General features: G+C 41.3%; 1 protein-coding gene and 1 pseudogene across 2 annotated transcripts; one reads left to right on the plus strand and one right to left on the minus strand.

Annotated features, from left to right (window-relative positions):
• Positions 1 to 12,168: 12,168 nt before the first annotated feature.
• Positions 12,169 to 30,704, plus strand: LOC107533999 (NXPE family member 2 pseudogene; annotated as a pseudogene).
• A 26,136-nt stretch (positions 30,705 to 56,840) lies between these two features.
• On the minus strand, positions 56,841 to 67,267 carry REXO2 (RNA exonuclease 2). Of its 2 annotated transcripts, none has more exons than XM_087821526.1 (7): positions 67,121 to 67,267; positions 66,182 to 66,265; positions 63,049 to 63,126; positions 62,363 to 62,474; positions 60,752 to 60,860; positions 59,355 to 59,408; positions 56,841 to 57,256 (listed from the first exon to the last, which is right to left on the minus strand). In XM_087821526.1, the coding sequence occupies exons 1-7, from the start codon at positions 67,265 to 67,267 to the stop codon at positions 57,127 to 57,129; spliced, it is 714 nt and encodes a 237-aa protein (XP_087677652.1). In that variant the 3' UTR covers positions 56,841 to 57,126. The 2 variants fall into 2 exon arrangements, with proteins under 2 accessions (XP_087677652.1, XP_016064432.1); XM_016208946.2 differs by lacking the exon at positions 67,121 to 67,267 and adding an exon at positions 66,633 to 66,665 and having other exon boundaries at positions 56,842 to 57,256.
• Between the last annotated feature and the right edge of the window lie 4,822 nt (positions 67,268 to 72,089).

The following is a 72,089-nucleotide window of genomic DNA, read 5'->3' on the forward strand; positions in this document are numbered from 1 at the left end:
AATAAATTAGAAGCAGCACACTGAGCTCCGTACAGATGACACAGGACAAGTGCGAGCCGGTGGGGCCCTGAGTGACTACGTGTCCACTGAGGAAAAATCACTGGCCGTGGGCAGAGGCAAACCTGAGACCCCAAGAGGCAGACTGCGATCCTGCCATCCTGCCATCCTGCCATCCTGCCATCCTGCCATCCTGCCATCCAGTCCTTTCTCCCTGCAAACTCGCCAGGAGGAGTGTCAGAAGCACCGGATGCCCGCAGCCCCGCGGAGTCTCTGAAGCACTCAGGGACGTGGGAGACCGTGTCTGCTAAAGAGCAAGGAGAGTCTGAAGACGCGGGAAGGCAGACAGGACAAGGCCTGCTGGGGAAATGAAAACTCAGGGCCCCCCGGCGTGGAAATGAAAAAGAATTTCCAGGATCCCAGTGTGCCAAGGCCTGGGGATATTTTTTCCATTGCTTTTCAGAAAGGGAGTGGGAGGGAGAGAAAGAGAGAAACATGGATGTGAAAGAGACACATCGATGGTGGCCTCCTGACCTTGCCCCCAGGACCCTTCAGTCCTCGGGGCAATGATCTAAACACTGAGCAAACCGGCTAGGGCCACAATTAATTTTTAAAAAACACTGAAACATCAGGGTGTTAGATTTGTTTTTAAACTGTACAGTGTCTCTTGTATAGTTGCCACACAACTGAATGTGTCTTTAGATAGCCTGTCCTGGGGGGATTTTCAGTAGCCACTAGCCTTGCCTGGTACCTTATGGGGCTTGGAAATTGACATGGAAATTTAAAGCAGGTTCTTTTTGGTGCACAGCACAAATTTGCTATATATAGAGATGGTGATTTTTCATCTTCAGTTGTCTCTGATGCAGCTGATAAGAAATAATTGTTGCCCTAGCAACTGTGGTTCAGTTGCTTGGAGTGTCATCCCAACACCAAAAGGTCTGGGTTTGATTCCCTGTCGGGGCACACGCCTAGGTTGTGGGTTTGGTCCCCGGCTGGGACATGTACAAAAGGCAGCTGACTGATGTTACTCTCTGACATTGATGTTTCTCTCTCTCTCTCTTCCTCTCTGTATTCAGGTGAGGAAATGAAATTGAAATGAAATGAAATGAAATGAAATGAAATGAAATGAAATGAAATGAAATGAAATGAAATGAAATGAAATGAAATGAAATGAAATGAAATAATGAAAAAAATAAATAAAAATACAAAATAATTAATTGTCACTCTGGTAACTAAATACCACTCTAACTGGAAAAAAAAAAAAGCTGCAGCTGTTTTGTTGACATTCTGAATACTTGTAAGTAAAAACAATTTTTATTAGACAAGAACAAATAAATTAATTTAAGAAGTTAAAAAAAAAATGTTTTAAATTGAATTGGAAATATCTGTACAAATTTATGAATCTTTTTATTTTAAAATACACATATTTCCCAGCTCTATCTCTTGAAAAGGCATAGAAGTAATAATAGCGCATTAGCAATAATCACTCCTAGCACCCAGACTATGGTCTCTAAGACCCTTCCTCGCTGTAAGGAACCAAGGATCCTCGGAGAAAAACCTGATTACAGGACTAAGGCAGCAAAGATCTACAATGAGCCTGAGTACCTTGGTATGCCAGAAAGCAAGTTATCAGTGACAAATGAATCATGTCACAGGACACAAGAGCTAACAAAAAGTTCCCCTCAATGGCCATAGATGGAACAATTTCAGCATCAAAAAGACTAATGAATGCAGTTGACTGAAATACACAGAACATATAAAATCCGTGAGTTCGTAATTTACTAAAAAAACAAGCAAACATGCAAAACAAAAACCCTCATGAGTCATTAAATGGAGGTAACTAGGATACTAACTCCTTACTCTGGAAATTGGCAATTAAAGAGAAACATATGAATTTTTGTCTTCTACTAAACTATATTTCATAGAAACAAATAACTTTAATAGATGAAGTAATGTTCTTCCTTGGATAATAATTATAGTTAATGAATGGGAAGGAATAATAGAATTAGAAAATCACTGTTTAAATTTTTTAACTAAGTCAGAGATTGTCAGTGAATGAAAACAGAAGGAAAAGAGTTGATTGGGAACTTTATGGATGTCATACGCTTCACATCTGAATCCACTGATCAAGGTTAGCTCTACTAACAGCAGGACAACCTGTCATTAGGTGCCACATGATTTAACACAACGTCAAGTACACATCACCACTTACGACGTATTCTTGCAATACCTTTTTCCCTTGATAATGTCAACCAGTGACTCCCAAATCTCTTCAGATCTCCAGCCGAATACCAGCTTATACCAGACATCTCTATTTAGACTTGGCACACTTCAAATACGCTATGTTAGAAATTCAAAATAACATCATCTATCAATTTGTTGCCCTTTCCTATATTCCATTTCTTTTTAAAAAAATGTTTTTCTTGATTTTAGAGAGAGAGGAAAGGAGAGGGAGAGAGAGAAACATCAATCGTCTGCCTCCTGCAGACACCTTACTGGGGATCGAGTCCACAACCCAGGTATGCGCCCTGACCGTGAATAGAACCGGCGACCTTTAGGTACACGGGACGATTCTCAACCAACTGAGCCACACTGGCCAGGGCTCCAGTCTTCCATTTCTTGATCAGTGACATTAGCATCTGCCGAATTATCAAAGCCCATATATATATAAAGTTAATGGGCACCTACTCTGTGAGAGACACTATGTTAGCCAAGTTTAATAGACATGAACAAGGCAAAGACTACCACCCTCGGTCTAACGGAGAAGGCCAGGCAGGGAGACTTGGTGCAATGTGGTAAGAGGTACACTGGAAGGATGTGCAGCAAGTGGTGAAAACAGAAAAGCTCACTCTGGCTATGGTAGAGATACCATGACAAGCTCCGCAGAGGAAGGGCTCCCTGGGCTCCCTGTGAAGAATGACTGTGAGCCCGTCAAGAAGGACCGAGAGAGAGGAAGAGCAAGACGCACCCTCGGTCAGACGTCTCTGCAGGAAACGGCTAGATCTGAAAACCTTTAGAGACTGGGAGCACACTCAATGAGAGAAAATTAGGATTTATATGGATTTATATGCCATGCCAAGGAATTTGGACTTCATCCTACAAGCAACGGGCAGCGATTAAACATCTATACTGGAGGAAGTGATTCGATTTGCCTTTAGAAAGAGACACGTGGCAGGGCATTGAGAACCGCGGCCCAGGCGGTATAAGGGAAATAGCGTGGAGACTGAAGTAAGACCTCAATGCAAATTCCAGCTCCTTCATTTCGTAGCTCAGCGAATTTGGGGATTTAACTTCTGAACTTCAATTTCCTCAGTGTTAAATTCAAAGCATGAAATGGGGTGACGCGCAGTCCTAGTGCATGACTACATCCAGTAATTTCCCCCGGGGCAGCTCAATTAGGACCTTGCCAGGATACCTGTGAATTGAACACAAATAACTGAAAGGAGGATCCTAAGGGCCTAGAGGAGAAGAGGAGGTGGGGGGCAAAGGGGAAGAATGAACTCAGGTTATGGTCGTGAAGAGGTGGAGGCTCCTGCAGAGGGAGGAGCCTGGAATTCAGGGGTGAGGCCTGCCAGGAAGACGTTTTCGTTGGAAGTCATCGGTTGCAGATGGTGGTGAAAGGTGAGGAGACGGGATTTCCTCACACGGTGCAAATGCATGTCTTTCAGGCCGCTGTGCCGCTCCACATGCTGCTCCTTCTACCAGCAGGCACACCCGCCCTGCTTCCACCTGTCAACTCCTAGTCACTGTTCAAACCTCAGTCACACTTCATTTCTTCTGTGCTGCTTTCCCTAACTATCCCAGAAAGAATGTTTCCACAGTACTTCTGCCTTTATTCTATAATAAATAAAAAAATATTTTTAAAGTATCTATCACCTTTGATAGACTGTGAGCATCTTGAGGAAAGAGACTAATTTTCCCTTTCATTTCCAATAAGGATTTATATTGAAACATTTATGGGTTAAAGCTTTACAGCCTCTTTTTCTTTTTCTTTTCTTTTTTTAAATGTGTTTTTATTGATTTCAGAGAGGGGAAGGGAGAGGGAGAAGGAGAGATAGAAACATCAATGATGAGAGTCAGAGTCAATGATCGGCCCCCTCCTGCACGACTCCTACTGGAGATCAAGCTCACAACCCGGGCATGTGCCCTGACCGGGAATCAAACCCTGATCTCCTGGTTCACAGGTCACTGCTCAACCGCTGAGCTATGCAGGCTGAGCGCTTTACAGTCTCTTAAGAAAATTCTAGTATCTACTACCAGAATAAGTGCTAAATGGGTAAGAGCCAAAGACGACAGGACAACATATGACGCTGAAATGTACTATACACTAAATACTAATTCATTGGGCTCACTGAATTAATTCTTTTACTAAGTTAGAAAAAGAAGTTCTGTGTAAAGTATCTTTAGAAACCCATGTATAATTTTAAAAACAGGTATCAAATTTAACATTTGTCATGTAAAAGACTCACAAGTTGTGTGTAGCTATGCTTCCCAAGATTGTTAGCTCATTCCTGTCGCCTTGTCGGCAGCCTTGGTCACATGATGCCTGTACGCTCTGGTTTTGTACTTGGGGTTCCTGCTGAGGAGGAGATCTGGAAACTTCGTCTCTGTAATTAGTACACCTCCCATGGCTATTAGAAGAGTGGTTTATTCACAACAGATTGTAAAGTCCATCGCAATGTATGAAATTAACTAGAGAAATAGTTCTTTAAAACATGAATGTATAAATATTGAACATGTCATAGTAACTTCAAGAAATTAATTATAGTTCTTTCACATTATTTCCATTATTAGTGAGAATTAACTTATACTTGACCAATAGGGGCTAAGGTAAGTAAATTAACAAACTCTGAGTTATAAGCTTTACATTATCTTTTCCCCCAAAAAACATTTCCCTTAATTCCAAGCCCTCCCACAGATGAGTCATCAACACAGAGCAAAAGATATCTCAGAACAAGGGGATGGTCTCCCCAATCCTCACTTTCTCTCTCTCTCTCTCTTTCTCTCTCTCATTTTCAACAATTAAAAGTATAATTTCAAAATATACCTGTAAGATTTTTATAAAGAACAGGTTAAAACTCCATTCACACCAAAAAGTCACTTTTAGAGTTACCTCAAAAAATTAAAAATGGAACTGCCTTATGCCCCAGGGATTCCATTTCTGGAAATTTATCAGAAGAACACAAAACACCAATTCAAAAGAATATATGCACCCCCATGTTCATTGCAGCATTATTTGTAATAGGCAAGACTTAGAGGCAGCCCAAGTGTCCATCAGTAGATGAGCGGATAAAAAAGCTGTGGTGCATTTACACAATGGAATACTACTCAGCCATAAAAAAGAGGAAAATTTTACCCTTTGCAACAGCATGGATAGACCTAGGGAGCATTATGCTAAGTGAAATAAGCCAGTCAGAGAAAGACAAGTACCATATGATTTCATTCATATGTGGAATTTAATGAACAAACTGAACTACCAAGCAAAATAGAGACAGACTCATAGATAGAGAACAGGCAGACAGCTCTGGTGGGGGAACTGAGCAAACCAGAAAAAAGAAAGCAAGAACTCATGGACGTGGACAACAGTGTGGTGATTGCGGGGGGAGGGGTGGGTGGAGGTGGAAGAGCATAGAGGGGATAAATGGTGATGGAAAAAATGAAATTAAAATTTTAAAAGTCTCTTTTATATGCAGTGAAAACATTCCTTCAAGGCTTATTCTTTCATCTTCATCTGAGGCTGGCAGCTGGCAGCATCTTTTTTAAAGACAGGGGTTTTCTTCATTGAAATAATCCATGTGGCTCTTTGGCTACTGGAGTATTTTTTACAGCCTAAATGTATAAAACTCAGAGCGAGGACTCCACTGTTGCAGGGCTAATGTGCTGACCTAGTCCTTAAGTTTTCTGGTTTTCTGTACCTAAGCAGATCCTGGAGAGGCAAGATTGATGCTACAGAGCAGAGTCCTTCTTGCCTTGCTCCTGGTCTCAGAGCGTCCGTGTGCTGATCACAGCGCTTGGTAAAGGAAGAGGCGCCAATGTGAACATGAACACCAAATAGCTGGGAGCCACGTTCAGCCCAAAGGTTTGAAAGTGGAGTGTAAGAACGCTTGGGTTCCGTCATGGCATACTAACAGCCCATCTGGCCTCACCCGAGTCCAAGGCATTCGGGGACCTATACACCTTGTGAACCCCATCCCTGCCAAGGGTCACGCCCTAAACCACAGCCTGTGCTTCCTCCTGGCACTAAAGAGGACCAGCAAAGACAGAGCTGCAGGAGTAGGGCTACCAGGGGTGCAGCTGGGACCTCTTGTCAGGGCATGGCTTTCAAAGGCCCCTGCGTGGCCCTGCGTGCTGCTTTGGTGACAGTACCTTTCCTGTCCAAGATTCCTTCTCCCCACCTGTGGTTTCTCTGTTCTCCTCTTCCCCTCCATAGTGGTGAAGGTATGCTCCATGGAGACCCATGGCAGTGACTCAAGCACCACCCTGGAAACCATCTTATTCATCCGTGGTTCCTTAAACAGGCAAATAGTGGCATCCAACTACTATTTAAATATATACATATATATATTGGGTAGGGAAGGTTTTGTGAATTTATCTTTATTGGTGAAAGTATTACAGCCCTGCCAGTGTTGCTCAGTGGTTAAGCATTGACCTATGAACCAGGAGGTGAGGGCTCAATTCTCGGTCAGGGCACGTGCCCGGGTTTCGGGCTTGATTCCCAGTAGGGGTGCGCAAGAGGCAGCCGAGTCAATGATTCTCTCTCAGCATTGATGTTTCTATCTCTCTCTCCCTTCCTCTCTCTGAAATCAATAAAAACACTTTTTTAAAAAAGTGTTACAGATGTCCCCTTTTTTCCCCCATTGATCCCTTCTAGCCTGTATCTGTCCCCACCCCAGGCCTTCACCACACTATTGTCTGTGTCTATGCGTTATGTATATATTCATATAAGTTCTTTGATTAATTCCTCCCTACTCAGTCCCCCACCCCCACCTTCCCTCCAATATTCATCAGTCTGTTCCATGCTTCTATGTCTCTGGGTCTATTTTGTTCATCAGTTTATTTTGTTCATTAGATTCCACATATAAGTGAGATCCTGTGAAACTGAATCAGGGAGAATCAGAAAACCTGAATAGGCCAATAACAACTGATGAAATCAAAACAGCAATCAAAAAACTCCCAGCAAACAAAAGCCCTGGTCCTGACGGCTTCACAGGGGAGCTTTACCAAGCATTCTACTTCTAATTACAGCAGTCCCTGTAACACTTCCCGCACTCCTGGTTTCGTGGTGATAAACTCCTTTAGTCTTTTTCTGTCTGAAAAGCTCTTTATTTCACTATCTATTTTGAATGATAGCCTTGCTGGATACAGTAGCCTTGGTTTCAGATCCTTGTTTTCCGTTACCTTGAATACTTCACGCCACTCCCTTCTGGTCTGTAGAGTTTCTGATGAGAAGCCAGCTGACAGCCTTATGGGAGCTCCTTTGTAGGTAACAGATTGCTTTTCTCTTGCTATCTTTAAGATTCTCTCCTTGTCTTTAATTTTTGGCATTTTAATTATGATGTGTCTGGGTGTGGGTCTTTTTGGGTTCTTGCTTGGGACTCTCTGTGCCTCCCAAACTTGTATGACTTTTTCCTTCACCAGGATAGGGAAGTTTTCTGACATTATTTCTTCAAACAAATTCTCTATCCCTTGCTCACTTTCTTCACCTCCTGGCATTTCTATGATGCAAATATTGTTGCATTTCCTGTTGTCCAACAGCTCCCTAAAACTGTTCTGTTTTTTAATTGTTTTATCTTTTTGGATCTCTGATTGGGTGTTTTTTTCTACCTTATCTTCTAATTCACAGATCCAATCCTCAGCTTCCACTAATCTTCTGTTTATCCCTTCCAATGTATTCTTTATTTCTGCTATGTCATTCTTAATTTCCTTGTTTCCATTTCTTTTCTCATGCTGTTGAGCATCCTTGCAATTAGTATTCTGAACTCTATATCTGATAGATTGCTTATCTCCATTTCATTTAGCTCTTCTTCTGGAGAATTCTCTTGTTCTTTCATTTGAGACTTGTTTTGTCTTCCCATTTTGGCTGTCCATTTGGGTTTGTCTTTATGTATTAGGTAGATCTGCTAAGACTCCCAATCTTTCTGGAGGGTCTCTGGTGCAGGCCAATGTCACTCACTGTTTGTGACTGGCCTTGAATACCCTGTTTGGAGCTTTCAGTGATCCACAGCTTGTGGCTCCCTCTGTTGAGGCTGGGTACATTTAAAAAGGACCAAGATGTGCACCAAGGTCTGCTATTCCAAGCCCTGAGTCCAGAAGTAGATAGGGCAAGAAAGCACCCAGAGATCCACCTTTGCCTGCAGGCTGATTGTTATTTTTAGTCTCTTAATAAGCCTCAGGCTGTAGACCACAGCAAGGTGTAAACGCTCAGGGAGAGGCAAGAAGTTTTCCAACAGAGTGGGGCAATTGCTTCCCCCCCCCCCACAAAAGTTTCCTGGATGGTAAATGTCTGCCTCAGAAATATGTCCTCTGAAGTATGGGGAAATGACTTGGCATAGGAATCCAGATGGCTGCCCTCTGAGTTCTATCCCCAGAACTCTAGGTTCTCCTCACACTGCTCTAATCCATTCTGCCCTCCCTCTACTGGAGCCCAAGGTGAGTGGCTGCACACAAAGTTGTGTGTTGGCCCTTTAAGAGGATGCCTGCATTTCCAACCATCTCGCCCTGAAAGACAGAAACCTTGCTGCTTTTCACAGTCAGATGTTATGTGGGCCCCTTTCTCAGTTCTGGTGCTCTGAGCTAGGAAGCCCAACTTGGGGTTAGACCCCAGAGGTCTTAGTGGGAACCACCCACAGCTGAGATCTCCCTCTGGACATTCAGCTGCTGCCTGTGGGAGTATAGCCAGCCCTTTTGCACCACTGCTCCTCCTATCAGTCTCAATGAGGTCTCCACTTTAAGTCCTTGGTTATAAGAGTGCTCTCCAGCTAGTCTTCAGTTGATTATTTAGGATGGTTTCTCTATATTTTAGTTGTAATTCTAGTTTGGTCCTGGGAGAGTGTCAGTGTAGCTTCCACGTAATGTACTGCCGTCTTGGAATATCCCAAACAGCCCTTCGAGGAAGAGTGGGGGGCCTTAACTTGCTTCTCTGTCTCCACCATCAGTTGGACTGCCTCTCTTTCCCTGAGTAGTCCATATTGCCTAATGCCACCTCCACTGCCTCCTCTGTTGGCTTGGACATGCCCGCCACACCTTTGCTCTTTCCTTGCACTGACTGTGCTTGTGCACAGCAGGGAAGTTTTTTTAATTAAGAAATATCTAATATTCCCTCAGTTTGCTCACAGCTTTTTAACCTGAGAGACAGAAGTAAATGAGGTGGATAGAGTGAAACCTCCTTTCCATTAACTTGTTTCCTCAAATGTTAAATTTCTCAATTAGAGAGCTTACCTTGAATGCCCCTTACTACATCTAGTACAAGACAGATTCTAAAATGTTTGCTAAACAAATAGATAAATTGTTCAATACATTTTAAAGAAATATGGTTTTTGATATGCCTAAGAGGTGTATTTTTTTTAATGTCAGTCTCTTCCCCTTGTGACCCAGCTCAGTCTTAGAGGATGAGGGTGACCATGGAATGGAAAATTTTTCTCCAAATTATAGATACAAAATAGCTCAAGAGCTCCCTGAGATGCCCCATAGTATAGCTCTACCTGATGTGACAAAATCTAGGAGTTTCATGCTCAGCCTCTGTTCTACAACCTTAAGATTTTATTCACATTAAGTAACAACACCAGGCCCACCATACAACCACCACACACACACACATACACACACACACAAACAAAAACATTGTGGGGGTACTGTGGAATGATTAGATCACAATCTTGAGAGTCAGGTTGCCTGGGTCTGAATCTTGACCCTGGCAATTATTATTGCTACAGCCATAGGCAAATTTTTTAACAACTTCCTGCTTCATTTCGTAATCTATAAAATGAATAGAAGATTGGACCTACCTCTTAGAGCTGATTGTTTCCCCACATTCACTGAATAATTACATAGCTAAGACTTCATCTTCCCCCCAAATTTTTCTATTGCCCTGAAAGAATTTAGCTCCCATATCCAAACCAATTCAATCCTCAAGCCTTCTCGCGATTTTTCTTAGCACCAACAACCTTCACATCTAAGGTATTTGAACAACTCAGTTTGAGGGCCACACCTTGAACCCTGTTATCACCCAACTGACATCTCACACTTTCTCATCACAGCCTCTCTATCTTCTATATTTCTTATACTCTCGCTCTCATTACACCTCCCAGAAACCTTGATTTCGCCCACTAATTCAGGAAACAAAAATGTATCGAATGCCTTTTTTATCCCAGGCACTGTTTTCTTGATTTTTCCATTGTCATTCAATTTATAGCCTCAATTTTTGTTTCTTCCTGTAGTTAATTACTCAAACTTCTTTCTCCCTAAATCCTCAAATGCATTAAACACCTATTTTTTTTCTGTTTGAAGTCTCAGTTTCCTCAAAGGAAAGCAAATATTAATTCTCAATTTGTCCTCAATTTGTTTCATCTTTCTGAAGGTTAAAGAAGTAATAAGCAAAATCGTTTTACTAGATATCATATATTACTGGAGGTTAGAAGTTAATTTGTATTCTTACCTCATACCACATATCAAATAAATCTCAGAGTATTTGTAAATTCAACCTTTTTTAAGAAATCTAACTGTTACAACAAACTCAGGGAATATAGTCCTAATGAGCCCTTCTTTTAAAAATGTGAAAGACCAACTTCAGCTAAACAAGACATAAATGACAAAAGCTCTTTAAAACAGTGGTGACAATTACTGAATCCACTTAGCTATAGTACTCACCAAACAAACAAAACTGTGGAGATACTGCTGGGAAACAGAATGAAAGATTATAAACTGTGATGATGCAGGAATGCCAAATAACAAAAGTGGAAGAGGGTAGGGAGAGAGAGGTCCTTATCATTTTTAGCCTGATACTAAAAGATACTTTTTAAAGCATATATATACACACACACACACACACACATACACATACATTTACATATATATACAAATATATAAACATACATTAAAAACCTGTTTTCATAAACAAGTTATATATATAACATCTACACTACAAATATTATATATAGTATTTTATATATTATATATAATATAGCATATTCTATGTACTACATATAGTATATACTATATTATACTCTAGTATAATATACTATATTTATATATGACATACAATATAAAATATACTATATATATTTTATATACCATACATAGTAACATATAACTATATATAAAATGAATATATAACTTGTTTATTAAAACACACTTTTAAGGAAATAAGGGTAAATGCAAGATAAAAAATTTAATAAACAAAAAAATATAGTAGAGGACAGGAGGAAACTGAGGCAAGGAAGTGTTAAAGAAATCACTTTGGTCACCACTTATGATAGAGATCAAAAGATATTGCTGAATAAACTGAAGATGAAATGTTTTATGTAAAGTTATTGTACATGTAAATTTATGTTATATAAAGACAGCCACTAGAACAAAAATACAAACCTTCTGATTTTTTGGAACATACACACACACAAATACTCTGAAATTTCAACCCAGTAATTACAGTTACAGGATACATGTACAAGATTATCAGTTTCAACACTACATTAGCAAAATAGTGGGGAAATCTCTATGTCTGCTGACAGAGGACTGGTTAAAGAACAGCATAACCATACAATGGAAAACTGTGTGTCCAGCTTAACAGGTAGCCGACCCAGCTCAATATGTACTGAAACAAGAAGACTTTCAAAATACATCCTTACATTAAAAAAGCAACACACAGAAAAATATGCTACCATTTATGTACAAAAAGAGAATATATGTAGTATGTTGTATGCACATGTGTATATAAAAAAATGTTTTCAATATTTTAATGAGCTTTAACAGCCTATACAATAGTGGTTAAACTAAATATGGAACAATTGATGAACAGGTTTTACACAAAGCTCACAGCACTTTAATTATGACAGTTCCTGGACAGGACACTGGTGGTAACAAGAATTAAGATATAAACCCATTAAGGTTAACAGAGACGGGCTCAGCTGTGGAATATGTCACCTTCTTTGCCTTCAGCTTGGGCGTGGATGATGGATGCTTGCCTTTCCGCATTACAGGAACACCTCTAGAATTACCTCGCACCCTGAAGCACCACTGGATCCAGCAGTTTCACCAGCAGAGACTGCGCTGAGAGTAAAGGGAATCCTGGAGAAACTAGACCCGCAGGTCCCACCCAGGCCCTTCACCCAGGTGACCATCACCAGTGCCACACACAGCAGAGCCACCACCCTCAGCCAACGAGACACGAGCTGCAGGGGGATCAGCTACACATCCTGCTGCAGGTGTGGGACCACTTAGGAGGTGGGAAAGAATATAGTGGGGATTTCCTGAGGGCCAGGATGTCCTCCCCACCCCTGAACACAGGGCTTCAGGAAAGGTGACAGACGCCAACATGGCACCTGCCTTGTCAACTTCACTCTGTTCTGGGAGGGCCAGGTCTCAGTCTCTCCTGCTCCACGCTAGTGCGGGGTGTCAGCTCTCAGGAGGGCAAAGAACCAAGGGTACAACAGGGCGCTCTTCATGGGCCACTTTGCCAGTGTCACCTCCCATGTCCTCTCTGAATATGGCCTGATCTTAAACACAATTGTTCAACTGTGTCAGTACCTGGAATCTTGAGACCAAGAAGCTCTCTATTGCATGAGTCTCCACACGTCTCCTGTGAGGCCCTGACCCATGTGACCACCAGTGACTTAGCGAAAAGCAGAGCCTTTTAGGTGAGGTAGGCAGGCCTTCAAACATAACGTGCAATCAGACAGGCAGGCTGTCTTCCTCTATCAACTCCCCTAACCATCTAATTGACAGTGAGCACTGCACTCGCAATGTCCAAATACCTCTGGGTTATCAGCTTTGCTCTCCTAAAAGACACAGTTCCACCAGGTGGCCTCCACGCAGCTGCTTTGTTTGTCCTTCAGGCCTGTGGAGCAGTGGCTCCCTGCAGTTGCAAGCCACAGTCTACTGCACCGTCCCTTAGCGGTTTCCTTTGGTCCTGCCCTTTACTAAACCCACCTGGCTCACCAAGTTTGAGCCTATTGTCTGTTTCCTCCTGGGCTCCTGCTGAGCCAGAGAAAACTTCATGTGCAAATTTACCAAAAGAGTATTTTAAAAACTGAAAGAAGGCAGTGTGGTCGGGGCTGGTACACGAGGAGGAAAGTGATGACAGATGAGGCAGGACGGTGGCCAGGGCCAGCCATACCATGAAGAACCTCTTAAAGGAGCTTGAATCGTATCTCAGGTAAAATGGAAGCTATCAAAGTGTTTCCTGCGGGAAAGTACTTTTATTTTATTAATCTTCATTTTTCAAACTAACACATACATTGTCCAAAATGTCAAATTGAACTAGGGAATCAACTATACCAAAAAACAACCATTTCAACCACATTCTCCCCTCCCAGAGATACAAACACTTTGCATTTCTTTAACTATTTTAAACACTGTTTACCACACTTTTAAAATATTTTGTGTTTATGTAGCTGGTCAGCTACACAAATCTCAATTATCTCAACAAATAATGGGTTTATTTTCCTCAGGTAAACAAGCCCAGGGGCAAGGCAGGCTGACAGCCCCCATGGCCATCAAGCACCCATCTGAGACCTTTCTACTCAGCCACCTTATCACCTGACATTCTTCCTCATGCTTGTCACATTCGTGTCTCAAGATGAATGCTGTACTCCAGCAAGTCAACCGTGTCCCAGGCAAGAAGAGGAAGGGCAAAGAGCAAGAGGCAAAGGGCACATTCCAGCTGCATCTGCCAACTTCTAAAACTGCTTTCGAAAGAACCATCCAGTGACTTCTGATTATGTATCACTGGCCAGAATGCTGTAAAATGACCACTCTCACTAACAAGAACAGCATGGAAATATAATTTTTCTTTTAATTTTTAAAATTTATCTTTATTGTTCAAAGTATTATAAATGTGCTCCTTTTTCCTCCATTGATTCCTTCCACCTTGTACCACTACCCCAGGCCTTCACCCCACTATTGTCTCTGTCCATGGGTCATGCATATATGCATATAAGTTTTTAGGTTAATCTCTCCCCACCCACCACTGCCTTCCCTCTGAGATTCGTCACTCTGTTCCATCTTCTATAACTCTGGATCTATTTTGTTCATTGATTTATTTTGTTCCTTAGATTCTCCATACGCGTAAGATCATGTGATGTTTTCTTCCTCTGACTGACTTATTTCACTTATTTCACTCTCCAGGTCCCACTGTGGGGTCTCCAAGGGTAAGGGATCCCTCTTTCTTACAGCTGCATAGTATTCCATGGTGTAAAAGTCCGAGAAGATGCTTAATATGATTTCAATCTTCTTGAACTTGTAGAGACTTGTTTCATGTCCTAACATGTGGTCTAGCTTTGAGACTGTCCCATGTGCACTTGAGGAGAATGTCTATTCTGCAGCTATAGGGTGAAATGTTCTGTAAATGTCAATTGAATCTATCTGACCTAGTGTGTCATTTAGAGTCATTGTTTCCTTATTGACTTTTTGTCTGGAAGATCTATCCAGTAAAGTCAGTGGGGTGTTACAAACCCCTACTGTGACTGTAGTGCTGTCAATCTCTCCCTTAAAGACCAACAGAAATGTTTTTTTCCTCCAGCGTATGTGAGTCCTTTGCTCTGAGGTGGGTCTTGTATACAGCATATATTTTGGTCTTATTTTGTTATCCATTCAGCTACCCTATTTCTCTGATTGGAGCATTTAATCCTTTATATTTAAGGTTATTATTGATTGGTACTTATCTATTGCCATTTTATTTCTTCATGGCTATGTTTCTCATTCTCTATTTCAACTTCTAATTACAGCAGTCCCTTTAACACTTCCTGCAGTGCCCGTTTGGTGGTGATAAAGCCCTTTAGCCTCTTTCTGTCTGGGAAGCTCTTTAATTCACCATCTATTTTGAATGATAGCCTTGCTGGATAGAGTAGTCTTGGTTTCAGATCCTTGTTTTCCATTACCTTGAATACTTCATGCCATTCCCTTCTGGTCTGTAGAGTTTCTGATGAGAAATCAGCTGACAGCCTTATGGGAGCTCCTTTGTAGGTAACAAATAGCTTTTCTCTTGCTGCCTTTATGAGTCTCTGTCTTGAATTTTTGGCATTTTAATTATGATGTGTCCAGATGTGGGCCTCTTTGGGTTCTTCTTGTTTGGGACTCTCTGCACCTCTTGAACTTGTGTGACTTTTTCCTTGACCAGGTTAGGGAAGTTTTCTGCCATTATTTCTTCAAACAGGTTCTATAATCCTTGCTTACTTTCATTATCTTCTGGCACTCCTATGATGCAGATATGGTTACATTTCATGTTGTCCCACAGCTCCCTTAAACTGTCCTCATGGTTTTTAATTGTTTTTTTCTTTTTGGCTCTCTGATTGAGTGATTTTTTTTCTACCCTGTCTTCTAATTTGTTGATCCTATCCTCAGCTTCCTCTAATCTGCTGTTCATTCCTTCCAGTGTATTCTTTATTTCTACTACATCATTTTTTTTTTTTTAATATATCTGTATTGATTTCAGAGAGGGGAAGGAAGAGGAAAAGAGAGATAGAAATATCAATGATGAGAGAGTTGTCATTGATCAGCTGCCTCCTGCATGCTTCCGACTGGGGATTGAGCCTGCAACTGGGCATGTGCCCTTACCAGGAATCGAACCGCAATCTCTTTGATCCTAGGCCGTTGCTCATCTGCTGAACCACGCCTGGCCGGGCATCTACTACGTCATTCTTAATTTCCTCATAGTGTCCACTTCTTTTCTCATGCTGTTAAGCATCCTTATGATCAGTATTCTGAACTCTATATCTGATAGACTGCTTATCTCCATTTCATTTAGCTCTTCTTCTGGAGACTTTTTTTTGTTCTTTCATTTGGGGCTTGTTTTTTTGTTTCTTTATTTTGGCCACCAGTTTAGATTTGTTTCTATGCATTAGTTAGATCTGCTAGGACTCCCAGTCTTTGGGATGGCCTCTGGTGTAGGCCAGCGCCAGATGCTGTTTGTGACTGACCTTGAGTACCCTGTTTGAAGTGTTCCACACTCCACAGCTTGTGCTTCTCTCTGCTGGGGCTGGGTGTGTTTGGACAGGACCAAGATGTGAACCAAAGTCTGCTTTACTAAGCCCTGAGTTCAGAAGCAAGTCAAAGACTCAAAGCACCCAGAGGCTGTTATTCAGTCTCTTAATGAGCTTCAGGCTGTAGAAACTCCACAGGGTGGGGCCAGAGGTTTTCCAGTAGGGTGGGGCAATTGCTTCTTCCCCAGGCAAAAGCTGCTTGGAAGGAAAATGTCTGCCTGCGAAAGATGTCCTCTGCCGATTGGGGGAATGACTTGGCACAGGAATCCAGATATGTGCCCTCTGAGCTCTACTCTCTGGAACCCGCAATCCCAGACTCTCCTCATCCAGCTCTAGTCTGCTCTGCCCTCCCTCTGCTGGAGCCCAATATGAGTGCCTATGCACGAAATTTTGTGTGTTGGCCCTTTAAGAGGGTGCCTGCATTTCCAGCCATCTCTCCCTGGCAAACAGAAACCCTGCTGCTTTTCTCAGCCAGATGTTATGTGGGTACCTTTCTCAGGTCTGGTGTTCTGGGTGGGGAAACCCAGCTTGGGGTTTAGACCCCAGAGGTCTCCGTGGGAACCCCCACAGCTGAGATCTCCCTCTGGTCCTTCAGCTGCTGCCTGTGGGAGCCCAGCCAGCCCTTTTGCACTGCCGCACTTTCTGAGAGCCCCTATGTGATCTCCAGTTTAGGTCCTTGGTTATGAGGGTGCTCTCCAGCTAGTCTTCAGTTGATTATTCAGGATTGTTTTTCTATATTTTAGTTGTAATTCCAGTTTGGCCCTCGGAGAGTGTCAGTGTACCTTCCACTCAATCTACCACCATCTTGGAATCCTCTAGGTATTTTTTTAGCAAATGTGTTTTTAGATTATATTGTCTATCATATTAGGAGAAATAGGTATATATTTTTTAAAAATTGTGGTAAAATCATATAACTTAAAATTTACTTTCTTAACCATTTTTTAATTGTATAGTTCAGTGGAGTTAGGTATATTCATATTGTTGTTCAACTAATCTCCGAAACTTTTTTATCATGCAAAACTGAAAGTCTGTATGCATTAAATAATAATTCCTCATGCCCCTCTTCCCCTAGTCCCTGGAAACCACCATTCTACTTTTTTTTAAATATGAGTTTGATTAGTCTAGATACCTCCTATAAATGTAATCATACGATATTTGTCTTTTTGTGACTGGCTTATTTTACTGAGCATAATGTACTCAATGTTCATCCATGTTGTAGAACATTTCAGAATTTTCTTCCTTTCAAAGACTGAATAATATTCCATTGTATATAAATATCACATTTTATTTATCCATTCAGCTGTTGATTTACATTTGGGTTGCTTTCACCTCTTAGCTATTGTGAATAATGTTCTTATGACCATCGGTGCACAAATATGTTTTTTTGAGACCTTGCTTTAGACTCTTTGGGATATATACTTAGAAATGGTATTGCTAGGTCATATGGTAATTCTACTTTTAATTTTTAAAATTGAAATTGTCTTGTTAACCAGCCCCATCCAGGCACATGGAGCATCCAAGGGGCTTTCATGTGGATCATGAAAAGATATGAGCATACATCTAAGGATTTCAGGCATGTGATGAATGCCAAATAGGTGAAAGAGAGGCCAAATATTCACACAGATAAAAAGAACCCAGAAGAAACAAAGACAGTCCAAAGAATAAAAGAAAACTTCAAAAATTAATCTAATAATAATTTGAATGTCCTCATAGTGTAAGAGAAAACTATTTCATCCAGGAAACAAAGTGGTGCTGTCAAAAAGAATATTTAGAGAATAAGTAGGAGCTCTAAAAAAAAAAAAATCAACAAAAGAATTACCAGGGCACATGCCTGGAAATTGAACTGTGAAATCCTGATTCATAGGTCAACGCTCAACCACTGAGCCATGCTGGCCTGGCCCAGAAGATCTAATATTGAACTATTAGGAATTCCAGAAGGAGAAAAGAGAGAATGACATGGAGACAGTTAGCAAAGAAGTAGTAATACAATATTTATGAACTTAAGAACAGTAGCGTCTAGTTTGAAAAGATCCATCTTGCATCCAGCACAATAAATGAAAAAGTTCCTACTTCTAACTACCTCAAGTCATATAATTATAGCACTAGGGTAAAGAGATGACTTGAAAAGAATAGAAGAGAAGAGGAGAGAGGAAAACATAGCAAGTATATGTAAATTATAATGGCAATGAACTTCTCTGTAGTTACAGAAAACTGGGACAAAATGGACTTTAAATTTCTGAAGAAGCCTGGCCGGGTGTGGCTCAGAAGTTGAGCATTGACCTAGGATCCAGGCTATCTGGGTTCGATTCCCAGCTGGGGTACATGCCCGAGTTGTGGGCTCGATCCCCAGCTGGGGGCGTGCAGGAGGCAGCTGATCAATGACTCTCATCATTGATGTTTCTATCTCTCTCTCTCCTCTTCTTTCCTCGCTCTGAAATCAATAAAGATATATTAAAAAAAAAAAAATTTCTGAAGGAAAATTTTTATAAACCCAGAATTCTAAACCCAGCCAAATTATCCAACAAATGCCAAGGTAGAATAAAGATATAAATATATTTTTACAGATGTAAGAAATAAATTAATTTTCCCCCTTTCTTAGAAAGTTTTAGGAAGATGTGCTTAAGCTAAATAAGCAGTAAGCTCAGGAGACTGGAGGTGCCACATAGGAGAGTGGTGAAGGGGCATCCAAGTTGTTCTCTTTCCTGTGCAGCAGGTGGAAAGGAGCCATTCCTGACTGGAATAGGTGGATAAAAGGCTGTGGCTAAGAATCCTTCTATGGATAATGATTTAAAACATCTGATGTTGATGTTTAGGAAAATAAAATTGGAGGCATTTTGACAGATGTAATAGAGGATGTAGGCAAATTAAAGATAAATACATAGAAAACTAGGCAAATAAAATTTTAGTAAAACCATAAAATTTGTATTTTTGAGGGAGGAGAGAGAAAGGTGTATTAAGTGACTCAATAGATAGCAAAATTTAATTAGTAATGCAAACACTCCTAACTTAACTAAAAAAACAACAACCCTGTATAGGTAGTTATATTGGGAGAATGTAGTGAGGAAAGTGGTGTATAAATGTGATGTAAGAGAATGAAATCTTTTGTTACCAATGAAGAATATTGATAGAAAATGCTAAAATGGAAGTGAAAAAGAAATAGCCATGTTGTACACACTGCTAGTGACCTACCCAGGGTACATTCTCCTCTTTTCCTTACTAACAGAACATCAGATGCCAACACAGCAAAAAAATAAAATAAAAATATTTCCTTCATTTTCCCAAGATGGCAGTGGATTGAGTGGAAGCTACACTGACATGCTCCCAGGATTGGAATTATAATAAAATATAGAAAAACCACACTGAATAATCAACTGCAACTGAAGACTAGTTGGGGAGCACCTTTATAACCAAGGATATAAAGCAGAGACCGCATAGAGATAGGTAGGAAGTACAGAGGCGCAAGAGGAGTGACTGGGCTCCCACAGGCAGCAGTTGAAGGTCCAGAGGAATGTCAGCTGTGGGGGGTTCCCAGTGAGGACTCTGGGGTGGAAACTCCATGCTGGGCTTCCCATCCAAGAACACCAGAACTGAGAAAGGTGCCCACATAACATCTGGCTGTGAAAAGCAGTGGGGTTTCTGTTTGCCAGGGAGAGATGGCTGGAACTGCAGGCACCCTCTTACAGAGCCAAAGCACAAAGTTTCGTGTACAGACAATCACCTTGGTCTCCAGCGGAGGGGGATGGGGGGCAGAGTGGGCTGGAGCTGTGTGAGAGGAATCCAGGGGGTGCTAACTGGGAGAATGGAACTCAGAGGGCACCCATCTGGACCCCAGTGCTGAGTAATTCCCCAATACAGCAGAGGACGTCTTTCTCAGGCAGACATTTTCCTTCCAAGCAACTTTTGCATGGGGGGAAAGCAATTGTCCCACCCCACTGGAAAGCCTCTGGCCCCACCCTGTGGAGTTTCTACTGCCTGAAGTTCACTAAGAGACTGAATAACAGCATCTGCGTGCTTTGAGTCTTTGACTGATTTGCTTTGGGACTCAGGGCTTAGAAAAGCAGACTTTGGTTCACATCTTGGTCCTGTCCAAACACACCCAGCCCCAGCAGAGAGAAGCACAAGCTGTGGAGTGCGGAACACTTCAAAAGGGGTACTCAAGGCCAGTCACAAACAGCGTCTGACATTGGCCTGCACCAGAGGCCATCCCAAAGACTGGGAGTCCTAGCAGATCTAACTAATACATAGAAACAAATCTAAACTGGCGGTCAAAATGGGGAGACAAAAAACAATCCCCAAATGAAAGAACAAAAAATGTCTCCAGAAGAAGAGCTAAATGAAATGGAGATAAGCAATCTATCAGATATAGAGTTCAGAATACTGATCATCAAGATGTACATCAGCATGAGAAAAGAAATGGACACTATGAGGAAATTAAGACTGATGTAGTAGAAATAATAAAAAAAAAAAACAATATTGGAAGGAATGAACAGCAGATTAGAGGAAGCTGAGGATAGGATCAACAAATTAGAAGACAGGGTAGAAAAAAAATCACTCAATCAGAGAGCCAAAAAGAAAAAAACATTAAAAAACCATGAGGACAGTTTAAGGGAGCTGTGGGACAACATGAAATGTAACCATATCTGCATCATAGGAGTGCCAGAAGATAATGAAAGTAAGCAAGGATTATAGAACCTGTTTGAAGAAATAATGGCAGAAAACTTCCCTAACCTGGTCAAGGAAAAAGTCACACAAGTTCAAGAGGTGCAGAGAGTCCCAAACAAGGAGAACCCAAAGAGGCCCACATCTGGACACATCATAATTAAAATGCCAAAAATTCAAGACAGAGACTCATAAAGGCAGCAAGAGAAAAGCTATTTGTTACCTACAAAGGAGCCCCCATAAGGCTGTCAGCTGATTTCTCATCAGAAACTCTACAGACCAGAAGGGAATGGCATGAAGTATTCAAGGTAATGGAAAACAAGGATCTGAAACCAAGACTACTCTATCCAGCAAGGCTATCATTCAAAATAGATGGTGAATTAAAGAGCTTCCCAGACAGAAAGAGGCTAAAGGGCTTTATCACCACCAAACGGGCACTGCAGGAAGTGTTAAAGGGACTGCTGTAATTAGAAGTTGAAATAGAGAATGAGAAACATAGGCATGAAGAAATAAAATGGCAATAGATAAGTACCAATCAATAATAACCTTAAATATAAAGGATTAAATGCTCCAATCAGAGAAATAGGGTAGCTGAATGGATAACAAAATAAGACCAAAATATTGTATACAAGACCCACCTCAGAACAAAGAACTCACACAGTCTGGAAAGAAAAAAAACAACTTTTGGAGGACTTTAAGGGAGAGATTGACAGCAATACAGCCACAGTAGGGGACCCTAACACTCCAGTGACTTTACTGGATGGGTAGATCTTCCAGACAAAAAATCAACAAAGAAACAATGACTCTAAATGACACACTAGGTCAGATGGATTCAATTGACATTTACAGAACGTTTCACCCTATAGCTGCAGAATAGACATTCTCCTCAAGTGCACATGGGACAGTCTCAAAGCTAGACCACATGTTAGGACATGAAACAAGTCTCTACAAGTTCAAGAAGATTGAAATCATATTAAGCATCTTCTCGGACCTTTACACCATGGAATACTATGCAGCTGCTAAAAAGAAGGATCTCTCACCCTTGGAGACAGCAGGTGGGACCTGGTGAGTATTATGCTAAGCAAAATAAGCCAGTCAGAGAAAGAAGATATCACATGATCTTACTCATATGTGGAATCTAAGGAACAAAATAAACCGATGAACAAAATAGATCCAGAGACAAAGAAGCATGGAACAGAGTGACGAATCTCAGAGGTAAGGCGGGGGGGGGGGGGGGGGCGGCGAGATTAACCTAGTAACTTACATGCATATGTGCATAACCCATGGACACATGCAATATTGGGGTGAAGGCTGGGGGGAGGGGTATAGAGTAGAGGGAATCAATGGGGAAAAAAGGGGACATTTGTAATACTTTCAACAATAAAGATAAATTTTTTTAAAATACCTAGAAATTCTAGATGATTTAAAACAAATACCTTTTTATTATTAAATGTATTGGGGTGACAATGGTTAATATGAACATTTAAGTTTCAGGTGTGGGTTTATATGTTACAAGATCTGTATATTGTTCTGTGTGCCCAGCACCCGAAGTCACATCATCTCCCCTCACCATTTACTAGGACCCCCTTACCCCCCAACCCCCTTTCTTCAGCAACCACCAAACTGCAGATACCTTTTTAAATTCATAGATAACCTTATAAAGTCCCATGGAATCGCATACCATATCAAACCTGACAATTCCCAGATTTATAGGTATAATGCAGCCATTTCCTATGAGTTTTCCCAGCTCATATACTCAATAACAGGCCAACATCTCCTTTTGTATGGCTTAGAAAACATATCAAGCTTAAGATCTAAGTGTCCAAACCCACAATTTTGATTTCCCCCCACTAACAAGTCTATCCAATCTTTCTCATCTCAGTGAAAACCAATAAATTTCTTGACAGTTGCCCAGGCCTAAAGCCTTAAAATCTCCCACATATACTCTATATTAGTTCATCATCAAATCTATTTTCTTTCCCTTCAAACTATATCTTGAATTTTACCACTTCTCACCACCAGCATTGTAACCATGCAAGCATACACCATCATCTCTTACCAGCAATATTGTTTCCCCGTTTCTATCCTTGGAATGAAAGAGAGTCTATTTTTCAACCGCAATCAGACAAATCCATTTAAAATATAAATCAGATCACATTCTTGACTGCCATACCTTTGCTCAAAACCCTCCAATGATTTTTCACCTCAGAGTATGAGCAAAGCTTCGTATCATGACTCAAAAAGCCCTACGTGTTCTTGCCTCTCATTACCTCGGACTTCATATCCTACCACTATTGCCCCTCACTCATCAGCCTCCAGCCTCACTGGCTTTCTTGCTTTAACTCAAACAGGAGACAAGGTTTCAGGTGTGAAATTCCTACATAAGCTGAACCTTCAAAGGGTGAACTGAGAAAGGGTAAACGGGAAAAAATATACTGAGTGACAATGAAATATAATAAAAAATCTTGTCTGTTTTGTCCTAAAGGCTGATAAAAAAGTAAAATCTCCCCCTGAGTTAGAAAGCACAGACCTGCCTTGATAAAGATGTGAAATTCTAATCTATACTACCTGTTCAGTTATAAATTAGTGCACCCATTATGGAGGACAGTATAGGGATTCCTCCAAAAATAAAAATAAAAAATAGAACCATTGTACATCTCAGCAATTCTACTTTGGGTATTTATCTGAAGAAAAGAAAACAATAGTTCAAATGATACCTGCCCCATTGTATAATGTTAAGTGAATAAGTCATAGAGAAAAGACAAATCCTGTGGGATTTCACTTATATGTGGGAAAACCCAAACCAATAACTAAGTAAATAAATAAGAAAGAAAGTTGGGGGCAATTCCCTAGGGGAATTTAACAAAACTCCTTCTGAATTCACATACTCAAGCCAAACCACATAGGATTCTGATAGATAAATCCACCAATTATAAAAATCACAATCCAGAAATACGCAGCACAAGAAAAACAACTAACATAACCAAGGATTTAAAAATATAATGGAATTAGACCTCCAGGAAGTTCAGATGAGTTATCATTTAAGATTATAAGCATTTAAAATTATTAAATTAAAAGTAAATACTCAGATTACGATGCCCAATGATTCCCAAACTGCGTAGATAAAACTAAATCCACACTTAGTACAGAACACCAAAGAGTTCCCCGCCGCTCTGGGAACCATCAGTTTATTCTCTGTATCTATGAGTTTATTTCTGTTTCATTGTGGGTTTTTTGTTCATTTGTTTCGTTTTTTAGATTCCACATATAAGTGAAATCCCACAGTATTTGTCTTTTCTCTATGACTTATTCACTTAACATTATACTCTCTCTGTCCATCCATGTTGTCACAAATGACAAGATTTCATTCTCTTTATGGCTGAGTGATATTATTCCACTGCGTGTGCGCCACCTCTTCTTTGCCCAATCTTCTATCCATGGACGACTTGGTTGCTTCTGTATCTTGACCACTGTAGACAATGAACACAATGGGGCAGGTATCATTTGAACTATTGTTTTCTTTTCTTCAGATAAATACCCAAAGTAGAATTGCTGAGATGTACAATGGTTCTATTTTTTATTTTTATTTTTGGAGGAATCCCTATACTGCCTTCCATAATGGGTGCACTAATTTATAATCCCACCAATACTGCACAAAATTTCCATTTTTCCCAAATCCTCACCAACTCTTGTTATTTGTTGTCATTTGGATAACAGCCATTCTGACGGGTGTAAGGTGAGTGGGCTGGATAATTCTTGGTTGTGGAGAGCTGTCCTGTGCATTGTAGTGTGTTTAGCAATATCCCTGGCCAACAGTACAACTCCCAGTTGTAAAAACCAAAAATGTCTCTATAGCCCTAGCTGGTTTGCTCAGTGGTTAGAGCGTCAGCCCATGGACTGAAGAGTCCCCAGGTTTGATTCCAGCCAAGGGTGCATATCTTGGTTGCAGGTTCGAAGGGGAGAGTGCAGGAGGCAACCAATCGATGTCTCTCTCTCATATCAATCTTTCTCTCTCCCTCTCTCTCTCTCTCCCCCTACACCCCTTTCCACTCTCTCTGAAAAGCAATGGAAAAAATAGCCTCAGGTAAGGATTAAAAAACAAAATTTTTAAAAAGTCTCTATATATTATCAAATGTTCCCTAGAATACAAAATCATCCTCCATTGAAAACCACTCATCTAAAAGAAGACGGTAATTTTTAAATATAGCATCTACTGAAAAATGAAATAATTTTTAATGTTCTCCCCAATACATTGAGATCATAAGTCTCTCCAAAAGCCATTACCTCGCAGGTCCTTCCCTCTGGTCCTGAACTGCAGTACACTTCACTTGACAGCTCTCCTGGCTTTCTTAGAGTTTCCTGGTCCATTAGGCCTGGAAAAAATAAGGCACTTGGCTCCATGACCCCAGATAGTCCTCCCTAAAACTTCAAGTCACCATATTTGAACAGCAGAACAGTAATCCAGAATCCAGTAGTTGTGTAACTAGCAAAATATCTTTACTATCCCACAACAGTAACAAACATCATATCCTCCCAAATTAAAATTAGGTCATTCAAAGATGACCTGAGATTTGTGTTCATTGTAATGCCTGTAACAGTAATTTTCTATTTCCCTTTCTGGAAGGTCTAGTCTTGACAATGAAATAATGAAACAGTGAACCCAGTGAAGTCTCAGTGTCACTGAGAGGTCTGTTCCTTGCCCTAAGAGGTGGTGCTCAGGGCAATGGTTCCCAAATTGACTGGATGTCTCAGAATCACCTGGAGAGCTTTTGAAAAATAGAAATTTCCAAGTTTTCCCACAAAAAATTACTTATGAAATAAGGTCTCAAAATTTGTTTTGCTTGTTTTTTAACTTCCCTGTATATTGCTAGATTTGAGCACTACTGCTTTACAGGATGGACATTCTTACTCAGGGTTATTACCATTCAGCCTCAGTCTTGTCATGGCCCTAACATAACAGTTTTCTGGGTCAGATTTAGAGTTGTTGTTAAAGATGGCAGCATATTCCTAAATAACTCATGAGTCAATGAGAATAGAAAAACTGCAATTGCATCCCGAGGAAAGACTCATGGAAACGGTATTGCTTGTTGATAATAGCTTGTTTGTAACTTTATACCTGAAAATCATTTTGACTGGATATAAAGTTCTCAGTTCACTTTTTTTTTCTTTCACTATCCTATTGTATTTGGAATAAAGCATGCTATAAAAAAAAATTAAACCTGTAATCATAGAAACAGAATAAAAGTCCAGAAATAGACCTACAAAATACAATCGACTAATTTTCAACAAAGGCACCGAGATAATTAAATCGAAAGTGGATAGTCTTTTCTACAAATGGTATTGGAACAACTGGATATCCGGGGGGGGGGGGGGAGTAATTTGGGATGAATGATAGGATCAAACATAAAGCTAAAACCATAAAGCTTCTAGAAGAAAACATACAATATATTTACAATATTCAGGTAAGTAAAGATTTCTTAAACAAAACACAAAAAGCGATGATCCTAAAAGAAAAAATATTAAAACAAACTTCATTAAAATTCAAATCTTCTCTTCTTTAGAAAACACTGTAAAAAAAGATATACCAGAGCCTAGAAGAAAATATTTACAATACATAAATCTGACAAAGAATTTATATCCAGAATATATAAAGAACTACAATCAAACAACAAAAAGACAACCCAGTTAAAAAATAGGCAAAAGGCTTGAACAGGCATTTCACAAAAACACTGTTGTGTGAATAGCCAATAAGCAAACAAAATGATGCTCAATATCATCAGGCATCAAGGAAATACAAGTAAAAGCTACAATGAAATCCTACTTTATACCCAATAATATGGCTAAAACTAGAGAGACTGACAATACCAATTGCTGATGTGGAACAACGGGAGTCTTGGGCGTTGTTGGAGGGTCACCCATAGACCAAAAGGCTGCAGTTGGATTCCCGGCCAGCGGGCCTGATCCCCTGCAGGAGCCACCGATGTTTCTCGCAGGGCGGTTTCCCTCTCTCTCTCCCCTCCCCCACCTCTCTCTCTAAAATCAATAAAAACATATCCTCAGGTGAGAATTGAAAATAATTTTTTAAATCTACAAATCAATATTGATATGGTTAGGAAAACCATATTCAGAAAAAACCTCATAGCCTTAAGTGTATGTATTTTTTAAAATGAAAATAAATTTGAAAAACAGTGTCAAGAAAGAGAAACGCCTAAGAGCTGAGGATAAATAAATTAATCATAACAAACATAGGAATTATTAGAAATAAAAACAATAGATTTCATAAATCCTAGAGCTAATTTCTTTGGAAATATCAATAAAATGGGCAAACACCGTGCAGATTTAAGCAAGAGAAAACACTGACATCATTAAAAGTGAGAGTTGGGACTTATTCCCAGATACAGGGGCACTTTATAATGGCATAAGAAATTTAAATGTACCACTTTAAGTTAAAAATCCTGAAAATCAGGATGAAATACATGATTTTCTAAAAACACATAAACTTCCGGAAATGGCTTGAGAAAGCGGCCCATCTGGATTCCAATAACCATGGAAGAAATGGAAATCTCTGCCTAGGGAACAGCGCCAAATGCTGCTCCTTGTCTACACAGTTTTACCAGTGAGCTCCAGCAGAGCTTTAAGGAAAGATAATTCACATGTAATTTAAACTGTTCCAACAGAAAAGCATGGCACACTTCCCAATTCATTTTCTCAAACCAGCAACACTCTAATTCCAGCCTAACAAATAGAGCACAACAAAGGAAATCACAAACTAATCTCCTTATTAATATAAATAACATGCTAATCCAGTAGCATGTTAATATACCAGTCAATTAATTAGTCACTTCAACACCTCAGAAGATTAAAAAAATAATTACTTTAATAAATGCAAAAATTAAAAATAATTAAATGCAGTATTTAAAAAATTACAAAAGCTTCCTGATACTAGAAGAAAACCTCCATAATCTGTTAGAAAATAGCTATTGCATATAAATAGCCAATATTATAGTTAATGTTGAAATAATAGAGCCCAGTCCCATTAAATTCAGGAACAAGAGCTCATTATAATTTAGCACTTTTCTGGAAGTTCTTGCAAATGCAATAAAGGACAAAGAATAATTTTAATTGATAAATTTTAGAAACATGGGGACAAATTAATCTTTATTTTCAGATTATGCTTTTCCAAATAGAAAACCTAAGTCAGTCAAATGAAAATTCACTACTAGGAGAAGTCAGTAAGATAACTAGTTTAAAAACACAAAAGTCAACAATTTTTTTCCTATATGCCACCAGTAAGCAGTTCAGAAATTTCACAGTGAAAAATCCTCATTTTATACAACCACCACAATCATAAAATGCCTAGGAAACATAAGAAATGTGAAACACCTTACATGATGAAAATTACCAAACATTACTGAGGCCCAGAAAAGAAAGCCTGTTTATTAGAGTGTTTGATATCGTAAATGCTAAGGCAATCTTAATGACAATACCAATGAAATGTTTAAGAAGTTAATACAGTAAGTCTAATATTCATTTGAAAGAACAAATAAGTTGTAATTGGCAGGAGTTACTTTAAAAGATGTGTAATATTTGTTTTACAAAATATTAAAATGTACTATAAAGATATGCATATTCAAATAATAGAGTACTACAAAAGGAACAACGAAAAGATCAGAACCAATTACATGCAGTCATTTCCTCTATGACAAAATTTCCATCCTAATGAAAATGACCCTCTGTGAATGGAGGAGGAGCTATTCCCATTTAACAGAGGAGGAAACTGAGGGTCAGGTAGTAAAGTAACTTCGCTAAGTCACCCAAACAGCACCAAGGTAGAAAACATTATTAACGATTATTTCCTGGAGGTGGAACCACAAATGATTATTTTTCTACTTTGTGATGATCCCTTTCTGTAACAAATACTACTAATAAGGATAAAGTTTTTGAAATATTAAACTGATGTAAATTTTATCTCCCATCCGTTGTGTCACCCTGCCCAATCAACAGTGTTCATCATTTTGGGGAGAAACAAGGGATTGCTCAGTTTTGACCTTCAAACCAGAATTCTAGCACACAGGAACAGAAGAGATCTGGAAGCTGGGTTGGGTTAGTTGATTTTTCATTTTTTGAGGCGACAATACTCCAAAAAAGGTATTTAATGCCCTTCATGTATCAAAACAGTCAAGAATGGCCAACTTGATCAGGCTCATGAAATCCATAGAGCACACAAGGAAGAAGACATGGCATTCCCACGACCTGGACAAGAAACGTAGAAAGGCACCTGGGCACTGGGGAGAGGGGAAAGAGCAGTCATCAGGAGGTCCTCGATTCTGTCCCCCCACCCCGCAGTCAATAAAAGTGGGAAAGGTGCACTAAAATACTCCAGATAGTTTAAGGTCATGCCAAAAACCGACTCGAAATCACTTTCTATTTGGATCTTTGATGAAAGGATGGCCCGCAGGTCCATGTGCCAATGTGTAGTAGAATAAAAATAATGACATGGGTAAATAACGCCAAGGGATGGGGACGTGGAGAGGGGAAGGATGCTGCTGGGTCACATAAGGTCACCCCCAACAGTGAGCATCACGAGGAGCTCAGTTATCAGTGGGACACCACGGGGAACTTTTCCAAGAAAAAAAAATCTTGCCTTGGCAGGTGTGGCTCAGTTGGTTGAGGGTCCTCGTGTGCACCAAAAGGTTGCTGGTTTGATTCCCGATCAGGGCACATGCTCGGGTTGTGGGCTTGATCCCCAGTAGGAGGCGTGCAGGAGGCAGCCAATCAGTGCTCTGTTCTCACATTAATGTTTCTCTCCCCCACCCCCCTTTCCTTTCCTCTCTCTCTAAAAATCAGTTTAAAAAAAAGTTTTTTTTTAATTTTTTGTAACTATGTATGGGGACAAATGTTAGCTAGACTTACTGTGGTGATCATTTCACAATATATACAAATATTGAATCACTGTGTTGTATACCTGAAACTAAGAGAATGTTATGACACATTATATGTCAAATATACCTCAAAAATAAAAGAAATTTTAAAAAGAATAAATGCCACTTCTCTGACCCCACTCTAGACACGGGGGATGGGGCCCTGCCATCTCTACAGGAACACGCCCTCCAGGTAATTCTGGCCACGATAACATTTGAGAACCACAGTCCTGGCTGACTTTCCTGTTTGAATGAAAAGATTCCTTTTTAGTCTTAGGTAGCTAAGGAGAAATAGTCAAGAGCAGGGATTGCAAAATTTTTCCATAAAAGGTTGCACAGTAAACATCTTAGGTTTTGTGGGCCAAGTTGCAAAAATCAAGGTTATGCAGGTATTTATGTAATCCCTTAAAATGCAACCACTTAAAAATGTAAAAACCATTCCTGGCCAGTGGGCTGTACAAAAGCTGGTGGCAGGCCACGTTGGCTGACCCCTGGTCAAGAGTTTTGGGTCAGGCAGACTTATAAAAAAGAAAAGAAAAACCCTACAGTGAAACATTCATATTCAGTAGAAAAGGCATGGATGCCCATGTCTCACTCTGAAGCATTTCCCAGTGAAAGATAAACGCATCACCGGAGGAAATATATGACCCGGTAGCCACCAACAATAGTCCTTGCCATCACCCTTGGCTCGCACTTCAGAAACTTCCCTATGGATGATTTCATTCAGAGGGTCAAAAAGCCACGAATGCCTGGGCTTGAGAAGGCCAGGCCCCAAGGTGAGACGGAAGACATTAACAATGTGCAGAAGAAAGGAGGCTGGGTGACTTTCCTGCTATATATTAACTGGCTTATGCTGAAGGAGATATTCCAAGATCTTAACGTTAGTGTGATTGATGCTTGGGATAAAGTCACTGCACGTGGCACTAACATCTAAGATCATTAGATTGAAATGTTTTTAACTTGCTTTTGCTAAATTACAAATACGGAAAATCACCAGGAGCCACTGTTCATAGGTAAGCCCATGGGTATGCCACACTCTCCCAGTTCTCCTGCCATCTCTCTAGCCATCCCGTTTCAATATTTACTGCTGGCTCCTCTTCCTACCAAAACACAGCCTGACATTGCCCGTGTTTTGTTTCAGACCTTCCTTCCTCTTCTATGACCTTCCTCTGGGTGATCTCACCCATTCCCTTTCAATTGCCATCTATCGGCTGACCACTCTCAAATTCCCTCTAATACAGACCAGCCCAGAGCTCCTGAGCTTCAAACTGCTGTATTTAACTGCCTCCTAACCATCCCACAGGGATGGCTCTGGGTCCAAAAATTTAACTCCTCATAGCTAGCCCTCAACCCCAATATGCTTGTTACTAAAATGTGAAACCTGGGAGTCAAGCTTGATTCCTCGCTCTCCTTCTGCATCTCCTTTCATGTTTAAATGATCACAAAATCCTATTCTGTGTCCTAAATATCTCAAAACTGTCCACTACTCTATGTGCCCAACCTACCAATGATTCCTTCCTTAACTACTGCAATAGCCGCCCAGCTACCCTATGACAATTCTTGTTCCCTCCCCCCACCAATCCATTCAAATCCTATGACATCAATCTCTACCTTTAAACCTTCAAAGGCTATAAAACCCACAGTGCCTTGAAGAGATGTGTTGAGATTAACTGGACCAGGTCCTACAGAGGAGCTTGTTAAAATATTGGCTCTTGAGTTGCACCAAAACCAAAGAATCAAAAGCTCCAGGGATAGGCCCAGACACTGAAACTTGAATCCCAAATCCTTGCTATGGTTTCCAGGTCCTCCAGCATCTGACCTCATGCAGCCCCAGGCGAGGGTGGGGCACTGAAGTCACTGCCATCAGCAGTACCCTGGGCATTGGTCACAGTGTGTTAAATGCCCGGTCCCTGCCTGAGGTGAGCTCCAGGAGGGAAGACACCATGCCCACCACGTTCACGATTTATCCCCGGCACCCAGGGCAGCAGGGCACAACACCAACATCATTTAATTAATCGCCAGTCAGAATCCAAGAGAATTGAAGGTAAAGGACCTTCTCCAGGGTATGGTTGGCAAAACACGCCCGAAAGCATCCTCATTTGTTGGTTTAGTGTACAGACCAAGAGAAAAAAGGGCTCAGATAACAATGACTGGAGTAATTAATCAGTGGCCTTAAGGAGAAAGTTTAATCTTCAAAATCAAAGTGCTTTTTGAAGGTTGATAACAAGGTTTCTCTTGTCTCCAGTGAGATCAAATGAACAGAAATGAGCTTTGCACTACATTCGGAAAGGGCGTGATCATAAATCTGATCATAAATACTGTAAGGGTAAATACAAATCTTTTTATAAAAAGTTGAATTTTCTCTGGTATAAAACGGGAGAGAGACGCCCCCATATACCTTTTCTTAAAGCATTTCCTTTAGAAAACCTGTGAATTCTTCCAGTCTTTTTAAAATGTATGTAAATATTTTTAACAGCTAAACAAGTATGTGGACAGATTTATAACCCAGGAATGTCTCTCTAAAGACCCAGAAGCATCTCTCAAATGTAAACCCCAGGAAGGTAGCACCCTCGCTCCGGGCCCTGGCACAGCTCAGCCTGGGCGTCTGGCTCCAATCAGCCTGTCGCGGGCACCTGAAAATTGTATTCTTCTAGATCGTTGCAGCCGGCAAACACCGGTGGCCACCCGATCACCAGGTGAATCTAGGGTGGGCAACAAATGGCGCCACCAGGTCCTCTTAGGTGAGGGATAGTTACCTTTTACCCTGACAACATGGATTGACAGGCCGCATCTACCTGACTGTATGGAAGGGTGAGGCTCCTTTCTGCCTTTACGCTCTGGCCGGTGCCCGAGACACACATGACATGTAGGTTAAGTGCTTATTCAGTAATAAAACTGTCTTCTACGTCTGTGGACAAGTTTTCTGAATTGGCAGGAGACTTTGTTTTCTGTTTCTCCACCAGTTCCAGTCCCCAGCCAGGATGACGAAATGAAAGGTGGTGAATTCATGTTTGCTGGGTGACAGCAGGTGCAGCACCTCACCGCCCGCCCTGGGGGCGCCGCCCTGGAAAAGCATTCCTCCACCTTTAGGCTACCCGGCCCTGCGCGCCTGTCTCCCCCCCCCCTCCTGGTCCCAGCCCTTCTTTAAAAACTCTGGCGTGCTGGCAGTGGCAGGCTGGGCGGGGCCCCTCAGGCCAGAGCCACAGAGGGGCAGCCTTGCAGCCGGTTATCACCCTCACTGACACAGTGGCTGAGAAGGAAAGGATGAGATGCGCCAGAGGGAGCGACACCAGCAAAAACCCCCCATCAAGTGGCCTCCGGAGACACTGCCCAGCACGGAAGGAGGAGACGTAAGAGGCTGGACACGGATCCAAACTGGGGAGCGTGGCAAACGCAGGAAAGGTGCCTGCTCCGTGTCATAATTGGTGCGATGAGAAGGCAAGCTCTGTGCAAACTAATGTTTATCAGTTTTTTAATTATTATTATTATTTTTAATCTTCACCCAAGGATTTTTTTTTTTCATTGCTTTTCAGAGAGAACGGAAGGGGGGGGAGAGAGAGGGAGAGGGAGAGGGAGAGGGAGAGGGAGAGGGAGAGGGAGAGGGAGAGGGAGAGGGAGAGGGAGAGGGAGAGGGAGAGGGAGAGGGAGAGGGAGAGGGAGAGGGAATCATCGATATGAGAGCGACACATCGATTAGTTGCCTCCCACATGCCCCTCGACCCAGGCCGGGGATCAAGCCTGCAACTGAGGTATGTGGGATCGAACCTGGGACCCTTCAGTCCTCAGGCCAGTGCTCTCACCACTGAGCAAAACTGGCTGGGGCTCTTTGTGAGTTTTTATAATGAAATAAAATATTCTCATTTATAAGTTTCTGAAGTTTTAAATTATACTGTACTGTAAATGAATATTAGTTTTACTATTTTTTTCACTTTCCAATTCATTAATAGCCAAGATTAGGAGCTAGTCAAAATGTAGAATGTTTAGACAAAAATGTAAAAGGTCACAGAACACTCCGAGTCTTTCCCACTGATTTCTAAGTCTGCTTTGCGTGTCTTTAGCTGGCACGGTCTTGCACTGTCACGCAGAGCAAGACTGTCTATATTTCTTATTCCTCATTAAACAAGTTAATAGAAATGCCTAAGATAGTGTTTGTTACACGGTAAGTGCTCAGTAAATGTCACCTATTACTTAAGACATTACATACTGTTTTTCACCTTTAATATAAAACTTTTTCTTTTCAATGTCTATACTTGCTGCCTCAATACCTCTCCTTCCATTCTCTCTTAAAACCATTCCAATTAGGCTTTTGTGCACAACCCTCCACCAAATTGCTCTCCTCGAAGTAACTAATCTCATAGACTTAGCACAAATAATCTAAAAATTTATATGGAACCACAAGAAACCCTGAATAGCCTCAGCAATATTGAGAAAGAAGAACAAAGTTGGGGGAATCATGCTACCTGATATCAGACTATACTACAAGGCCATAGTAACCAAAACTACATGGTACAGGCATAAAAACAGACACACAGAGACTCTAAATGACACACTCGATCAGATGGATTTAATTGACACTTAACAGGACATTTCACCCCAAAGCTGCAGAATAGGCATTCTCCTCAATGCACATGGGACATTCTCAAAGCTAGACCACATGTTAGGACATGAAACAAGTCTCTACAAGTTCAAGAAGATTGAAATCATATCAAGCATCTTCTTGGACATTTACACCATGGAATACTACACAGCTATAAAAAAGGGGGGGAGCATATAAGGCAGCCTAGTGGGACTGGAGAGTATTGTGCTCAGCAAAATAAGCCAGTCAGAGAAAGCCAAGTATCACATGACCTCACTCATATGTGGAATCTAATGAACAAAATGAACCGATGAACCAAATAGATTCAGAGACATAGAAGCATGGAACTGACTGACAAATCTCAAGAGAAGGTGGGGGATGGGGGGAGGAGAGATTAACATAAGAATTTATATGCTTATATGTATAACCCAAGGACAAAGGCAATAGTGGGGTGGAGGTCTAGGGGGAGGGGTACAGAGTGGAGGGAATCAATGGGGGGCGGAAATGGGACATTTGTAATACTTTCAACAATAAAGGTAACTTTAAAAAACAACAACAACAAAAAAACAGACACATAGATCAATGGAACAGAATAAAGAGCCCAGAAAGAAACCACGTCTATATGGTCTGTTCACACATCACAGAGGAGGCAAGAACATACAATGGGATAAAGACAATCTATTCAATAAGTGGTGCTGGGAAAATTGGACAAATACTTGAAAAAATGAAACTAGACCACCTCCTTACATCATATAAAAGAATAAACTCAAAATGAATTAAAGACTTAAATGTAAGACTCAATATCGTAAAACTCCTAGAAGAAAACATAGGCAGTAAAATCTCAGACATTTCTCTTAACAGTATTTTTTCTGATATATCTCCTTGGGCAAGGTCAACAAAAGAAAACAAACAAATGGGACTACATCAAACTAAAAAGGCTTTGCACAGCAATGGAAACCATCAACAAAATGAAGAGACGACCTACTAAATGGGAGAACATCTTTGCCAGTGATACATCTGATAAGGGGTTAATATCCAAAATTTATAAAGAACTCACAATACTCAACACCAAAAACCCAAACAATCCAATTAAAAAATAGGCAGCCCGGCCAGGCGTGGCTCAGCGGTTGAGCGTCGACCTTGGATCCAGGTGATCGGGGTTCGATTCCCGGTCAGGGCACATGCCCGGGTTGTGGGCTCGATCAATGACTCTCTCATCATTGATGTTTCCATCTCTCTCTCTCCCTCTCCTTTCCTCTCTCTGAAATCAATAAAGATATATTTTAAAAAATAAAAAAATAAAAATAAATAAAAAATAGGCAGAGGGCCTGAACAAACACTTCTCCAAAGAGGGCACACAGGTGGCCAATAGACATATGAAAGGATGCTCAACATCACTAATCATTAGAGAAATGCAAATTAAAACCACAATGAGGTATCACCTCGCACCTGTCAGAATGGCTCCATCGACAAGTCAACGAACTACAAGTGCTGGCGAGGGTGCGGAGAAAAGGGAGCCCTGTTGGTGGGATGCCAACTGGTGCAGCCACTGTGGAGAACGGAATGGAGTTCCCTCAAAAAATTAAAAATGGAGCTGCCTTATGACCCAGCAATTCTACTTCTGGGAATTCATCCTAAGAAACCCTAAACACAAATTCAAAGGAATATATGCTCCCCTTTGTTCATTGCAGCGTTATTTACAATAGCCAAGCTATGAAAGCAATCCAAGTGCCCATCAATAGACTAGTGGATAAAAAAAGCTGTGATCCACAGATGCAATGGAATATTACTCAACCATAAAAAATGAAATCTAACCATTTGTGACATCATGGATGGACCTAGAGGGCATTATGCTCAGTGAAATAAGTCAGGCAGAGAAAGACAAATACCGTATGATTTCACTTGCATGTGGAATCTAAAGAACAAAATAAACAAAACTGAAACAGTCTCATAGAGAGAGAACTGGTGGTTGTTAGAGGGGAGAGGGTTGGGGGAAAGGTGAAAAAAGTGAAGGGATTAAGAAGTACAAATTGGTAGTTGCAGAATAGTCACGGGATATAAAGCACAGCATAGGGAATATAGTCAATAATACTATAATAACTATGTATGGTATCAGATGGGTACTAGATTTATCAGGGTGATCACTTAGTAAGTTATATAATGTCCAATCACTAGGTTATACATCTGAAACTAATATAATACTGTATGTCAACTGTAATTGAAAAATAAAACATTAACTTTTTTAAATGTCACTAATCACTGCTGAATGGTTATATCCACTGATAGGTGTAAATCTTAATATACTTGGCAGCAGCATTGAATTCAATTATTCACAAGCCACCTTGGCTTCTAAACACCACACTCCCCTGGTTTCCTCCTACCCAAGAGGCTGATCATTTTCAATTTCCTTTGCTAGTTACTCCTCTGCCTCTGACATCCAACTGATAGAGTGCCCCCGGGGGCAAAGTCTTTCTCAACCCTCTGCCCTGCTCCCTCTCACTTCATCACACACACACACACACACACACACACACACACACACACACACACACGACCCATATCAAAGCCACTGATATTCTGTCAACCTAGTACTGTCCAGTCATTAGAACTATCCCCATTTTAGAGAAGAGGAAACTGAGCCACAGAAAAGTTATGTACTTGTCCAAAGTCACAAAATTTATTAGTGGCAGAACTAGGATTTGTGCTAGCTTTAGTTTTAAAATAGCAAATTTTCTTAAAGTTTCAAAAAAAATTAGGTATAATTTCAAGAATGCTTCTAATAAAGACAAAAAACAAAAAATTTCTAATACTTTCGTCCAACTATACAATTCAATAAGTAAATGTACACCCAATGCAAAACATAGCTTTGTAAACCAAAATAGTATGTAATGGAATTTCTCATTCAGTTTTATAATCTTTGAGTCAGTATATGTAATTTTTTTTAATTGGGGTACTTTTACTTTTTTGGTGGTTTTTTTTTTTCCAATTCAAAATGTATAACATTTTATTCATTCTAATAAAGTACCCTTGTTAAAATTAAACTTCAATTTTTTGGAAACGAGCACTAGAAGTAAGAAAATTTGCCATTTTTAAACTGTAAGCAGTTTTTCTATTTTTCTAAAAATAGAGGATTAAATTCACTATAGGGAAGAAAAAATAATTTTTCTCCCACCCTTTTGGGTTTTTGGCTGAGACCTCCTGTAATAAAAATAAGAATTAACAAAGAAAAAAAAAAACAGTTTTAATTACATACATATGAGACTCCCACAAATGTATGAGAATTACAAGGCAGCCAGGCAATTACATACCACCCTGAGCTACGGGATAGGAGACTGGAGCTTCAAAGTGGAGGAAGGTAATTCACAGGAAGGTGACCAGAGGAAATGTATGGTAAACAAAGTTTGCCCTGCCGTGTAGATAAGTCTTTCACATGAAAAAGGAATCTTCCTGTTACAGGTCCCCAACTAATGTAAATGTCCCTTCTTAAATTCCTGCTCTGTTTTCAGATCTCCTCTTTCATCTGCAGGTTCTCAAAATAATCAGCTCAGAATAACCTTTTGGCCTAAACGGCATATTTGGGGGTATCCCATTTGCTACCCTTCATCACCTTGAACACACTGATTGCTTGCATAAAAGCACTCTTTGGTTTTGCAGAGAGGCAAAGATCCATTTTGTCAAAGAAAATATTGACAAAATGAAAAGCTAGTATTGCTCATCAAGGAGCTAGAAAACTGAATACACACCATCTAATCTAATCAGATTTAATCACTGTCCCAAGGCTGACTTGAGGAAAGTGGTATTTTGGGAGACCCTCAGAAAAATCCTAACTACCTTCATCTTCTAATATTTCTTTTCTAAGAGAGATGAAATTAGCAGATTATGATTATTATCTATTGGTCCTCAGTTATAGCAATACCTGTGAGCCTCTTTTCCAAATAATAATCTGACTTAAGGATGAGAAAAATAGCACCTCAAACTCGCCAGCTCAAGGGGCCTTTCAATCACCATAAGAGGAGGGGAGGAGCCAGCAAAAGACTGAGTCAACCTGATGCCTCCTTACCCTGTCTGCATCCTCAGGCCAGATTCCTTCTTTTCCAGGCACTGAGCCACAGCTGTGCAGACAGAAACCAAGTTCTCCTCTGCAGAAAGCTCATCTTCCAGGCCAAGGACCCTCAGTGGGTGACTTGTTTTAAAGATTTTTTAGTTTGGAGGAGTCCAGAACAAAAATTACTCTGCAGGAAAAGGAAACAATCCAATCTTGCCAGCATTTTCACCATGTCCAGTGTACAATAAAAAATTCCTAGAATTGCACTTGGTAGTTTTGCTCAGTAGTTAGAGTGTTGGCCCATGGACCAAAGGGTCCTGGGTTTGATTGCTGCCAAGGGCACGTACCTTGCTTGCAGGCTCGATCCCTGGCCTAGGTTGGGGTATGTGCAGGAGGCAAACAATCAATAACTCTCTCTCTCTCTCCCTCCCACTCTCTCTGTGAAAGCAATGAAAAAAAAAAAATGTCCTCAAGTGAGAATTAAAAAAAAAAAAAAATTCTAGACTTGCAAAGAAACAAAAGAATAGCATCAACATGGAAATAATTCAATTGATAGAAACTTAGATGGCTCCATTATTGAATTTAAAATACAAAGACATGTCAACAGAAGTTTAAAGTCTTGATGGACTTAATGGCTCAAGAGATCAGGGCATCACTTAACAATGACCTAAAGGAAATTTTAGTAATAAAAAGTACAATACCTGAAATGAAAAATCCAAAGAACTCCAGTACCAGAAAAGAGTGGCAACAAATAAAACATACAGCCTCAATAAAAACAGGTTTGGTAGAGAAAATAGGAGGAGAAAACTATGTTGAGGATATTAAAAATTTGACCTTTAAAAGAAAATAAATAATTAAACTAGGTAGCAATTAAACAAAGTTAAAGAGTACAATATTAACCAAGGTAAGGAATTATCCAAGAATAAATCACAAAATCACAGTTGTGAAAAGCATGGAAGAAGCCATAGGCAGTTCTGGGAATTTATCTGAAGAAAGCCAAAACACTAATTCAATAGTATATATGCACCTCTATATTCACTGAAGTGTTATTTACGATAGCATTTGCAAGCAGTCCATGTGTTCATCAGTAGATGAGTAGATAAAAAAGCTGTGGTACATTTACACCATGGAATACTACTCCACCGTAAAAGAGAAGGAAATCTTACCCTTTGGGACAGCATGGATGGATCTGGAGAGCACTATGCTAAGTGAAATAAGCCAGTCAGAGAAAGACAAGTACCATATGATTTCACTCATATGTGGAATCTAATGAACAAAATGAACTAACAAGCAAAATAGAGACAGACTTATAGACGGAGAGCAGACTGACAGCTGTTTGGGGGTGGGGTCTGGAGTGGGGTAGAGGGATTGAGCAAGAAAGATTAAATAAGAAGAAAAAACTCATGGACACAGACATGGTGATTGCCAAGGGGAGGGGCGAGGGGGGTAACAGTGGTGGAGGAGTATAGGGGGGATAAATGGTGATGGATGGAGACTTGATATGGGGTGGTGAACACACAATACAGTGTACAGATCGTATGTTGTAGAACTGTGCACCTGAAACTTCTATAATTTTGTTAACCAATGTCACCCCAATAAATTCAATAAAAAAGAAAAAAAAGAAGTCATAAATAATATAGATGATACAGGTAGAAACTGCAATATTCATATAGAAGTTACCGGAGAGGGCTGAGAGCATGGAGAGGATGTATTGTCAAAGAAATGAGAGAAGAAAACCTCCCTTACCTCTTCAAGAATGAAGATAAAATTCTAAAAGCCTCTAAGAACACAGAACAATACTCACATTGGCAGCAGACTTTTCATCAGCAACACTGGAAGTTAGTAAGCAATGGCACACTGTCTTCAATATTCTGAGGGAAAATGACTTTTAACCTAAAATAATTTTTATGCCACGTTAAATTAGCATTTAAATGTGATGGTGAGCCCTGGCCAGTGTTGCTCAGTGGTTACAGAACTGGCTCACGAACCAAAGAGTCGCAGGTTCAATCCCCAGTCAAGGGCACATACCTGGGTTGCAGATTGGATCCCTGGCCCAGTTGGGGCACTTTGGGTCAGCAATCAATCAATGTGTCTCTCTCACATCAATGTTTCTCTCCTCCCTTCCCCCACTTCCTTCCCTTCTACTCTCTCTAAAACAAAATCAATGGAAACAATATCTCAAGAGAGAATTAACATTAATTAATTAATTAATTAATTAATTAATTAATTAAAATGAGATGGTGAAATCAGGACTTTTTCCAGTATGCAAAGCCTCAGCATATATGCCAGTCAAAAATTTTGTGTGAAGAATTACTGACAGGTATACTCCCAGAAAATGAAAAAATAAAGAAAGGAGGAAGAATATACAGGATTCAAGAAAAAATGGATAAAACTCTAATGGCCCAAAAGCATGGAGTTGTGGGAGCAACCGGGGATGGCTTGAGCTTTCTATTTATTAAAGAGGTAAAAGTTGCTGGGCCAGAAGAAATAAAAAACTTAGAGACTCAGGAGGAAGAGGCTTCAGAGTGACAGGAAAAAGGATCCCTGAAGGAGGAAGAGGCCTCAGAGTTGGAGGAAGGAGAAGAAGAGGCTTCAGAGTTGGAGGAGGGAGACGAGACCTCAGGGCTGGAGGAAGAAGAGGAAGCTTCAGAGCTGCAAAAGGAAGAAAAGGCTCAGAGTTGAAGGAGGAGAAAGGGCCTCAGTGTTATGTAGGAAACAGCACATTACCTTTCAGTGTTATTCTGTGGTAAACACAAAGCATGAAGTTGAAATAACCAGTGATGTGTTAGAGAATATTTTAATGAAAGAGGTAGAAGACTCTGAACAAGAGGAGAAAGAAGGCTCAGAGTGGGAATTTCTGAGAAGGTGAAACACAAGCTAACATCTAAAAAAACAGACTTAATACAAGAAACAGAAGAAAACTTTAGAATAAATGTGATTAATTTGTTCAAAGAGATACAATAAGAGACTGGAAATAGTAAAAATTACCAGTCTTGGAAATAAAAAGCTCAATAGCTACTCTGAGTAGCAAAATAAACATACTTGAAGAGAGAATGAACAATCTAGAAGATCGAAGTGAAGAATTCTCTAAAGATACAATGCAACTGGCCAAACAGGTAATAATTAAAGAATAAGAGAGAGAGAGGATAGATCTAGAAGCTCAAACATCCATTTGATAGGAATTCCAGAAAAAAATAATAAAGAGAATGGAGCAGAGGAAATAATTAAGGAAATAATTAAAGAAAACTTTGCAGAGCTAAAGAAAGAATCAGATCTTGAGATTATCAGTGCCTATTGAGTACCCTGTAAAACTGATGAAGAGAGACTCACCCCTAGACACATCTTGATGAAATTTGGGAATTGCAATGATAAAGGAAAAATCATCAATGCTTCCAAGAAAGAAAAAAGAGATAATCAAGAGAGGAATAAGAATCGGACTGACAGCAGACTAGAAATCAGTGGACCAATATCATAAAAATTCTGCAGGCAAAAGGCTTTAAACCTAGAATCCTATATCTAGCAAATTGGCATTTGATTTTAAGGGGGAAAAAAGATATTTTTTATATCAAAGAATTCAGAAAGCTTAATTCTTGTATGCCCTTTTTGAAAGAATTACTGGAGGATATAACTTAGCAATCCAGGGTGAGTATAAACACATACAATATATATTCTCTTCCTGCACCAAAAATCAATAAGGAGAACTCAGAAATAAAATGCTACACTTTTATCCAAGAAGATGGACTACTAACAGTAAACGGGGATAAGAGGAAAGGAAGGTTACAAATATTATGTACATGTTGGTAAAGTTAAAGGGTGTATTAAAATGTCTAATGATAATCTTAACATGTGAGGGAGGGAAACTGTCAATGTAACCACAGACATGAAAGGTAGGGGAGGGGGGGTAATAGAAAAGCCTAGGGAAAAAAGATGGCAGGATAAATTAAGTAGAAAAAAATACAAAAGTTGAACTCTTATCAAGAGAAGGATATTTGATTTTATCATTTATTATATTGTGAATCTTGAATCTTTAAAACCTTTTTCCTCTGGAAAAAAAAATCGCTAACTCAAAACCTCCTTGAAGTCTGTACTGGAGCTTTCATTAGAAATTAGATTTTTTTAGCTCAGCCGGGCGTGGCTCAGCTGTTGAGCATCAACCTAGGATCCAGGTGATTGGGGCTCAATTCCCTGTCAGGGCACATGCCCAGGTTGCGGCCTGCAGCCAATCAATGACTCTCTCATCATTGATGTTTCTATCTCTCTCTCTCCCTCTCCTTTCCTCTCTCCGAAATCAATAAAGACGTATTTTTAAAAAAGAAAGAAAGAAATTAGATTTTTTTAAAAACAAAAAAACTTGCCCATTTCCCAAACAAGTCAATTATGATAGGATGACACTATGGACCCATTATATCCCTCATAAGGATACAAGTCTTTACTTGCTCCCTTTGAAACAGTGGCCTGCCTGTTGAGATTTGCTGCTACCAAACTCCTCAGTACAGTAGTCCCCCCTCATCTGCAGGGGATACGTTCCAAGACCCCCAGTGGATGCCTGAAACCATGGGTAGTACAGAACCCTATATATACAGTTTTTTCCTATACATACCTACTTATGATAAAGTGCAATTTATAAATTAGGCACATAAGAGATTAACAATAATAAAATAGAACAATTGTAACAATACACTATAATGCAAGTTGCATGTGGTCTCATGCCCTAGCCGGTTTGGCTCAGTGGTTAGAGCTTCGGCCCACTGACTGAAGGGTCCTGGGGTGATTCCAACCGAGGGCACTTACCTTGGTTGCAGGCTCAGTCCCCGGCCCTGGTTGGGGTGTGAGTGGAAGGCAACCAATTGATGTCTCTCACGCCAATGTTTCTCTCTCTCTCTGTCTCTCCCTTCTAGTCTTTCTGAAAAGCAATGGAAAAAATATCTTCAGGTGAGGGTTAAAAAAAAAAAAAAGTTATATGTGGTCTCTCTCTCACTCAAAATACCTTACTGTACTGTACTCACCCTGCTTCTCGTGATGATGTAAGTTTATAAAGTGCCAAACCGGATGTGGCTGGGGAGCTCATTTGGATAGAGCATGTCCCAATACTCCAAGGTTGTGGGTTCAACCCCTGGTCAGGCCACATACAAGAGGCAACCAATGAATACATAAATAAATGGAACAGCTCATCGATGTTTCTGTCTGTCTCTCTATCTATCAATCATCTATCTATCTATCTATCTATCTATCTATCTATCTATCTATCTATCTATCTATCTATCTATCTATCATCTATCTATCTATCTATCTATCTATCTATCTATCTATCTATCTATATCTATCATCTATCCATCTATCATCTATCATCATCTATCTCTCCCTCTCTAAAATCAATTTTTAAAAAAGGAAGAGCATCAAGCATCAAAAGAATAAATAAAGGCAAAATAAAAACTTTAAAAAAAATAAAATAAAATGCCAAACCTATTCCCGCATCTGTGTGAACACCCCTTACTTGCAGTAAGCAGCCTGGTGTCGCTCACTTAGGGGACCCCTTGCTGAAATCTCCCTGTAGGCTCAGTGCTTTCTGGTGCAACACGTTGCCATCCATCAAAACACATTTTCTGTTCCTCTTCCACCCACAGATTTCATGCCTTTTCCATATTAACTAAGCACTTATCGCACACTGTGGTCTGAGGTGTGGTTTGAGGTGTTGTAATAGTTAGAGCAGAGCAAGGACAATGGGCCAGGTACAGAAGGTCACCAGGGCAGAATGTCCCAAGTGCCTAGCAACGGGCAAAACTGGGAAAACAAAACTCTCACCCCCAGGGTAACCTTTCCTCCCCTAGCTTAGAAGGTTTAGATCCCCTGACCTTTCCTCCCTGGAGATAACATCTAGGCCTCAGTTGCATTTCAGCTCCAGGCCCAGAAAAGCAGCAAAACCGGACAAGCAATGCCTGGCTGCCTCAGGACCAGCTGCATTGGGTAATGACCCCCTCCTGGTGCCAACCAATCAGTGGAGACCATGACCCCCAAAAGAGTGTGGCTGGAAAGCTAATGAATATAGTGAGACCCTCCCCTGAGACCTCCCTAAGATTTCCACCTGCAGGAAAGATAAATACATTCAACATAAAGGACCAGCTCCCTCTCTCCCTCCAAGAGGCACGCACGAGGGACTGAGAGAAAGAGAAACATCGATGTGAGAGCGACACATCAATCAGTTGCCTCCGACAAGCCCCCGCCTCTATTCTACATAAATCTCCTCAAAAATAGACCTTGTTTTTTTCCAAAAAGAAAAAATTTAGCTTTTATCAGTCAAAACTGTGGAACAAATTGGATTTTAGTAGAAATCAATGTGCTTAGAAACTCTCGGTAGGAACCACGGCATGTTTTTTTAAAATCCCTGCAATTCTTTTTTACCATTACAACATAAAAATACTAGCAGTTCACAGATTTATTAATAACTCAACTGAAGGCCTGACCTCTGGCTAATGTAAATGTTCTTTTTTCACTATAGATAGTGAAGAGACATTTTCCCTCGGACTGCTTGATAAAGTGTGTTACAAAGTCACTTGAGATAAAATTTTGTCAGAGTCAGAAGGTTATATTTTCTTGACGTGCTTATATTCAGGGTCACTATTGTATCATAAGGATGGTTCTATTTCAGAGTTGTCTATTATTAGGAAGCTGTCTGAATAGATGTGACAGTCACTGAGTTACGAAACTGGCCAGGACTGCAGCTCACATACTTCCACCTCCAACTGAATTCTGCCTCCTGGCAACATTATCTCTGCCAAATGATCACCCTCTCTCTGCAATAAAAGACCAAACTTCTCCAAGTGAAATAAGAGGGAAAGGTGGGGGGGTTTGTTCCAGAAGAGGAAGAAAAGAGGAAAAGTAAAAAGAGTAAGTTGAAATTAAAGCAAATACCAAACTGGGGGGGGCGGGGGGGAATATAGCAAGGGATGACATAATCTTAAATATATGGATAGGCTTTAAATATAAATTTTGGAAAAAAAACATTGCCTCAAAAGTACAAAATTAGTAAAGGACATGAACAATTCACATTGAAAGGCCAAAAATTATTTTTGAAAGATATTCTTCAAGGAACAAGGAAATGAGCCCTCTCATACACTACTGGGGTAGTCTAAATTGACATTAAACAATACATATAAACACAGAAAATCATAGTCTATTATGTAATATCATTATGGATACAGTACTAAGAAACCTCAGCTTATCAAAAGTAGAGACATTAAAATCAAGGCTATAATACGGAGAGTAGCAATAGAGTAGAGAGTTTCAGGATTGTAATACCAAAATTATTTTCACTGCAAGAATTTCAATAAAGGTGTTTTTATTCATCTAAGTACATTTTGTTACTTCAAGCTACAAATAACAAATCCATTCAATAAATATAAAAAAAAAAACCTTACAGTGTGACATGTTTGCTGAGTATAATGTGGCACTAGTATAAAAAAAGAGACTGAGAGATTAAACAACCTTATGTGCCTGAAAACTAAAATATAGTTAACTAAACCGTATTTGTTTTAAGGAGAAAATTATGAGGGAATTTTAAATTGACTTCAAGCTTTAAAAATAAAGCACTTGAAAATTCTGTGAGATACAGCTACAACTATATTTCAGAGAAAATATTTTTATATCAATAATTAACAATAAATAAAATATTTTTATATGCCCTGCATTTGAAACTTTTAGATTTTTACTTTTTATGTTTAAACTTTTTTAAATCTATTTTTTATTTCATTTTTTCCATCACCATTTATCCCCTCATGCCCTCTTCCACCTCCACCCACCCACCACCACCCCACCCCACGCCCGCACTCACCACACTGTCGTCCATGTCTGTGATTCTTCTTTTTTCTTTTTTGCCCAATCCCTCTAGCCCCCCAACCAGCTCCCCAAGCAGAGCTGCCTGCCTGTTCTCTATGAATGACTTTGTCTCTATTTTGCTTGTTCATTAAATTTGTTCTTTAATTCCACATATGAGTGAAGTCATATGGTACTTTCCTTTAAACTTTTAATTGTATTTTTATTGTAAAACATACACTGGTGAAAATAAAACACACATGTTTTTCAAAGAATGATCATTTTTAAAAAGCAAGCACCTAGGTAAACACATTTTGCATAAAGACAATATTGCCAAAACCTTAGACGCTCCCTGAGTGCCCCTCTCCCAATCGCATCCTGCCCTCCTCTGCGGAAGTAACCCAGTGTCCTAACCCCCCCTTCACAGTTGTCCCACCTGTGTGTACATTCCTAAAAATACTCTGCTTAATTTGGGCTGTTCCTTTACCTTTACTAAAATGGAAGCATACTGCATGTATTCTTTTGTAGTCTGATTATTTTGCCACTTACAATAGCATAGAAAAGTATAAAACACATAGGAATAAATTGGACAAAGTCTTTACAAGACCATAGTGGAGAAAATGATAAAACTATACTGAGAGAAATTAATGGATACTTAAAGAAATGGAGAGAAACACAAGAAAGACTCAGTATAATGGGAATGTCAATTTTCCAAAATTTTATGTATAATCAATGTAATCCTAATAAAAAGCCCAAGCTTATTATTTAGTGGCCCTTTGATAAAATGATTCCCACATTTACATTGAGGTTCAAGGGCCTAAGTGCTGGACCACTGTTGAAGAGTGATGACACGTAAGACATGCGAAGCCACACAAGTTAGGCGAGTGCAGTATTGTTGCAAAGACAGAAAAACACACCAGTGGAGCAGAGCAGAATCCAAAACCAGAACCACACGCTAAATGAACCTTGATATACAAGATGGTTTTCAAATTGGTGGAAAAAAGGATAGTTTTGTGGGGGGGTTTCCATAAATTCCAGGAAAATATCCTTGCATTTTCCAGGTAGGGACTCTCCTCAACAAGACTACACTCACACATGCACACCCAAAGCAAAGTACAGCGCACACCCTGCGTGTGTGCATGTTCACACACACACGCGCACATTCAAGAGTGGTCCATATTTTGGAAAACGGGCATTCACATCTGATATCTCTCCATTTGTTTAGATATCTAAATATCCCTTAATGTCTTTCCATATAGTTTTATCATTTCCTCCATTACAGTCTTGTAAAGATTTTTGTTAAATTTACTCCTACGTGTTTCATGTTTTTCTCTGCTATTGTAAATAGTATGCTTTCCAATTTTCACTTCCTAACTAATGTTTGCTGATATATAAAAACTTAACTTGTTTTTGTACATTGATTTTTGTATCCAGCCAACTTGCTAAATTCTTATTATTTCTAAAAAAAATATTTTGTACATTCTTTTGGGTCATCTATGGACAATAAGAGTTTTATTATCTGCCTCCCAACACTAACATTTTTTTTATATTTTATTGATTTACTAGGTTGGCTAGCTCCAGTACTATGATCAATAGAATTGGTTGTGGCGAGCTCCTATTCCCAATGGGAATTCTTTACATTTTCAGCCTATGTTAAGAATGTTTCAGGGAATGACCAAGATGTCCTTCAGTAAGTGCATAAACTGTGGTACATCCAATGAAATATTCCTCAGTGCTAAAAATAAGTATTTCCTGAATCTTGTAACCCTTCCATACACACACACACACACGCACACCTTTAGTTATGTCCTCCGATTTTGTTATGTGTGCCTTCTTTTTTCTTGAAGAATCTTTTTTTTTTTTAAATATCTTTATTGATTTCAGACAGAGGAAGGGAGAGGGAGAGAGAGAGAAACATCAGTGATGAGAGAGTCATTGATCGGCTGCCTCCTGCACGCCCCGACTGGGGACTGAGCCCACAGCCAGGGCATGTGGCCTGACCAGGAATCGAACCACAATCTCCTGGATCATAGATTCATGCTCAACTGCTGAGCCACGCCGGCTGGGCTTCTTGAAGTATCTCAACAACTGTTTGTCCATTCTCTTATCCCTTTCAGCTTACTTGATGTTGCCGACTCAAGATTAACTCTATTTCATTAACTTTTGTTCACAACTTTATTATTCCCTTTGCTTACCATCCTTTCTAATATAAGGACATACAGCTATAATTTTTCTCAAAGTATTGTTTAGCTAAAATTTCTGTCTGTAGTGTTTCCATGAATCTTCAGTTATAAGTAATTTCTAATTTCTATTTAAACGTTTCTGTGACTGAGTTTTTTGGAACTATATTAAATTTTTCTAGTTACCCTTTAGTTACTGATTGATAGCTTAATTGAACTGTTCTCAGATAACATTCTTTCAACAATTTCAATCTTCTAATATTTTATCTAAATATTTGTCTAAACTATTGAGTGCTTGAAAAGAAGGTTTATCCTGAAGTTGTGGGAGCAATGTTCTATATGTATGCTCATTAGGAGAAGTTTGTTAGGAGAAACTTCTGGTTCTGCATACAAATAAGAAAAGTTGAGAAATAACCAAGCATAACTGAAAATGTAAGCAAGAGAATACACCCAAAGAAATTAGAAGAAGGTAATAGAGGGTAGAACCCAATTTAAAACAATAAAATGGATAGAAAAAATATTAATACTTTCAGAAGCTCTTTCTTTAAAAAGACTATTAGAGACAACTTCAGGAAACACTGTTCAACAAAATAATAAAATGCAAGTAAATATACTTAAGTCACAAAGATTTAGAAAGAAAAGTTCTATTATAAGAAATACTATACTCAAATATTTTTGAAAACCTACAACAAATAGATCAGGAAAATACATAAATGACAAAATTAGCAATACATAAAAGAAAATGCTTGACTAGGCCAATAATACAGAAGAAATTGAAACAGTAATGAAGAGGTTCCCGAGACCGTTGCAGGGTAGGTAGAAGCTACACTTACCTGCTCCTGGTGCCAAAGGGGATTTACAGCTAAACTATAGAGTAATCAACCTGAAGAACCAACAAAAGGCTGGCTGAACTGAAATACTATAACCAAGGATTTATAGAAGAAGCCACATAAAGACTGGTAAGAAGGGCAGAGATGTGGAAAGGGCTGGCCCTCAAACCCAGGTGTAGCAGCTGAGAAGCCAGAGGGATATCTTGGCTGAAAAACTCCCTCCCCCAGGGAGGTCCCCAACCCAGAGTATGAGAGACTGGAAGGAAAGCCTGCATAGCATGTGGTGGCGAAAGTCAGTGGGGAGTCAATATGCCTGGGAGAAAAGGGAATGTGCTAGAGACCCAGATGCCAACTTCCCAGGGACCAGCACTATCGTCACAGCACCAGCCTGGGGAATGCACTGCCAGGTCCTCCAACTACTGGTGACACCCCTCTCCATGGTCAGGTTCTGCAGAGGGGTCTACTGACTGCACCCCAGGGACCTTTGAGGTGCTTTCTCTGGAGAAATATGGTGGAGACTCAGTGATTGAACTGTGTAGCTTTGGAAAGAGGACAATTCTTCCCACCTTCAGTGCACAGCTGGCGGTGACCCCCAAGTTACATGACCTGGCCTGCCCTTCCACTCCCTGTGGCCCCACCCTGCTGAGTTCAGGCCCGTGAATAGAATTGAGAGCTGCTTGGAGCTGGGATCTTTAGTGCATGTCTCTTGTCCAGGAAGAGGAAGAAGTGCCCACCTCCCTCCTACAGGCTTACTGACACCACCCCCAACAGGAGACTGTCTGGATCTGTGGGTCCAAGTCCTGTTGGCCCCACCCTGCTGAGCTCAGCTCTGCCCGGGGAAGGGAGTGCTGCTCAGAGGTGGGACATTTGGAGTGTGTCTCCCTCAGAAGAGACAAAACAAAAGATACATACAAAACGGAAACTATGTCAAAAGAAGCGAGAAAGGAAGCCTCGTGAAAGCAAACCAGTGAGCTGAAAGTACACGTAAATCCTGTCCTGTTCTAAACAGACAGAAAGCCTGGAGAGCACGTGTAACATTGGTTCTCTTCATCGTGGAGCAGGTATTTCAGCCAGCATCAACTTGACCCACACAGAATATTCCTCAAGACTTTCTTGATGGTACTTAAATTCACACAGTGGGCTTCTGATTACAAATGCATTTTCCCAGTGCCCTGATACTGGAAAAAGGATGCCCCATTCGGCACACATTAATGTGGTATTTTGTCATTAAAAAAAGCCTCCAATGGAAACTGATCCGTATCATAATTACACAACAATCCCCTGTGTGCTTGGTGGTATAGCTCCTCCTTAAGGGATTGGTCTACTGTAGATGAAATAAAATGTCTGAGCCTGTAACGTGGAACCCAAAATGTGGGTGCCCAACTGAGATCCCGCTCTCAAGTCTCTGAGTTGACCAGCTGACCGGCATCCCCTGGGATATCAACCTCACTCATTATTGCCTTCTTTTCTTCAATAAGAACTTTTAGTATGCAATAAGGATTTGCCCAAATTAAGGCTGTAAAAAGCTTAAACTCATTCATTAAGCAAAGGCTTACTAGGGCCCTGTTACAGAGCCTCGTGTCCCCTTCTCCCTTAGCTCACGAAGCTCCATCCAAGGTGATCTCCTGACAGTTCCAAGTACACACTAAGTTCCTCACTACCTCAAGGCCATAGTTCTCTGTGCCTCCTACAGCTCCCTTCCCATCTTTCTGGACTAGACTACAGTGTTACCTGGTCAAGGGGACCTGCTCTAGTCATTCTATTTAAATAGCCCTTCCTGCCCCGGCCGGTGTGGCTCAGCGATTACAGCATCATCCCCCACACCAAAGGGCTGTGGGTTCAACTCCTGGTCAAGGGTTGCAGGGTCGATCCCTGGCCCCAGGCAGGAGGCAACCAATGTGTCTCCCTCACATCTCTCTCCCTCCCACTCTTCCTAAAAATCATTGGGTGAAGGTTAACAAAAAATAAAAAAATAAAGTAGCCCTTCCTGCTCCCCAGCTGCCACCACCATTTGTCTTTCCCATAGCATCTTCTCATTGAACAGTGCAATTAGCTTTTTACTTCTGTATTATCTGTCTTGCTCAACAGAGCACAAGCTATGTGAGATGCCTAACTCCTCGCTGAAATCTCCAAGCTTTAAAACAGTACTCAACACAAATAGGAAACTTCAATAAATATTTTGAAATAGTAAGTGAAAGAATGAATCCTTAATTATATAATTGTTCTTTCCCCCCATCAACTAAATATCTAACTTAATTCTCCAGGTATGGATGTGTGCTATCACACTTAGTAGTTTAAGATGTATTTTTACAGAAGAAATTCCCAAAGAGAGGGTCATTCTGCCATATAATTTTAGAACTGTTTTTATCAATGGTCTCTGACACTCCATTCCCAAGGTTCTTCTCAGTAACTCAATGTTTAAAAGTATCTGTCAGGCTTTTCTCAAAAACCAGTATTAACCAAGGAAACATCTATATTCTTCAAGCTTAAACTAGATTTAGGTTTTAATTAAAATAAAATTACTTTAAAATTTTTTCAGGTTGCCTGGCCAGCGCAGCTCAGCATTTGCGCATAAACTTAGGATCCAAGAGCCCGAGGTCCGATTCCCGGTCAGGGTACACGCCCGGGTCTCGGACTCAGTCCCCAGTGGGGGGCGTGCAGGAGGCAGCCGATCAATGATTCTCTCATCGTTGATGTTTCTCTCTCTCTCTCCCTTCCTCTCTCTGAAATCAATAAAGACATAAAAATAAAAATAAATTTTCTTCAGGCTCTACCTGAAACTCTAAAATAATTTCAAAACTCATAACTGTCCTCTCCTCCCACACGTTCTCAGAGAGCAAATGTTTGCATATCAATACCTATACAGCTAAAGGTCACATAAAACCAATTTCAGGACGTCAAAACTGTAAACATCAAGGAATTCACAGCATTCCTGGAATCACATGGGAGGGCCGTACAAGGTCAACAGTGTGTATAAAATACACGGACAAAGTGCCTTCCCCTGATGCTCTGACCACTAACATACCACACAGTTTATCTCAACTAGATCGAAAGGTCTGTGGATATCTTCCAAGTCTTCTCATTTAGTAACTTGGAGAAAAAAGAGTAAGTGCATAGTATAAAATACAACTTCTCTCTTCCACTCCTCCAGGAGTGTTTTGGACTGAAGTCCCAGGAATAATACACCAGTAATTCCCAAACTCCGGTCTAGGGACTGATACCAGCCAAGAATGAAGTTGGTATGTTTTTTAATCTAAAGTGCAATGCAAAAAATGAGGACACAACTGGATTTTTCACAAAACTACATGTATTCAATTTAAAGTACCTTCCTTTATTCTGAACTATGACCCTTTCTTTATGTGTTTGAAAATGTCTCTTCTTTTATTAAACTGAAGTGATAGGAGACGGTATTTTTAACATCCTTACTTGGCAAAATAGAAGTTGGCAACCTCCATGGAGTATCCAAATAATGTAAACATTTTGCTATTTATAAAACCAAATACTGAGTCTGAGGAGGGAACAGGTTTCCTAGCAAGAGTTGGCCCTGGAGCATGCAATGCTAATCCCCACATTCTGGAAGCTTGTATTTTACATAAATAGTTCGAACAGAAGCAACCTTTGCTCCAGTTCCACTCTAGGGAGGGCTAGGACTTAAGTGTCCCTAACATCTGTCCTAGTTTTTAGTTATCCTAAAATTGCTTCCTGCTGGTTGTTGAATATAAACATAAAATGACTGGGCTATCATGTCGACCTATTTCACAGAAGACTCTAGAGACAAAACAAGGTGGTGGAAGGATATAACAAGGTACTTTAGAACCCCTAGAATGGCAAAGACGGGAGTGTGTATAAAAAAATTCATTAATAATTTGAACAAAGAGAGTATAAGCAAGATGAGTGAAAGTATAAAACTGTTAACAATGAATTAAGTCTATTGTTCAGTAAGTTGTGAGCTGGTGAGATGGAATGCAAAACGGGAGTTTTTTCACAGGAACAAAACAGGGCTGGGTTCCCGGGCAGTCTCCGCGAGCCTATTCATCTAGCTTATCCAAGAAGTACCCCTAACTCAGAATTCAAAAACATCTCTGCCCCAACTCACATGGCTAAGTTTGGAAACGAGGAGGTTAGATGCTCCCAAAGGATATTAATTTGTTAAAGCTCCTTTGTAAACAAAACCAGCAATTCCTTACACCGCTTTGACGCTGACACAGCAGAGAGCTCGGCCTCAAATGGCCCACTTCCTGCCGGAACATACTGGGAAGTTACTCCTCTCAGGGGCCTAAGCGGGAGCCCCAGGGTTCGGCGCCCCAAGCCGAGTCCCATTACACGTTGGTCCTAAGACCGGATCATTCTGAAAATGGGTCATGGCAAACTACGTATTTTGTGAAAATGTACATAAAACAAAATGTACCATTTTTGACATTCTTAAGTGTACAGTTCAGTAGCATTAAGTACATTCACATGTTGTGCAAACCAAATTATGCAACTTACTCTGGATCCCCAAGGACTCTGAAGGCTGTTCATGGCATGTTTTCTTTGCACAAGAACATAGCTTTGCTTCCCACTCCCCAACCTTCCCGTTTTCTAGGGCGTATTCCTAATGAGAGACTTTTGTTTTCTGTATCACAGAACACCAGTGGTATTATAACCCAGGTGCAAGACTAAATGGATTAAATTATCCTGAAGACCAAGCTAAGTCTCACGTCCTATGCATCCAACTTGACAACTCAGTTATCAAAGCAACTATTACATCTGCCTGCATTCTAGCAGAATGAAGACTTCTAATCCCTTCTCCTTAGCAGTGTTTCAAACATACACGTTAACAACTTTATTGAGATATCTCTGACATACAGAAATATATTTAAGGTGCACAACTTGATATTTTTTATGTAAATGTATACACTGTGAAAAAAAAATCACCGTCAAGATAACTGATCCATCACCTCTACAGTTACCCGAGTGTGTGTGTGTGTTAAGATTTAAGATCTACCCTCATAAAAAATTCCTCTGTTTAACAGAAAATACTCAGTGAGGGAGGAACTTGTCATTCACATTACCAGCATGGCTATGTCTTATCAGGAGTAAAAAAAAAAAAAGAAGAAAAAACACCCACATACAATTAAAAGCTTTGCTCAAATAACTAAAATTGATTAACTTGCACAACAGAAATACAGTATCAATAGATAGTATAATAGCTTTTGCCTCATCAAGAGATATATAATAGTTTTTATTCTCATCAATCTGCTACAGATGTCTCATCCTAGCAACATCCCATTTTCTACTGTCCTTGCTGCTTATTAATTTTTTAAGATCTTAGGGCACTGGAGTGTACCTAGGACTTTCACGCACTGTCACAAAGCAATCAATGTGTCAAATTTTATTTAATGACAAAATTGAACGTGAACATTTTGACAAGCTCTTCGTTACTTTTCCTTCAAGGCTTGCACATACAGGAACTAGTTCTGCCAAAGGAAACTATCATTTTCCCCATGAATTTGGCAGCTGGTTTAATAATAAAGGAAACACAGTGTCTCGGGCTCCATTTCCATCTCCTGTGGCTACGCCACTGGAAAATGGGGTCTTTCCTGCCCAGTGGCTAGAGGACCACAGCCATCAAGGGGCTCTGACTGGGCGCCCCCGCCACAGGGGCTCCCTCCCCTCATGAGTTAAGGCGGGGACCGTACCTGGATGACCCTAAGAATATAGCTGCAGGGTAATTATGGCGCAGACAGGAGGAGCCACTGAATGAAGCGCCCCAGGGGCGCTGGAGTGGCAAGTTCCGCTAAACACACTGATCATTTTTAAGGCTGCAGTTATCTTTAAAGGAATTTGCAGTGCGTTTTACAGAAATTACTCCAGAGCTCCGGGAATCCCTGTGGAATTACACCAGCACTACAAATTCCTATTTCTTATTTGTAAGCAGATTATTAAATAATGAACTAACCGCTGACCCACCCTGTCTTCACACAGACTTGCATCAGACCCGGCTGGCTCCTCTCACAGGCTGCCAATTATGTCACTAAAAATTAACACCTGCTACATAATGAAGACACAGAACAAAACACGAAGTCAGTAAGCTGGCCATTCCCGTGACGCAAGATTTAAAACAGACACCAGGAGTTAAAACTCCGAAGAAAACTAAATGGGGGGGCTCGGCTAACCCGGCGCGCACGGGCCAGCTGTGCGGGGGGGATCCTGCAGCTTCGGCAGCACTGTCTGCTCCGGATGGACTTCTTTCGCAAGCCCAGTGTTTTTATCTTTTCTTGCAATAGAATTTGTAACATTCCTGAGTCAACTAAGGACAAAGACTATCTTGTGAAATTTTAGTGAGAAGCACGCACCAGTCACGGCCGCACGGTCAGTGTGGCTGTAACAGTCCTCAGCATCCTAGGGTCACGGGCACCAAGTGAACACTAAGACAGCGTCCCCGCCGCGCTCACCCGTCACGGACCTTCCCCAGAGGCCGCCACCGAGTCCACCCGCGTCAGGACGCGTGGGCTTCCGCCACTGGCGCTCGCTGCGCCGGGCGCTGGGCTCAGAACCGCGCTCCGTGAATGCTGGCTTCTGACGGTTCTGAGTCAGGTGCCGTGATTCTCACTTTGTAGGTGAGAAAAGCGAGGCTTAGAAAAGCGAACCTGGCAGGGAGCCGGTGTGAACCCGGAGCCTGACTCAGAGCCCCGTCCCTGCCGGTCGCACACCCTGTCTCCAGAACACTGAAGCCGGTACCGGGGGGACGCCCGCGGCTCTCCCAGCGGCCAGACAAGTCAGCAGGCTTGTTTTCATCAGTTCACACACACTCCACTCGTGAATTTGAACCTTAAATCACACATTTGGGAAAAGTTATACTAAAGTCTCTCTCCACTCACTAGGCTGCCGTGTAAGTAAAACAACTTAGGGGATGAAACTATGAGAAAACTGCGACCTACCTAGTGGTTTCTGTACCTGTAACTCTCACACGGTAGGGTCACACCGCTCTGTTCACACATGGCCACGCTCGAGTTCGCAATGTGCCTGGCGGCCACTACAGAAGCCCGCCAGTCCCGTGGTCCTCTAGGAAGGACAGGCTCCTGTGGGCTCTCCCAGTTCCGGGTTCTTAAGGAGGCCCGTCAGAACGACGTGTGTTCCACAGACACGCGATGCTCACGTGCCCTCGGGCTGAGGATCACCTAGGTGCTGTGCTCTAGGCACACACGAGTTAAGATGGTCAAACTGAATCCCTTCGCCAATACTTCCTGACCATCGGGCCTGGGGCAGCCACCGAGTCACGTTCCACAAACGCAGCCCAGTGACGGCCTCGCACACAGTATCTACTCAATAAACCTGAGCTATTGCTAGACTCCCTGTCGGATGGCTGACCTGAATTTCTTGAATACAGTGAAGAGCAGCTATTCCAAGCTTGTTAATTCCATAACTATGACAACGAACCCAAACCTGCTTCTCTGACTCTATCTCAGGTTGTTCTACCCTTGACGTGTAAAGCAAAGCAGAACAAGTTCCCTTCCTGTTTCACGTAAGAAACTTAACCCATCCCCAGTGGCATTATGACAATCTCAACGTTAGCCATACCAATGAGAAAGAAAGGAAAGGCCATCATTCTACAATGATGAAACTACTAAAGAAGGGATGGTACGAAAAGGTTTGCATTTCAATAGAACTAGCTTTATTCTTTTTAAAAAAACAAAAGAAATGGTCTAAAAGCAAATGCAGATTTGTACCAAGGGATGGGCATGACTCGGCACTTACAAAGTTGCTGCTGTGTCATAAATGAAAACAGCGTGTTAGGGGAAAAGTAGTATTTCAGGTGCTGTCTGCTTGAGTAATCTGGAGGTGCGAGGTAACGGAGAGGGGGTGCCTGCCAAGCAATCGGCGTGAACAACACCACCAGAGCTGCTCCCAGAGACCTGAGTGGTGGCACCGGCGTCAGCTCACAGTCTTCCCGTTCTCCCCGTTTTCCATGATTTTCCTCTTCTTCTCGTCTGTTTTCTTCTTGAAGATGTTATTTCGGTAAAACTGAAGTTCTCTGATGCTTTCGCTAATGTCGTCCAGTGCCCTACAAGCAAACATATTGCACTGAACTGAAATGCCCCAGAACAGTGGCAATGACCCCTTTACAGAGCATAACTCGTATAAATAACTTCACAACAGGCACTGGTATAAATGCCACTATCTGACATCGAGAACTGGGACACTTCACCCCGGCCGGTGTGGCTCAGTTGGCTGGGCGTCCCCCCATGCACCAGAAGGCTGCCGGTTGGATCCCGGGCCAGGGCACACGCCCAGGTTGCAGGCTCAATTCCCGGTGGGGCTGTGCAGGAGGCAGCCGGCTGACTGATATTTCGCGCTCATGTCGATGGTTCTCTCTCCCCCCCTTCCTCCCTCCCTAGGTATCAATAAAAAAATGTTTAAAAAAGAAATTTAAAAAGGGAGAACTGGAACATTTCAGTAAAGCAAATATAAGTGCTTTTTTAAATTGTTTTACCAAAAAAAAATTTTTTTCTAATACATGAGATTTAAAGTTTCCCAAAACAGTTCCATAAGATGGTGAGGTATTCCACAGAAAGAAAGAATTCCAGAGTCAAGGAAGTTTAGGGAAAGCTAGATTAAACATTTCATTTCTTTTTTGAAGTCCTTCGCAAAGCATTTAATATACTAATGTGTACTGTGAACTGCCAAGAGGAGGTTGTACTATATACACAGTATTTCTAAAACTTAATGGGCCATATCTGTGGAAAAATTAACAGTTCAAGGAGCAGTCTGGGAAGCACTGAGCAATATTTAGTGACGTCCTTGCACAAAATATCCTGCCATCCTGGAACATAACCCGTGACTCAGCACAGCAAACATCAATTACCAGACACCACCTAACCATGAAAGAGGTCCAGCCCCCGCCCGTGACGGGCTGTGCGTAATCAGGGGCGGCTGCCTCCGAGCCGCTCCACCAGCTGCCGCTCATGGGCTGTCGTCTCGGATGTCAGGTAACCAAGATGACCAGACGGCGTGCGGGTGAGGCGCTGGGCTCGCAATGGCGGGCCAAGGGCCTCTTCTAGAGGCTGAGCTGCACCGGCTTTAGTGTAGGAGTTTTACAACGGGTGCTTCTGTGGTTAAGGTAACATTTTGCTTTCTTCCCAGGTCCTGGATATGTATGGTGGAGCTGAAACTATCAAAAATACCGCCTCTGGCTAAATCAAGGGACACAACATCCTACCCACAATACTGAAATCCAAAAAAGACCTGAAAACCCACAGTACTTTTCTAACCCATAATGTGGTAAAACCTGACCAATACTGAACTGAGGAAATGCCACTGAGTGTGATTATCTGTACATTTCACTGCAGAAATATCAATGTTTTTTATTATGGGGTGCTTCCTCAGCCTGTTATGGGTATTACATAATAATCACTAAAGCCTGAAAAATTCTGAAATCCAAAATACATCAAACCCCAATTATTTCAGACAAGATATTCTACCCATGTATTACTGTGCTATAGTCCATGCAAGTCCAATTTTAAAAAACTAATGTCAGACTCTTTAGAGCAGGGATTGGTCTTTTTATGTTTGCCTAAAACTGTCCCCAGCACATAGTGGGAGCACAGTAAATGGATGAACCAAATGCTGCCCTTGGGGGCCAGCTACTAATTCCCCCATCAAGTTTTATTTTCCTTCTGAAAGACAACAAAAATCAAAAAGTAAAAGAGGACACTAAATACATAAGATTTTTAAATTCCTTGTATACTTGTTCCTAAAGTTGCAAACATAAGAGAAACATTCTGAAAAACTAAAAAGTGTCAGAGTTACATTCACTGTAACACACAATGGTGCACAAAGTGTTCTAATTTTAAATGGCTACGAGTTTATATTCTTGGTTGGAAAAAAATTAATAATGCTCATTACCAGAAAAATTAGTTCTACATACCTACAAACTCGTTCATCTAAAAGTTTTAAAACTGCAGTGAAGACATAAAGCCCTACATACCTCAAAGGAACGCTAGAACCCTGACCAGAATTTCTGGCAGTCTTAGCAAGAGAAAGTCCTCTTTGTGCGAGTTGCCCTCTATTGCCCCCCAAGGAAAAGGGTGAGAAGACGTTATTTCGCGCAGTCAGGAACCCGGCAGGTCAGACTGCCAAGCACTGGAAGGACCCAAACTCACCTGTGCGAAGCAGCCTTCTTTGGTGCAAATTCATATTCTTCCGGGTACCAGCGTCTATACACAGCAAAAACGGAACTCTCAAAGGCAAGTGTCTCAAATATGCTGAGTAACTTTGTAAGCAACTTATTAACGGAAAAAGGCATTCGGGTTGCGACTATCAAGCTGCCTCCTTGCCTGGGCCTCTCTACCTTCCACCCTCTCCTCTCCCCGGGCTATGTATTCTCTTTGGGCAAGCTCAACCATGCCGAGGATTCCGCAGTCTGTCACTCCAGCCCAGCCCTCTCCTGGGTCTGTCACGGACATCCAACTGACCGCTGGGGACAGCACCTGAAAACCCATCAGACACTTCTAATTCAACTATATAAACCACACCCGCTGTCCTCAACACCTCCCTTCCATCTACCGAATCTCTCTGGCTTTCCTCTTTCCCTCTGAACAGTTCCACCATCCACCTAACTGCCCAAACTAGAAACACTAGAACCCTTCATCTCCCTTCCCTTTCCCTGCTTCCCACCCAAGCATTCAACGCCAGCCCCACGACTTCTCTCAAATACTTTACCCCACACCCTCTACCACCCAGCTGCCATCTCCCCAGCTCACTCCTCTCTCCAAGACGGTGCAGAGTCGCCTTTCTTATTCCCTACCTCTCTTCCTGCCACCTGCTAATAAGTATGATCTAATCCTATCACTCCTCTATTTATTTACACTTCTCAAAGGAAGCCCGCCCTACAAGATTCAGCCTCCTCAGCATGGCATACAAGCCCTTCCTAACTGGGCCTCGCCTCCCCCTTTTTCCAACCTCACGCTTTGCACCCCGGCACTAATGAACTATCTGCAATCCCTTGAACTTGTTTTGTGTCTATCTTCCTGCTCCCTCACATCTTTACACCTCTTCCCATTCTCCAGAATGCTCTCTTCTCACTTACTACGTGGAAAACTTCCACCCTTCTTTAAACCTCAACTTGAAAGTTACTTCCTCCGTGAACTTCTCCCAGTCCCCTCACGCCAGCACTCGGGTGCTCCTTCCCTCACGCCTTCAGCACTCTGTACGCACATTCCCGTTACAGGGTCGACACCTTTCCACCCATTGAAGTCTAAGCTCCTTAAGGGCTTTCCATCTATATGGTCCCAGCACGCAGGCCAACACATGGCCCAGAATGGGTGCTCAATAAATTTGCTGGGTTAATAAAATTCATATGGAAGATTTTTGACACTGTTCCCCCCAATTCTCACTAGTCCAGAATAAATTACGGCCCTGTCCAAGCAAGTATGTGATGAGGAAGTTATACGCCCACTTTGCGTCCAAATTCTACAGCTCTAGTCAATTGCTTTCCACAAATTCTCAATTAAAGCATGCTAAATGAGACAACTTAATGGTTCCTAAATATAGCCCTTACCTGCACAGTTCCTTAACAGTGCTCACATCAATTATTCTATAATGAAGATGTTTCATGAACTGGGGCATGTATTTGTCAAGAAACTTCTTATCTGCATGAACTGAATTTCCTAGAAAGACACGAAGTACACCGCAGCTATGTATCTCTAGTAGTATACAACAGGATATAAAAATTCTTAAACTACATATGTAACGGAGATAATTTTTTTAATTCAAACAAATCCTAAAAGCACCTCAGATGTGAGTGCGTCTGATTAGGTTACAAGTGCAGATTCTGAGTATATAGCTAGTCTAGTTCACAAATTTGTAAATGGTCTCTTTCTGGACAAAAAGATAAATCTATCATTCTACATACTTAAAACAATGCACAAATCTATCTGTTACTTTTTTATATCAACCAGACATGCAAATTTTCTCCCAATGTCACAAAATCCACACTAACACTAAAAATTTAACTTTTAATGAATCACATAAGTTGAAACCTTTATTTACATTCCAGTTTTAACAAACCATATCACTCATGTTCCCGTACAGTAATTTATATTAAAAACACTAAATTTTAAATGAGAACTGCAAAACAGACACCAGCTACATTGGCAAGGGGGAAAATTTATACAATATGTGCTCTAATATTTAATGTCAAAACTTTTTATGAATGTTTAAGAAAAACGTTAGTTACTATATCAATTTACACATACAAATTCAAATACATCTCCATAGAACATTAGCTTCCCTGACAAGGCAGTGCTTTCAAAAACCTAGAACTGGCTTGGTTTCTTTAAAAAGTCAATGTCACGAGGGGAAAAACACAGGTGGACCTTTTAGAATAAGAGACTAGAGACATAATAACCAAGTGAAATGCATGAGCCTTGATTAAACCCTGGTTCAAAAACAATTAAACCTTTAGAATGTGGACCAGATATCAGCTGAAGTTACTAAATTATTTTTAATTATCTTAATGTAATAATGCTATTGTGGTTACATAAGAAAATGTCCTTACTCGTAGGAAACGTCTGATGAAGTACCATGGTGCCTGCAATTTACTTTTGAATGACCAACAAAAAATAGAGAGGTCAAACAAACGTGACTTATGTGAGGTTAACAATCACTAAATCCAACTTTTCTGTACATTTAAAAATTCTCCATAATAAAAATACGGGGGAAATGTTTATTGAGTTAGTCTGAGTACCCCAGACCTCATATCAGGTTTCAGGGCATTTTCCCATTATTCATGTATAAATTATACACAAAAGAAAGATGTATAATCCAAATCAGGGCAAGAGGCCTGGCTGGCGTGGCTCAGTGGTTGAGTGACCTATGAACCAGGAGGTCACAGTTCAATTCCCGCCAGGCACACGCCTGGGTTGTGGGCTCCATACCCCTGGATCCCCAGTAGGGGGCGTGCCGGAGGCAGCCAATCAATGACTCTCATCACTGATGTTTCTCTCTCTCCCCCTCTCCTCCTCTCTCTAAAATCAATAAAACATATTTTTTTTAAAAAATCAGGGTGAGTGGAAGACATGATGGTCTTGGCTGATCTTTCTGGAACTGCAGTCTCTAAACCACTAAAATAGATGACTACCTACAAGGCACACATAGGGTTGAATTTTACCTGCAAGTGGACAGAGCCCCGGAGGAGTCTGCTGTCGTACAAAGGACAGAAATTCATATTCTGCCTGCTGCAGTGTCATTGTACTCTCCTTCACTGCTTTGGTTAGACCAGACTGCAAGAGAAAATCCCCAGCACCCACCAGAAACACATGAAGTCAGTTTTCAAAGGCATCAAAAATGAAACTTTACTTCTAAAATGAGCAAATATTTAGGCCATTTACAGAGCCCCAGTTTAAACTGAAACTGCCATCTTTGCACAGATTTTTTTTCTTAAGAATCCAAGTCAAATAAGCTCTGTTCCCGATTGTTAATAGCATTTCCAGTCAAAAGAGGTGGTACTTGAAGTCCAAGGATATAACCTCTGGGGAGAAACAGCTATTAACAGGAGAGCAGCTTTCCCACTTGTCTGAAAGTTGGTGTCTAACCTTATCCAAAAGACTGATCTGAGCAACACTTGACCATCCACAACGCGGGGGCGACAGACTGAATGCAGGAGAGGAAAAAGGAGGCCCTCCAGGAGATGATCTCGAAAGGTCCCAGAGATGAAAAATAAACACAAAAGCAGCTTCCCAGGCTCGCCAAGCAATCTTCCGCTACCCCGTTTTAAAATACCATCCAACAATGGTATAGGATTCAGACGCGGGTACTCATGCCCAGGGCGGGAATCCTGTCATTTGGTAGTGTTACCTTCCCATGATGTTCCTTGCACCAATCTGACATGCTGTCCAGGAGCTCATCCGGCTGTTTTATGATCAGGTTAGGGCCCTGCAGGTGGGAGAAGCCATTAGTCATCCAGAATCAACAGGGATCACCTTGGTTTCTGAGGTCAAGTTTAAGCTGCTTTAAGGATTAAATAGACATACCAGAGAAAGTAAGAGGTGAGGGCACTTGATTAACTCAAAAAGTGGTCCTCATTCATTCTAGCACTGTTTCTAACAGCAAAATAGAATAAATGGGCACACACACATACACACACCATTGAAAACTAAAAAGCTTATTAGGAGAAGAAATAGGTATCAAGGGTCGGCAAACTATAGCCCAGCCTGTGGCTTTTTCTGCTTTACTGCCAGCAAGCGAAGAATGTTTACATTGGTACAGAGTTGTAAAACAAACAAATGTACAACAGGTATGCGGCACTGCAAGCCTAAAATATTTACTAATTGGTCTTTTTAAGAAAAGTTTGCTGACCCAATTATGAGTTCATTTTGAAGTGTCTATATTGCCAACTGAAAAAATCAAATTGCAGACCAGTACATATATATATATTTCACCTACATTTGCTCAAATATACATATGCGCATTAATATATGCATATGAAATACCAAGAAAATATATAAAGTCAGGGGAGCATTATGGGGCAGAAGAACACGGTGAAAAACCAATCGCTTACTACATATATCTTTTGGATAAAATTACACTGTTTAACTGTGTTTTCATATTAAAAAATTAAAAAGGTAATTTGGTGACAACTGAAAAATAAAAGTGGCCTTTGAATTCTCAGCTCCATTTCATAGAACATTCAACTGTGAGTCTCCTGGATGAGTCCCAGCAGTAACAGAAGCCCAGCTCTGTGGCACTACAGCAAGTCACCTTCGGCTCAGTTTCTTCTGTACAATGGATATAAACTGCCCCCTCCCATCAAAAGGACGTTTTATTAACGTCCTATAAGAAATTATAGATATGAAAGTTCTTTGAACTCTCTAAAAGAACAGTACTGTAAATCCCAGGTATTATTACTACTAAGGTGGTAAAAGCATTTTGCAGTCACTGAAACAAATGGCTAAAATTTTACTAAAAGATGCCTAGAACAAAAAAGAAGTTTTAACCTAACAAGAAAACTGGGAATGGCAATCTCCACGAAGCAGCAAAAAATTTGCTGATATATTTTTTAAAAAACCAAACCTCATATTGTAAAATACGGCTCTAACCCTAGCCAGTTTTGCTCAGTGGTCAGATCATCAGCCCGCCGGACTGACGGGTCCCAGGTCCGATTCCGGCCAAGGGCACAAACCTCAGTTGCAGGCTCGATCCCGGGCCCTGATGGGGGCTCGTGCGGCAGGCAACCAATCGATGTCTCTTTCACATCAATGATTCTCTCTCCCTCTCCTCCCTTCTCTCTCTCCCCCTTCCGTTCTCTCTGAAAAGCAATGGAAAAAATATCCTCAAACAAGGATTAAAGAAAACAAACAAACGGCTCTAGCAAACTGATGAAAAAGTTAACTACTGTCAATCTAAGGCTAACTTAGTCTAGATCCCAGTAAGCCACCCCCACAGAAAAATTTTTGGAGTGTGATGTTTGTTCTCACCAGCATAAAACATTTTCCCTCAAACCCATAGACAAAAATGAAACCTATTTTCCACAGAGCTGATGCTGAAGTGCCCACAGCCCCTAAGCATTCTTTAGCACCCTTACCCTCATCTGACTCAGTCTGTTTACAAATGTCACACATCCACAGCTGGGGAGCAGAGCCAAATTTCCTCCAGGGTACACATCCTAACTGGTCCATTAAAATGTCTCTATTTCCCATGACATCAACGGTCTAAGGAAAAACCTCCTCGTCAGCCAAGGGTAAGCAGGGCTGGTAAACACAGACACTTCTCTTCACTATTCATCTCTAGTAAATTCCAAGTGACAGGATAAAACAGCCAAACCTAAAACTCAGGGCTTTGTTTATTTATTTAAATAAGTCTGTTTATTTAAAGCAGTTGTTTTTTTTAAAGCTAGTTGTTACAATGACAAATACAGTCTACTGATTCTCCTCCAGCTGATCTATCAGGAGGTACTCCAGGACACATGCCCAGGGCTCCACGACAGAGTAATTCCTCTATAAATGCCCTCTCCCCTCTCTTACCTCCCCAAGAAAGTCAGTCTTAAGTATAGGTTTATGAAATTTATCCAGTGCCAGTAACACATCAATCGTACCCTCTGGGAACTTATTTTAACAAGACTGTCTTTCCCACAAATACACCTACTACGTTCCTACCTTAGTTTCCCACTGCCTCTGACCACAGCTGACGATTTGAACACTGTTCTTCCAGGCCAGGGGTTTCATCCCTACCAATCAGGTGCCGTCACACAATTAAATGTTTCATGAGTGGCCCAAAGACAACAGGTGTGTTTTATTTGTTTTGTTTAATGTTTTAGTTAAAAGCAGCATGTTAAAACTTTAATCATGCCTAGTGTCAACAAGAAAGATTTTCTGATTCTGCATCAACAGATTTTCTAAAATCTTAATACAGATCTAGAAAAATCACATCCTAGTTGAAAAGGCAAAACCTGCATATATGGAGTCAAGTTAAATTTAAGGTTATGATAGAAAGATGTCATCTTTGGCATGAGTCGCCAATCCTGATGGGACTGTACAGCTGGTTGTCTTACTGGTTAGGGGCACTTTACTCAGCCTGCCTGGGTTAAACCCCTGGCTCCTGCAATAACTAGTCAGGCGGCTTTGGGTAAATTACCCAACATCTCTGCGCCCATATGTCCTCCTCTATAAAATGAGTGTAACAGTACCTACCTTATGGCCGTCGTTAGGATTAAGAGTGAATTCATGTAAAGCACTCAGAGCTGTGCCTGGCACACAGTAGGTGCTCAGTAAATGATAACATTTCTGTTTCCGTAATTTGGGGCATAGCTTATTGAAAAATAACTAGGCTGTGAAATGAATTACTTTGGTTCTAGTACCAACCCTACCACGCATGACCTAGCACATTACTTTGTACCTTAATCTTATTTTTTTAAACAAAGAGATAGGGAAAAACAATCTCTGGACCCCCAATACACTCTCAACAGTACAGGTTATTACAGGGCATCTCGTACTTCAGCCAAAATGTTGAGATCAGAGTCGGTTATCAGACAGGCCATCTCAATAATCTGGTCCTTCTCAATGTCCAATCCTGTCATCTGTAATAAAAAATAAATATATAATACACACAAAACCATCTTTCTGGCCTATTTTACCCAAGTTTATTTAACAGGAATTCCCTTAAGCAAATTCAATTCCTATCCCACAGTAAAGACAGAAGAGATAATAATGCTCCTTGGGCAAGCCCTCAAAGCATTAAACATTAGTCATTTACTCCATAAACACTCGCCGAGAGCCTGCGGCAGGTCAGGCAGCCTGGCCCTGGGGCAGACGCAGACCGCGCCGGGCGCGGGAGCTCGCGTTTGGGAAGAGAGATAACTAGTATCGCCGCGTCTCTGCGAGTTCACAAAGTTTTCACGCTGCTGACACCACCTGACCTCCACCGCAATCCAACGCAGAAAGTACCGGCATCACCCCCATTCCAGACACGAGCGAGGGCACTGAGGCGGGGGGGGGGGTCCCCGGCGGGGCGTGGGAACCCGACGGCAGCAGCGGCCCGGCGCGCGGCGCCCCCGCCTCAGTTTCCTGGTCTGTGGCTCGGAGGGTAAGGCTGAGTCATGTCCGGAGCCGGTGCCGCTCCAGCACCCAGCGTCCTGCCGGCTGGGGTGCCCCCGCACCCCTAACTCAAAGGGACCGGAGAGGCAGGAGGTCCCTATCCGGGCGGCGCCGGGAGGCGGGGGGCAGCCATATGGTGGCGCCTCCTTTTTGAAGGGACCCCAGAGTCCAGCGGGGCCCCCAGCACCCGCAGAACCCCTGCCCCAGCCGTGCCCCGCGCCGCCCGCGCCCGGGAGGCGCTCACCCGCCACGTCCCGCCGCAGACCCCGCTCCCGGAGGGGCGCACCCCGGCGCCCCACGCACCTCGCCGCCTCCCCTCACCCCACCGACCGACGCACCTCCAGGTCCACCCAGACCATCCGCTGGGCCATGCTCTCCCCGGCCGCCATGGCTGCGCCGCCTTCGAGGACACCCCGCGCCCCGAACTGCCCGCGGCCCCCACCCACACCTCGCAACAGCCCGGCGCGCAGGGAGCCGCCTAGCATCACCCGGCACGAGCCGCGGCCCCGCCGAGCCGGCGCTGGCGCAGGCGCGATGGTCGCTAAACGTCGCAAACCCGCGGGGAGGCGCAGGAGCCCGAACCACAAGTCCCAGCAGGCAGCGCGCCGGCTCGCGCTGGGCAGCCCGGCTTAACTGCCGAATAGGACGACGGGACTTAGAGTCTCGCCGGTGACCGCGACCGGTTGCTCCGCCCCGTTGCTCCGCCCCCGCCACGTGTTTTCGGATGTTATTGGACGCGCTTGTTTTTCCGAACTAAGTTTATTCCTTTCAAAGAGTCATTTCCTGAGTTTAGATTAGTTGTATACTGCGTCGTTGTTAAACTACTTCCTTACTTTGTTTGGCCAAAAAAGACCCGGTTACCTATTTTGGAGTTTTTTGTTTGTTTTTTTTAACTCTATCTTTGCTTTTCACCGCGGGCGCCGAGCCCCACCCGCCCCGCGGGTCACTACCTGCCGCCCCTCCGCACACTGGCACCGTCCGTCGGTGCGCGCTGGGTGCTGAAGCCCGTCCTCGCGTTGGCAGAGGCTGGTCCTTGGTCCTCGGGGAGGGGTGGCGTCTGTCTCGGTCCAGCTGCTGGGTGTCGGTGGTCAAGCCTCCTACTCCACCCTTAGTTCTCCAAGTTAAATCTAGTCCTTGTATAACGAATCCAGGCGGCAAATTAAATTTTAATGGACTAAAAAGAGCTGAGTCTGCTCTGTAATCTGCTTTGATTTTGTTTTCTTTCTTAAAAAGAGACAGAGATGGAGGGGAGGGAGAGAAAAACATCATTGCCTTAGGCGCCGGACTGCCAGGGAGCCCGCAGCCTCGGCCTGTTGGGAGGATGCTCTAGCCGGCTGAGCTACCAGGGCCGCGGCTGCTTTGGTTTTAATGAAAATGTATTTAACCCATCATTTCCCCAGGTAAAGACGGCCACCAACAGGACCTTTCAAGTCTCTTAAATCTTGGTTATTCAGTAACAAATTTCTTTGCAGAGTGCAACTTGTCACAGCATTGGTTTCACCCTGGAATTAATATGCTCTATATATTTTTCTGAAAGTCTTACTGCCACTAATTACAGAGCTTGTGATCCGTCGTCTAGTCCTTTCTGCCCGGCGAGCTGGTTTTGTGAGAGAGAAACTTTGTTGCCTCATCAGGCTAAGGACGGCGCGCGTTTCACCTTCACCTCCCTTGCTGCCCGACGCGCCACCAGCCCCGGCGCCGAGAAACCCCTCTGAAGGGTCACCGAATTGCGCGCACAGATTGTGTACACACAGTGCGGAGACTTTCATTATGCAGGATGTGGATATATTGTAGCCGCATTGCCCGATGAGTCACATTGTTCTGCTATAGCTTCTTACTCATTTGTAGCCTACTTTATACGAAAAAGGCTACATTTCTGTCTTAGGTTTTTTCTTAGTTTTGAACTTCGCCCATAGAAAGTAGATTCAGTTGAAGTATATAACCTTTTATCAATTGGGCTTTTCATCACCCTCCTAAAGTATTACTATTTCTTTAAATTTCCAAAGAACTTTTGTTTTCAAAGTTACTACTGGAACATTGGCCAGTTTTATTACAAATTACAACATGCTATTTACATTTAAGAATTTATATCCTGAAAATTTATTATCAGCCGTGGCCGGTGTGGGTCAGTTGGTCGGAGCTTAGTCCTGTATACCAGAAGGTTGTGGGTTTGATCCCTGATCAGGGCTCATGTGGATTGATGTTTCTCTGTCACATTGATGTTTCTCTTCTTTCCTCTCTCTCTCTCAAGTCAATAAAAGCATATCCTCAAATGAGGATTTTTTAAAAATTTATTGGGAGCCCAAGTCCTTCTGATCGAGATCCTCCCCCCAAAAATGCATTATCATAATTTTAAAATATTGGATAGTCAAAATTATTTTTATAGTGAAAGTAGATTATTATGAAAACTGAAGTTTCAAAAATGTCCACACATTTTAGGTGAATGGCGGTATAATGTAAGATTTACAGCTTACTGGTTTTTGTATGTAATATCATTAGATCCGTAATCTTAAAGATTAATGTCCTAAAGCAGAACAAGGTATGCACCAGATTAACAAATCAAAACCATGTAAATAAGAGAGAGGACAGAGTCAAGAAAGTGGAGCCCTAGAATCTGAAAGCAGCTTGTCGCACAGTGGACTCAGTCATTTCTTTCCCTTTTCCTTAACAGTTTATCTCAAAGCTACACCACCCTAAGAAACTTTGTTTTTCTCAAATCTGTTGTGAACCTTTAAAAACTGCTTTTGTTAATTAACATCAAGGGTATAGGACCAAGAATTCTTGCCCTTTAAAATCACAGACAATGAGAAACGTTGACATTTGATGTTCTTTGTGATAATAGAATATCTTTTAAAAAATCTGAGCCATTTAGGTCACTGTGACACAAGAGAAGCTGCCTGTTTCCAACCCAGGGGCAGAGATTCAGATAAAAGGTCTTCAGCCAGCATTCCTCATTTATCTTAACTTTGTATTTTCTAGGGAAACAAGGCCCTGAGTCAGCTTCTTGCACTGCTGGTAGTCAGACTATAATGTTTCTAACAGAATCTATGACAATGTTTCTAACAGGATAGGGCCAAGGCCACACAAATCCTCCCTAATAATAAGAGATCACTAGATCTTTTTTTTTTTACATTTATTTTACTTTCAGTTTTTAATTGTCGCAAAATATACATAATATAAAATTTCCCATTTTAACCATTTTTAAATGTGCAGTTTAGTGGCATTAAGTACATTCATATTGTTGTGCATCCAGAACCTTATCTTCCCAAACTGAAACCCCATCCCCATTAAATACTAGTTCCCCATTTCCACCCAGCTGCTGTCTACCAACATTCTCTCTGTCCCTATTAATTTGACTACACAGGGTACCTCATATAAGTGAAACCATACAGTATTGGTCCTTTTGTGGTCTGGCTTATTTTACTTATCTTAATGTCCTCGAACTCATCCAAGTTGTAGCAGGTGTCAGAATTTCCTTCATTTTCATGGCTAAATAATATTTCATTGTATGTATGCAAATACCATACCTTGTTTATCCATTCATCAGTGGATGGATACTTGGGTTGCTTCTGCCCTTTGGTTATGGTGAATATTTACACGGATTCTAATTTTATTTTTTTATTGCTGCTTTCTTACCGGGACTTCCCCAGCGCCGCTTTGTTCCTCCCACCCCTTGAAGAAAGATTACTGTGACGATCAATCCAGAGGTGATCTCAGTCCCCTTAATTCTTCCTTAGAATCATCCTAAACCCTATTTCTTCCATTGATTTTTAGAGAGTGTGAAAGAAAGGGGGGGGAGGGAGGGAGGGAGGGAGGGAGGGAGGGAGGGAAACACTGACCTGAGAGAGACACATCGATTGGTTGCCTCCCACAGGAGCCTCAACTGGGGCCAGGGATTGAACCTGCAACCCAGGTACGTGCCCTTGACTAGGAATCGAACCCACGACCCTTCAGGCTAATGCTCTAACCACTGAACCACACGGGCCAGAGCATCCTAAACCCTATTTTTTTAAAAAATCCTTCTCTACTTCTCCTTAGGAGAGGTCTCCGGTGCCTCGTGTTAACTGTCACAGGGCTGGTAAACCTAATATTGTTACCGTTATGTTCCTAACGAGTTGTATCTGATATGCTCTATCACATTCCTACTAAACTCGACTTTAATTTCCAGAATACGTTTATTTTTATACTTTTATCGCACGAGCACAGAGCCATGCGGTAGTGGTAATAGCGCTGGTTGGTAGTCGCCACAGTAATGACACTACCTCACGACCGTAAACTGTCCCACAGGTTATAACGCATTTTCAAGCAGGCAGGAGGAACTCACGGAGATCTACTCATTGATGATAATGTCTCTTCTTTTCCTCCTGCGTGGAACTTTCTCTTGAGAATGTTGACATCTGGTTTACTCCAATACCTGATAACTGCTGTTTACATCCTTATAATGCTCTGGGGAGGAGTAAAAGATGACAAATCTCTTGCCTTCACCCTATATCACTAAAAAATGCGAGGTAAAAACATAAACCAAACATAATCTTCCAAATGCACCTTGTTCAAAACAGACATCCTAAAGGTTTTCATGAAATTTGAATGGCATTTTATCTCAGTTCAGTTCAATAAACACAGAATACTTAGCTGTATCAAACACCTTGCTAGAATGCCAAAGTGAAAATACATTTACTAAGCTGATACTACACCACACGCTGTAGGCATTTAAGATATTAATGGTTCATTTTGGGTCTAGAGTTGTTTCTTTAGCAGATAAGGCAATAGCTTTAATTTTTCCATCTGTGAAATGGCTTGTAAGATGATTAAATAGAAACATGTAGAACATCTAATTTGTTACATAGTAGGTGCTCATGTACTTCTGTAAGCAAATCAGGGGATAGGTAATTTAATACAAAGAGATGGTGCCAATGCTTTAAAGAATTATAGAGCTCCATGGGAACACAGTGGGAAAGGATTCATTTTGACTAGAGATACAGGAGAACAGAGATTGAGTTAAATCCTGAAAGAAGAGAACTTTGACAACACACATTATGGGTAAGAATATCCCAGATGGAATATCTTGGACCTAAGCAACGGGGATGATTAGGCTTTAACGTAAAAGAGAAATCCAGTGGAGAGAACAAACTGCGGGAAGACCAGGTGAGGGTGGATGAGTTCAGTTTTGAAAAGGTCGAAGTTGTGCGTTAAGAGAGGTGACTCCGTAGAGATGTCCTGCAGGCAGCTAGGAAGAGGGCGGGGCTAGAGACCTTAATTTGGAACTCATATACATAGGACAGCTGAAGTTATGGGACAGCGAGCTTG

Source organism: Miniopterus natalensis, chromosome 11 (assembly GCF_054644295.1).
Source record: "Miniopterus natalensis isolate mMinNat1 chromosome 11, mMinNat1.hap1, whole genome shotgun sequence".
Lineage (NCBI taxonomy): Eukaryota > Metazoa > Chordata > Mammalia > Chiroptera > Miniopteridae > Miniopterus > Miniopterus natalensis.

Excerpts from the sequence above, each read along its gene's own strand:
- REXO2 (XM_087821526.1), bottom strand. The coding sequence starts at position 67,267 with ATGCTAGGCGGCTCCCTGCGCGCCGGGCTGTTGCGAGGTGTGGGTGGG. Across the intron at positions 60,861-62,362 it reads GGGGCTCTGTCCACTTGCAG|GAAATTCAGTTCATGCAGAT; the intron begins GTAAAATTCAAC and ends GTGTCTTTCTAG. Across the intron at positions 57,257-59,354 it reads AAGAAGGCTGCTTCGCACAG|GGCACTGGACGACATTAGCG; the intron begins GTGAGTTTGGGT and ends GTTTGCTTGTAG.